Genomic DNA, 72089 nt, shown 5'->3' with positions numbered 1-72089 from the left:
CTGCGCATCTGCACTCGCCTGAAGTTGCTGTCCAATTTGGGCATAAATAATGGTGAGCGCCCTTAGCCTCACTCTTATTTTTACATTAAACACTTGCCCAATGTTTTCTCAGCTTCATGTGTATGCTTTTTTCTGGATTTTCTTGAACTTCACCGAAAAGTACAATGACCTAGCTATGAAAATATAGGCCCAGTAATTCAGGTCCCAACGCGTGAGTACGGATGGGGTACTCACGCGTGGGCCCGATGGAATTGCTGGTTTAAACTAAAATGGAAGGGGGTTGGAAACCTGAGCAGGGAGATAGAGGAAAGGGAAACAAGGATAAAAGCAAAAGATAGGAAGGAGAAAAACAAAAGTGGCAGTCAGAGAAATCAACGCTTTAAATCAAACATGGCCACAGTAAATAATAATTCTAATAGGTCAAAGAGCATTAAAAAAACAAGGCTGAAGGCTTTGTGTGTTAATGCGAGGAGCATTTGTAATAAGGTGGATGAATTGGCTGTGCAAATAGAGGTAAACGAACATGATTTGGTTGGGATTACGGAAACGTGGCTCAAGGATGGCCAAGACTGGGAACTCAACATCCAGGGGTATTCGATATTCAGGAAAGATAGGCAAAAAGGAAAGGGAGGTGGGGTAGCATTACTGGTTAAAGAAGGGATTAACACAATTGTAATGAAGGATATTAGCTCTGATGATGTGGAATCTGTATGGGTAGAATTGAGAAATACTAAGGGGGAAAAAAACATTAGTGGGAGTGGTATATAGACCTCCAAACAGTAAGGCGGAGGTTGGGGATGGCATTAAAAGGGAAATTAAAGAAGCGTGCAATAAGGGCGCAGTAGTCATCATGGGTGACTTTAATCTACATATAGATTGGGCTAAACAAATTGGTAACAATATTGTGGAGGAGGAATTCCTGGAGTGTTTACGGGATGGTTTCCTGGACCAATATCTCGAGGAACCAACCAGAGATTAGGCCATCTTAGACTGGGTATTATGTAACGAGAAAGGATTAATTAGCAATCTTGTTGTACGAGGCCCCTTGGGTCGGAGCGATCATAATATGATCGAATTCTTCATTAAGATAGAGAATGAAGTAGTTGACTCAGAAACAAGGGTCCTCAATTTAAATAAAGGAAACTACGATAGTCTGAGGAGCGAGTTGGGAAGGATTGATTGGGGAATGGCACTCAAAGGGGTGACGGTGGATAGGCAATGGCAAACATTCAAAGACCGAATGGATGAGCTACAGAAGTTGTTCATCCCAGTTTGGCATAAAACTAAAACAAAAAAGGTGACTCAACCGTGGGTAACAAGGGAAATTAGGGATAGCATAAGATCCAAGGAGAGGACATACAAATTGGCCAGAAAAAGCAATAATTCTGAGGGTTGGGAGCAGTTCAGGATTCAACAAAGGAGGACAAAGGGATTAATTAAGAAAGGGAAAATAGAATGTGAGAGTAAGCTTGCAGGGAACATAAAAACTGACTGTAAAAGCTTTTATAGATATGTGAAGAGAAAAAGATTGGTGAAGTCAAGCGTAGGTTCCTTGCAATCAGAATCGGGGGAATTTATAATGGGGAACAAAGAAATGGCACACAAACTAAATATATATTTTGGTTCTGTCTTCACAAAGGAGGACAAAAATAACCTCCCAGAAATACCGGGGAACATAGGGTCTGATGAAAGGGTGGAACTGAAAGAAATCAGTATTTGTAGGGAAATGGTATTAGGAAAATTGATGGGACTGAAGGCCGATAAATTCCCAGGGCCTGATAATCTACATCCCAGGGTACTTAAGGAAGTGGCCCTAGAAATAGTAGATGCATTGCTGGTCATCTTCCAGAACTCGATAGACTCTGGAACAGTACCCATGGATTGGAGGGTAGCTAATGTTACCCCACTATTCAAAAAAGGATGGCAGAGAAAAAGCGGGGAATTATAGATCGGTAAGCCTGACATCGGTAGTGGGGAAAATGCTAGAGTCTATTGTAAAAGATGTAATAGCAGAGCACTTGGAAAGCAGTGACAGGATCGGACAAAGTCAACATGGATTTACAAAAGGTAAATCATGCTTGACTAATCTACTGGAATTTTTTGAGGATGTAACTGGTAAAATAGATAAGGGCGAACCAGTGGATGTGGTGTATTTGAACTTTCAGAAGGCTTTCGATAAGGTCCCACATAAGAGATTAGCGTGCAAAATTAAGGCACATGGGATTGGGGGCAAGGTATTGACTTGGATAGAGAACTGGTTGGCGGACAGAAAGCAAAGAGTTGGAATAAACGGGTCGTTTTCTGAGTGGCAGGCAATGACTAGTGGGGTACCGCAAGGATTGGTCCTAGGACCCCAGCTGTTCACAATATATATTAATGATCTGGACGAGGGAATTGGATGTAATATCTCCAAATTTGCAGATGACACAAAGCTGGGTGGGAGGGTATGCTGCGAGGAGGATGTCATGAATCTCCAGTACGATTTGGACAGGTTAGGTGATTGGGCAGAAACATGGCAAATGCACTATAATGTGGATAAATGTGAGGCTATCCACTTTGGTGGCAAAAACAGGAAGGCACATTATTATTTGAATGGCAATAGATTGGGAGAAGGGGAAGTGCAAAGGGACCTGGGTGTTCTTGTGCACCAGTTGCTGAAGGTAAGCATACAGGTGCAGCAGGCGGTTAAGAAGGCAAATGGTATGTTAGCCTTCGTAGCAAGAGGGTTCGAGTACAGGAACAAGGATGACTTGCTACAGTTGTACAGGGCCTTGGTGAGACTGCATCTTGAGTATTGTGTGCAGTTTTGGTCGCCTTATCTGAGGTTCTTGCCATGGAAGGAGTGCAGCGAAGATTGACCAGGCTGATACCTGGGATGGCAGGAATGACGTATGAGGAGAGATTGTGTCGATTGGGCTTATACTCACTGGAGTTTAGAAGATTGAGAGGGGATCTCATCGAAACCTATAAAATTCTGTCAGGCCTGGACAGACTAGATGCTGGAAGGATGTTCCCGATGGTCGGGGAGTCCAGAACCAGGGGTCATAGTCTAAGGATAAGGGGTAGGACATTTAGGACTGAAATGAAGAGGAATTTCTTCACCCAGAGAGTGGTGAACCTGTGGAATTCTCTGTCACAGAGGGCAGTGGAGGCCAGTTCATTAAATATATTCAAGAAAGATTTGGATATATTTCTTAAGGCTAAAGAGATCAAGGGATATGGGGAAAAGGCAGGGACAGGGTACTGAATTTGAATGATCAGCCATGATGTCATTGAATGGCGGAGCAGGCTCGAAGGGCCGAATGGCCTACTCCTGCTCCTATCTTCTATGTTTCTATGTTTCAGCATGCACAGCGCATGTGCGGAAAACCGGCATTTCCTTTCCTCTGAAACAAGGGGTTCAGAGGTCGAACGCGTGCGCGCAGGAGTCTGCGCGTGCGCGCTGAAATTCCTTTTTTTAAGCTTTGCCCGTGCGTGAAGGCCTCCGGTTTTTACGCATGAAAAAAGCAGACGTAAGGACTTAGTTTTAAAAGGTAAGTGGTCTATTAATTAAAGTTAGAAATTTTTTCCACAGGTTCATTATTTTTAAAGAATTTACAGTAAGGTAAGTGTATTTTTAGACCCGATTTGTTAAAAAACTACTTTTTTCAAAAATTTGAATAATTGTTTAAAATAGTTTTTTACAGTTATTAATAGTTCATTTAATTAGTGGGATTTTTTAAAACTTTTATTTGAAGTTTAAGTACTGTTTTGGGCACCCGGAGTTTTCATGAGTTTGACAGTTCTTACTATCAAACTCATGAATGAACTTTTGCAACCTCCGATTGGTTGCCCAGTGCTTTCGTGATCCCAGCCGGCTCATCGAACTAACTACGCCGCTGGATCACGCAAGCACAGCGCGCCGGGAGCTGAACCGGGCCACTGACAGGAAATCCACGCAGGGCCAGGCTTCAACTGTCGGCGCGCTATGTAAGTGTAGGTCGGGGCCTTGCACCCGCGGGAAGCCCCCGACACCAATTTCTGGGCCATTGTGTACCAGCTAAAACATATTCCAGATATACACAAAGTCATTAAACCAGACTACTGATTTTCTGCTGCTTGTTATTGTAATATTTTACTTTCTATGGGCTCAAACAGGCTGTGTTGGGCAAATATATATTTCATGTGGCAAAGTCATTTTGTGTGCAAATGAGAAAAGGACAGTTTATTGCATTCCAGCATAATTCTGTTCAAGCTTTTCGGCACAGCTTACAGCCAGCTACATGCATGCAAGACTGTTGCTTTGAAATTAGGAAAAACTGGGCAGAAACCTTGGTGATTCTTTGGCTTTGTCATATCCACCCTTGTTTCCAGCTTGAATACATTTTTCCTGTAAAATACAGGAGAGTTTGTAGATATGTGATTAACCATGGAAACTGCTGCTAATGACTTATTTCCAAGTAGGGCAAGTTAGTAGACCCGAGGACATATGTTTAAGTCAGTGAAAATTAATTTCAAAGGTGATATCAGGAAAACAAATCTTTACACAAAGCCTGTTAAGTGTCTGGAATAATATGCTAAGCAGAACAGTAGAGATAAAAACATTAGGGGCTTTCAAAACACATTTGGACAGTAGGCTGGGAGAGTTAATAAGAAAAAAAGAAAGACTTACATTTATATAGCACCTTTCACCAGATGTCTCAAAGCGCCTTACAGCCAACTGAAGTGGAGTCACTGTTGTAATGTTGGAAACGTGGCAGCCAATTTGCACACAGCAAGGTCCCACAACAGCAATGTGATAATGACCAGATAATCTGTTTTTGTTATGTTGGTTGAGGAATAAATATTGGCCAGGTCACTGGGGATAACTCCCCTACTCTTCTTCGAAATAGTACCATGGGATCTTTTACGTCCACCTGAGAGAGCAGACAGGGCCTCAGTTTAATGTCTCATCTGAAAGACAGCACCTCCAACAGTGCAGCACTCCCTGAGCACTGCACTGCACTGGAGTGTCAGCCTAGCTTTATGTGCTCAAGTCCCTGGTGGGACTTGAACCCACAATCTTCTAACTCAGAGGCAAGTGTGCTACCGACTTTTTTTTAATTAATATACTTTATTGAACATTAAGAACATCGTGATCATTTCATTGTATGATACAAATCAATTCCGCCGCTCTGCATAGCCATTCCGCCACCACATTTTAACATCAAAACCTGAAGTTTAATTTGTCTCCTGTAACATATATTAATCGATTGTACTTTAAAAATTGGTTGTAAAATACTATCCTTAATTTCCTTTCTGAATAAAACATCCACAGAGCCTTATAATGATCTTTTAGCTTATATTTAAAATATTCTTTTAGACTGAGTTTCCTCCCCTTAAAAAACAGAGCATTCGAGCATTCCTTCTTTGCACAATCACGAATCTAGCCAAACTGAACATTAAATTAATTGCCGCTCCGCTAGACTCGGGCAGACTCTCCTGCAATCCCCATCTCAAAATTGAGTCCCACGGGATTCCGATTCTCACTCTTTGGACCCCACCCAGCAAAAAGCTTCACACAACTGTCGAATATAGTACTTAAAGTCATTTAACTGCAGACATAACACCAGTAAATGGGACAGAGTCTCATCCCATGTCCCACACACTGGGCAAGTTGCCGCCTCCACTCATCCAATCTTGCACAAGACCGTCATGGTAAAAATCCGGTTATGAGCCAATTTGAAATCCAGTTCAATCCATTCTGGACATTAAAAATTCACCCACACTCCCTTCCAAATCCTGTTGAAGTCCAGCTGTGGGTATATATTCTGCCAAAACTCCTGACCAGAAGGTGTCTTGAATCTCCATTCTCTAAATACCTCAAAGAAATCTCGAGTATTACAGTTGTCAAATTGGACCAACTCTCCCCCTTTCTCCAGTACAAAGCTTGGAAAAGCAGGACGCATTTTACTTCCTTTGGAGATTTCCGCATTTATTTCTTCCATCCAGTCCTGTGGCATTGCCCTCACAATCTTCTCATACATGATTCCTATTGCTTTTCCTCTACCTCCTGATCCTCCTCCCACTCCATGTCCCTCACTGTCGCTTCCGGTAACCAACCTGGAATTACCTCGTATAATACATCTTTCACAGATATAATCCCAGCTTTTATAAAAGCTTGATTAAGTAAAACCTCTCCTTCGATGTTGACCCACCTGTTCAAAAATAAGGGCTGTTCTAAAAATTCCTCAGCCCCCTTGGGCATAAACTGCACACTTTTTAAAAATTGGGCCCAAGTCTCTACAACCCCCTTATAAAACCTAGGGAGAAGTTTAATCGATTTCAAAAACATATTATTGTATTCCATATACAATATCCCCTGCCCTCCTATCCCACTTCGTTTTAAAAAATGCTCAAAACAACTCTTCTAAAAACTTGTATTTGACTTCTGAAGAAATCTCTTGACCCACTTGATTCTAAAGGATTTTTTCTTCAAATCAATATCTGGGAACTTGAGTCCTCCCTGATTTCTCCATCCAATAATGGTATTGTAAGCCACCAAGGCTGGTTTCCCTTCCCATAAAAACCTCACACAAGCCTCTCGGATGGACTTTTCCGCCCACTCAGGAATATCCTCCACCGTCAATAAGTACCATAGCTTAGATAGCAGGAGAGCAGACACCACTGTCGCTCTTCCTTGCACTTTCAACCAGCTTCTTTCCCATCTTCCCAAAATCTTTAATTTTCATAACCTTCGGTTCCCAATTTAATCGATCCACTTCACCCCTGTCTTTCTTGCACCCGATATGCACCCCCAGAACTTCCAAAACTTCCACCACCTTAAAGGGACATTCCCCCAACCATTCCCCCCTACCCCTCCCTGCAACCAAGCATTGGGACTTACTATAATTCACTCTGGCTTCTGAAGCTCTACAATACTCCTCCACTACATCCACAGCTTTCCTCACTGACTCCCCATTTCTCAATGTTAAGGTTGAGTCATCTGCATATTGGTGTATCACCGACACCAGCCCAGAACTGGGGACCACAATCCCAACTACACCTTGTTTCTTTCGCATCATGTAACCTAATGGTACTGCTACCAATGTGTACAACAATGGGGACAGGGGACAACCCTGTCTCACTGATCTCTGTATCGGAAAATACTTGGATAAAAATCCATTACATTTAACACAGCTAAATATATGTTTGAATAAAAAATCCTTATCCACTGAATGAAATTTTCCTTGAAACCAAATGCTTCCAAAGCCTTCAATAAAAACTCATGAGAGACCCTATCAAAGGCTTTCTCTTGATCTATCTTTAATACATAAGCCTCCCTCCCACTCTCTTCCATGAGCTCTATTGCATCTCGGATTGAGACCACAGAGTCTGCGATGTCCCGGCCTATGACTCCATAGGACTGAGAGGGCAAAACTATCTGCGGTAACACCTCCTTCAAACAATTTGCCATAACCCTTGCCAAGATCTTATAATCCACATTTAATAATGTGATGGGCCTCCAATTCTTCAGATCCCATCTATCCCCTTTATTTTTATAAGCTAAGCTTATGATACCTCTCCTCAATTTTAATTTCCTTAAAAACTTCTAAGAGCAATGGACTTAAAATCTCGCAAAATTCTTTATAAAATTCTGCGCTTAGTCCATCGGACCCTGGGCTTTTCCCCCCCTTCATTTCACTTATTGCTACTTTTATTTCTGCTAATCCTACTTCTTTGTCACACATGCTTCTCTCATCCTCCTTTAAACCCTCTTCAATAAAAGCAGTAACTGTAAAGTCTGTGGGTTATATGGTGAATTAATACACAGACTACAAGAGTAACTTTAACAGGACTTTACTATTCGAAGGTCAGGGCGAATCTGCCCAATAAATCCTTACACAGCACTTATATACCGGTGTGGTCACCACCGGTATTACAGTATACAGCAGCCAAGATAAAGTAGTGCAACACCTAAAATAGTTCTCTTAAAGGTGGACAGTTACATACAATAGTTCTCTTAAAGGTAGAACGGTTACATACACTACAATCCTCCCTTTTTAGCTTACAACATACTTATTCCCCATTAAACATAACATCATAACATCTATCCAACTTCATTTAAAAACAGTTCACAGATGTAGTCTCTGCGGAAAACAGTTCACAGATGTAGTCTCTGCGGAAAACAGTTCACAGATTCAGTCTCTGCGGAAAACAGTTCACAGATTCAGTCTCTGTGGAGGCGCCTCCTGTGCTTCTTGACTCGGTCCGGACAACGCCTCGGTGGTGTAGCAGTTTCCTGTGGTGTAGTCGGTTCAAGTTGCTGGAGTGACTCATCCAATAGTCCTTCACTGGACTTAACAGCTTGAACTTCCGTCACTTCTGAACCAGCATTGTTGACTTCTAAAAGCTTGAGTACCTTGGGAAGTTTTTCTACTTCCAAACTGATTTGGCTCCGTTCGGAGGGACCACGTGTGTGATCTGGTAGAGGTGATAATGGTTCAGATGGGACATCTTCTTCTGTTTCGTCTTTTCCTTTCCTGCTTCTTGGAGACTCTCTGTGCTCCGCTGCCAGCCGCATGCACAGTTCCTCCTCCTCTTTCTCCTGTTGCCTTAGCAGCGTCACCATCTCCCGGTGTTTCTTAGACTTTTTGTGATTCTTCAGGGTTTGTGCACTTCGGAAGATTTCCCCACAAGCTGGGCAGAACAGGTCATCGTTATATTCGGTGTCGTTCAACAGGACATGGTAATAATCGGTGTCGTCCTGAGCTAGGCCAGCGAGAGGGTCTTTTATTTCCTCCATGCCCAGTTGGACGTTAGCCAGCTTTTGTTCCAAGTCCCGACATCTCTCCTGAAGAGACTTCTTCATGTGTTCAGCTTCCTCCAGCTTTTTCTGGGCTTCCTGCAAGTCTTTTATTAATGACCTCATTCGTGATTTCAATGCTTCAACTTCCTTCGGAGATTGATTGATCGTACTATTCATTCCCTCTACTGGAGCAGCTGTTTCAGCATTTTGTTGTTCGACATTGACGTGAGTCAGCGTACTTTTGGCATCCAAGGGTTGCTCTGCTGCCATCTTCTCAGTCTGTGTTGCAACCTCAGCTATTTCAATAACTTTTGAGAGCTCCGAACCCCTTTCCTTTGAAGATTGAAGCTCGTGTTCAAATTGTTCCCATTTCAGAGTCTTGTCCCTCAGCATATGAAGGAGTTGGCTGACCGTTAACTCTTCTGACCTCATCCGTTTCCCAGTAGCTGCAGGGCTGTTTATAACCTTGCCCTGGGGCTCCTTTGCTGTTTCTACTTCGCCATCATCCGCAGCCTCCACCATTCGAATTTCCACAAATGAATCGTCCGGTGATGCTGCACCCAACTTCAGTAGGAGCTCGGAATTCATGGCGACCAACTCAGCCTTTTCTGCCTGCAATCTGCTAACAAGCACCTTCAGTTGCTGAACATCTTGCTCCACCAGATTAGAGCACGCACCTTCAGAAACCGAATCAGCTTTGATTCGTTTGGCCTCCTTGCGCAGACGGTTTGTGTGCTCCTGCTCCCTTTTCTCCCTCAGCTGTTTCTGTTGTCTTTCCAGATTCTCCCACTCTGTGTCAAAGAACGTTTTCATTGCTTTTATCTCTTGCTCGAGACGGCAACTCAATTGTTCTAATTGCTGTTGTAATTTGAAATGGAGTTGAGTTCGAGCCCGGTGTTCCTCAGGCTTGTGCATGTCTGTAAACTGGACAGACTCAGAATTCTCTGCCAAACTATGTTGTTGTTGTTCAGTGGAATTCTGTTCTGAAACTTTGTTCTCCTTTGAAGCATCAGTATTTATGCACTCCTTAGTTTTTCCAACGTTAGTCAGCAAGTCCATTTTAGACTTGTCTTTCGCACCTGGGCTGGTCTTGTCGTCATCCGTTTCAGAGTCTGAGCTGATTGTCTTCACCGAGTTCTCACTCATTATTTCTTTTAGGTAGTGCCATTCCATGTTTATTTCCCTGATCCACTCCCATCCCAGAAGTGGTGGACCTCCCTCAGGTAGTACATATAAGTCCATTCCTTGGTGTTCTTTGCCCCTGTCTCTCACCTTGACTTGTATCTTTCCCATGGGGTATACTTTATGCCCCGTGTATGTCTGCAATACGATCTTGGTATCTCTCAAGGGTATATGTGAGAATAGCCGGTTGTAATCCCTTCGATTTATGACTGATAGGGCTGATCCTGTGTCCAATTCCATTTTCACTTGGACTCCGGCTACTTTTAGTGTGACCCAGATAGTTTGTAGGTCAGCTTCCTTACTCACATTGTGAATTCTCAGACTACCCAGTTCCTGGCCGTTCGGGTCTGAATCCGAATTCTGTTCATCTGAACTCTTCTCAGCCACCTTGTGTACCTTGCTGTACTTTTCCTGCGGTGACTTATTTCTGTTGCTGGTCTTCTTTCCTGACCGGCATACTTTAGCTATGTGACCAAGCTTGCCACATTTTCTACATTCCTGGTTTTTAAACCAGCATTGGTTCTGGTCGTGTGTTGTCTTCCCACAACGATAACATTTTGTTGTACCCGAAGTCATTTGATCCACGCTGAGTACCGCTGCCTTCAGCTGCATTTCTGCAGTGCCTCTCGCGGCTGCTTCGTGTGATGCTGCAATATGGACAGCCTTGTCAAGTGTAAGATCGTTCTCTTCGAGCAGTCGCTTTTGTGTTCCTTCCTTCGACAACCCGCACACGAACTTGTCTCTCAATGCCTCTGTCAGATTTTCCCCAAACTGGCAGTATTTCGCTAGTCTACGCAGTTCGACCAAGTATTCCGCGTTGCTTTCCTCTTTCCGTTGCGTTCTCGCATAAAATTTGAATCGTTCCGCCAACATCAGCGGTGTGGGGTTCAAATGATCCTTCAGGACAGCAACAATATCAGCGAAAGTCTGATCCGCCGGTTTAGCTGGTGATAGAAGATGCTTCAATAGCCCGTATGTCTTCGCCCCCATTGCGTTTAATAAGGTGAGAGCTTTATCATCATCTGCTATTTTATTGGCCTCACAATATATCTCGATGCGTTCTACGTACGTGGCCCAATCTTCCACCTCGGAATCGAAGTTGTTGATGTTACCATGCTTAGGCATCTTCACTATCTTTTTGAGAAACCACAACGAATTTGTTCGTTACTTTTTTTTTTCCAAGAATGGCGGTTTCCCGTGCTTGTCTTCTTCCCCGCCCACTTTCAAAATGGCGGTTTCCCGCTTCTGTCTTCTTCCCCGCCTACTGGCGGCTTCCCGCGTTTCTTCCCCTGGCGGGAGGGGTAAGCTTTCCTTCGGGCGACGACCGCTGGCTTTCGGAGTTCGCAGCCTGCGCGCCGGCTTCAGTGCGTTCCTTGTTCCCTTTTCTCGGCCGGCAACCGGCGCTGGGGACAACCCGTTGGCGGCGAACAGTTCCAGCCGCTGGGCGGAATCTCGCTCGGTCTCCCTCGCTCGGTCCCGTTCCCCCTTCACTCGGGCTCTGTCTCTCCCTCAGCGGCTTCCAATCGCGCCTCCCAGCCCTCTCGCAGTCCGGTCCTTTCCTCCCCCGGCTGCGGCTGAGTTCTCCGCGGTTTTATTTATTTTTATATCTTCCCGCGCCTTACGATCCCGGTCGCAGCGCCTCGTGGCCTCGGTAGCTGCCCGGCCTTTTTCGCCGGTTGCGGTCTAGCTGTCTCACGACGCTGTTGCGTCTCCCAGCCCGCTTGTAGCCCGGTCTCTCACACCGGCTGCGTTCCCGCTTGTAGCCCGGTCTCTCACACCGGCTGCGTTCCCGCTTGTACCGCGGCTTCCGTGCCCTACGCTGCCCCAGTCTCAGCGCCTCTGGGCCTGACTTCTGTCTGGCTCCTTTCCCCCGACCGTGGTCGAGTTCACCGCCCTTATCCTCCGTTTCTTTTTATTTTCCCCCTACTCACAGTCAACGTGGCCGACTTGCTTCTCTTGGCTGATCGGCTCACTCACCGCCGTGGCAGAAGGGACAATAACAGCCTGTTGCTGATGGAAGGCTTCATGTCTGAATCCTTCCTTCTTCCTTGCTCTGCAGACTCGAGTCTTCTCCCAGCAGAACGACGAGGGCGGGTGCCTCTTCTCGACGCTCGTTAACTGCTTCAGGTGTGTCGCTGCCGCAGGGTAAGATTGAACCCGTCGCCACTGTAAAGTCTGTGGGTTATATGGTGAATTAATACACAGACTACAAGAGTAACTTTAACAGGACTTTACTATTCGAAGGTCAGGGCGAATCTGCCCAATAAATCCTTACACAGCACTTATATACCGGTGTGGTCACCACCGGTATTACAGTATACAGCAGCCAAGATAAAGTAGTGCAACACCTAAAATAGTTCTCTTAAAGGTGGACGGTTACATACAATAGTTCTCTTAAAGATAGAACGGTTACATACACTACAGTAACCTTCTCCATCGCCAAATTGGAAATGTCTTCTTTTGTATACAACTCTTGATAAAAGCTTCTAGCCGCCTCTAAAATCTTCCCACTTTCATGAATGATCTTCTCCCTAACCTTCAACTCTTCAGTTAATGATAATCTCTGTCGCAGCTTCTCTTGTTCCAGAAAATATCTCGTGCATCTTTCGCCCACCAATGCATCTCTAGCCTTTGCACGGATAATGGCCCCCTTGCATTTTTCAGCTTGCAATAATTCCCACTCTTCCTTTAGCACCCGGAACTTAGTCTCAGCTCCCTTATCCCCTCCATCAACTGCTTTACAGACATCCGTAAACCTTTTGTTTATATTCTCTTCTCGACGCCGGTTAGCTGCTGCCCTCTTTTTCCCATAACGTACCGAAAAAACTTTTACCTCATATTTGAAATTGCCCCACCAAGCTCTTCTTTCTTTCAAGAACAAAGGTTCCTTCTGAGTATTCTTTATTATATTTATAATCCTCTCTTTATAAACAATTTCTTTCAGGTATTGATTGTTTAAAATCCACACCCCTGAACCGATCTTAACTCTGCTGTTCCTAATTCTAAGAACCAAAGCCGAGTGATCACTAAAAAATATTTTTTTATAATAAATCTCCATCACCTCAGAAATTAACCCTTCTCGCATTAACACAAAATCTATTCGGCTCTGTTTTAAAACATCACCCACCCAACCTAATCTGGAGAACTCGCTTTTTATGGGGTTCTGGTCCCTCCATAAGTCTCTCAAATTTAAATTTGTCATCATTTTTACAATCATCCCTCTGGAGTTATCATCCTTTAAGGTCATCTGGGCTGAAATGTCTATCCGAGATAAAAATACGTTAAAATCCCCCACTATACAAGAATTTTCCACCTCTGCCGCTTCAGTGAATAACCCCCGAAAAAAACTCGCGACGCTTGCAATGGTCATTCGGTGCATAGATATTAAAGAGATCACAATTAAATCCCTCCATTTTTAACCTTAGCCATAAAAATCTCCCCTCAGTGTCCTTGTCCACAAAGGCAACGTTCTCTTTTATGGACAGACTCACCAAAACAGCCACCCCTCTACGGTTATTGTTTGCACAACTTGTAAACACCTCTCCCTTCCAAACCTTCTGAACTCTTTCTAGGATATCCTCATCCCAAAAGGTTTCTTGCAGACACAACAAGTCCGTACCTTTAAAACCCTGCAACAACTGCTGTAATTTCTTCTCACCTCTCAGTCCGTTCACATTAATCGAGACCAATATAATCATGGCTCCAAAGAAGGGAAGTATGCCTGATAATCTCCCCATCATTTAATCTCTGGCCATTCCCGCCTCACATGCTCCTTCCCAACTTTTCGGCCAGCTGTTGCTTTTTCCTGCAGCCTCCGACTCTTTTTCACCTCCTGTTTGAACCTTCGCTGCTGTTTCAGCCTCTTCCTTGCATTAAGTTTGGGCCCCCTAGGAGCTGCCCTTTCTCCCTCCTTCTGCCCCTCACTAACCTTTCCATTTCCACATGATGCCACCCCACCCCCGACTTCCATGTCTCTGTTCCCCTCTAATTCCTCACTCTCAAGCTCTTCTGCAACCCTCTGTGCCTGCTCCCCGTCAGATACATAATCCTGCTCCCCATCAGATACATCATCTCCCATAGAGAGCCTTCCTGCTATCGCGGTTTCTCCAACAGTGCCACTCCTGTTGTGTCCGTGTATAATAAGACACAGACTGCAGGAGAACGGTACAAACAGGTGCTTACTAAACGTGGCTCACATTGGAACTGATCTGTACAGATTACTACTCAGGGCTATATAAAGGTGTGGTCACTGCCGGTACTGCAGTATACATGAGCTGTAAAAGATAGTTCCCCACTTAAAGGTATATACATTATAATTCCTCCCCTTTTAGATTAACAGTACCATAACACTCATTTAACAATTAAATATCAAACCAATTACAATTAACACTTTTAACATGCAACATTAGCTGAAAATAGTCTATTTATATATTCAGTCTTTGGGGAGGTTTCCTGATCCTTTCTGGATAGCGCCTTTCCCGAGTGTCTTGCTCTTGGTGCGGAGGCGATTCTGGCCCCCTGTCGTCGGTTGGTTCATCAGCTTCTGATCCTACTGTTTCTGGGGTAGATGCGACCTGTACGTCGGGTTCATCACCAGGTACGCATGGGCGAGGCATAGGGTTGACTTGTTCCTGTGACTCTAGGATCTGGTCAGCATGGCGTCTCACGATGCTCTCCCCAACGTCCACTGTGTACATTAGTGGGCCCTACCGTGTGCATATCGTTCCTGGCTGCCATTTTTCTGTTCGGTAGTCGCGGGCCAAGACTGGTTGCCCTACATTGAAGCTCCTTGTTGGCTTCTCATGGATGTGCTGGAATTGTTTACTCTCAACATCTCTTCGTACGTTTGGTCTGAGCAAATCCAGGTGAGATCTTAACCTTCGGTTAAAGAACATCATGGCTGGGGCCTGGTTGGTGACTGCATGTGCCGCATTCCGGTAGGCGAACAGGAAATTGTCCACCTTGTACTGCAGCGGAATGTTGTCATTGTACATAGCCTTTATTGCCTTCTTAAAGGTTTGTACGAACCTCTCAGCCAAGCTATTTGTGGCTGGATGATACGGGGCGGATGTGTAATGCCTTACCCCATTCTTTTTCAAGAACCTCCGGAACTCTTCGGACACAAACTGTGGTCCGTTGTCGGAGCAAATTGTTCTGGCAAGCCATTCCTGGCAAAAATGGTCCGTAGGACTGCAATAGTTTTCTCCGTGGTGGTGGAGGACATTTTGATGACCTCAGGCCATTTCGAGTGCACATCCACAGCTATTAAAAACATTGAGTCCATGAATGGACCAACAAAATCAATATGCACCCGTTGCCATGGAGATGAGGGGCACTCCCATGGGTGTAGAGGGGCCTGTGGTGGTGCATTTTGGACTTTCTGGCATCCTGAGCAGCTCTTGGTCAGGTCCTTGATTTGTTTATCGATTCTCGGCCACCGCACATAAGCCCTGGCTAGGCTTTTCATTTTTACCCCTCCCAGATGACCCTCATGAAGCTCATTGAGCACTCTATCCCTTAACTTGGGTGGAATTACCACTCGGGACCCACACATCAAGGTCCCCCGGCACACTGACAGCTGTTCTCTCCTTATCGAGAATGTTGGCAACAGTGAGTCGCCATGTGCTGGCCATCCCTTCACCGTCAAATCATATACCCGAGACAGTGTCGGGTCATTTCGGGTTTCCTTTTCGATACAAGCGTTAGTTACCGGTAGGTATTCAACTATAGTCGAATGGAATATTTCAACAGGATCCACTGATGGTGCTTCCTCCGCAGTAGGCAGTGGCAGGCGTGATAGCCCATCAGCATTTCCATGCTGTTTCGTGCCCTTATATTCAATCTCATAGTGGTGCGCCCCTAGAAAAAGTGACCATCTTTGCAGTCGTTGCACAGTCATCACCGGAACGCCCTTCTTCGGATTAAAAATGGAGACAAGAGGCTGGTGATCAGTCAGCAAGGTGAATTTCTGCCCGTGCAGATAGTGATTGAACTTTTTCACTGCCCACACTAGGCTGAGGGCCTCCCTGTCAATCTGGGCGTAGTTACGCTCGGCTGAGGTTAGTGATCGTGACGCAAAGACTATTGGCCTCTCTGAGCCGTCCGAGAATTTGTGCGACAGCACCGCTCCAATGCCGTAGGGTGACGCATCACATGCCATCCGACTTGGTAATGCTGGGTTGTAATGGGCCAATACCTCTTTCGATGCGATTAGTGTTTTGCTCTTCTGGAAAGCTCGTCTACATTCGTCACTCCACTTCCATGGCACCCCAGTTTGCAGTAGGGTGTTCAGTGGGTGTCGTATTGTAGACAAATTTGGCAAGAACTTATGGTAGTAGTTTACCAGCCCGAGGAACGACTTCAGTTGTGACACATTTTCCGGTGCTGGAGTCTTGACTACTGCCTCAATCTTCTCTGGGGACTTATGTAACCCATCTTTATCGATAACGTGTCCAAAATATGAGATCTGTTTTCTAAAAAACTCGCATTTGTGGCGGTTAGCTCGGAGCCCATATTCCTGCAATCTAGTGAGCAACTGCTCCAGGTTGGCAAGGTGATCACTGTCATTTTCGCCCGTGACCAGGATGTCGTCCAAATAACACTGGGTCCCTGGGATCTCTTGCAGGACTTGTTCCATTGCCCTCTGCCAAATAGCCGGAGCTGATGCTACCCCGAATACCAGCCGGTTGTATTGGTAGAGACCTTTATGGGTGTTGATTGTGAGGTATTTTTTTGATGCTTCTTCTACCTCCATTTGCAGATATGCCTGGGCCAGATCAATCTTAGTGAACCGTTTCCCTCCAGATAGCGCCCTCCAGATAGCGAGGCGAAAATATCTTCAATCCGAGGAAGTGGATATTGTACGGTGTGAAGGATCGGGTTCACTGTTACCTTAAAGTCCCCACAGATGCGAACCTTCCTTGGTTCCACAGGCGTGCTGCTCAATGACTTTTTCATCACAGGGATGATGAGTGTAGCCCACTCGCTCCAGTCTACCTTGGACAGTACACCTGAACGTTCCAGACTCTCCAGCTCTGCTTCGACGGCTGGGCGGATCGCATAAGGTACCGGTGTGGCCTTAAAAAATTTTGGGCTTGCGTTTTCTTCAATTTTAATCATCGCTGTCATGCCTTTTAGTGTTCCGAGTCCTTGCTGGAACACTTCTTCGTGTCAGCTAGGATCTTTGACAGTCGCCCAGGTGTGACGTCGTCATCCTTTTTGTCAGCCACAGTCAGTGCCTGTATGGAATGCCAATCCAGTTGTATTTTCCAGATCCATTCACATCCCAGTAATGGTGGTCCTCCATCTTGCAATACATACAGGTCTAGTTTTGGTGTTTCCTTACCGTTATATATAACGGTCACCCTTATTTTTCCTTTGGGGTAGACTTTTTGTCCCATGTACGTCTTCAAAATAATTTTTGTGTCTCTCAAGGGTATGTGTGAGAATAGCCGCTCGTAGTCCCATCGGTTTATGACTTTTAGGGCTGATCCTGTGTCCAATTCCATCTTTACCTGGACTCCTGCTATCTTGAGAGTGACCCAAATGGTTCGGTGATCCTCCGTTGTGATCATATTATGTACTTTCAGACAACTCAGTTCCCTGCTTTCGGAGTCGTTATCACTCTTTTCTTCATCTGAACTATTCTCCGTCATCTTATGTACCTTCTTATACGTTCCTTTGGTAGGTTTCTTATTGCTGGTTTTCTTTCCCGACCTGCAGACTCGTGCTATGTGTCCTACTTTTCCACACTTTCTGCACACATTGTCTTTGAACCAGCAATCATTCTGGTCGTGTGTTGTTCTGTCGCAGCGATAGCTCTTCTCTATTCCATATGACATTTCGTTTGTGCCATATTCTTGCGGTCTCTGTTGTATCTCTGCAGCGCCCCGTGCTGCTGCTTCATATGATACTGCAATGCTGAAAGCCTTTTCCAGCGTAAGGTCCTTTTCAGATAAAAGCCGTTTCTGGGTTCCTTCACTTTGAAGCCCACACACAAACTTGTCCCTTAAGGTATCTGCCAGTCCCGCTCCAAACTGGCAGTGTTTCGATAGTTTGCGCAGTTCTGTTAAATAATCAGCATTGCTTTCATCCTTATGCTGGTTCCGTTTGTGACACTTGAATCTTTCTGCTATCAGCAGCGGTGTGGGGTTTAAATGTTCCTTTAGTATCGTTACTATGTCTTCAAAACTCTTTTCCATTGGCTTCGTTGGGGTTACTAGATTTCGTAATAAACCATACGTCTTTGCACCCATTAAATTTAACAATACCGACGCTTTCTTATCATCTGACACCTCATTTGCCTTGCAGTATACCTCTATTCGTTCGACATATGTAGTCCAATCTTTGACTTCATTGTCAAATGCGGTGATACTGCCACTCTTCGGCATTTTGGGTGTGGTTTAACATGGCATCTCCCAATGACTTAAAATGCCATCTCCCGCGCTTTCCTTCCTCCCCCGCTGCTGCCAACGCCGCTCCCAGCGGTTCTCGTGGCAATGGCGGCACCCTGTAGGTTTCGCGCGCTTCTCCTGCGCTGCTGCCAACGCCGCTCTCAGCGGTCCTCGTGGCAATGGTGGTGCCTCGCGGGTTTCTGTGCGTCTCTCTCTCCCTCTCTCCGCTGCTCGGCCTCTGAACACCGGCTGTGCCCTGTGTGCTCTGCCCTCTCTCTCTCTCCCCCGTCGATGCTGCTTGGCCCTTTGCTGTGCCGCTCGGTCGGGCTCTAGCCCGTCGCTGTCCGGGAAGAGTCTGCGCACTACCTGTTGCCAGCCCGTTTCGCTGGACCACCTCGACTGGAAAGCCAAGCCTGGCTCTCGACAGCCTCCCCCGCAATTCTCGAGTCTCTGCTGGATGACTGGGCGGTTGCCCGTGGTCGATGCCCGAGTCTCTGGCCTTGACCTCCAATCCACTGATCTCCAGGAACGAATCCCCAGGAGGTGATGCAGAGTTGCAGGTAGGTTTGAACTTGCCTTGTCGCCAATGTTGTGTCCGTGTATAATAAGACACCGACTGCAGGAGAATGGTACAAACAGGTGTTTACTAAACGTGGCTCACACTGGAACTAATCTGTACAGTTTACTACTCAGTGCTATATACAGGTGTGGTCACTGCCGGTACTACAGTATACATGAGCTATAAAAGATAGTTCCCCCCTTAAAGGTATATACATTACAACTCCCTTTGACCACATCTCCACCTCTGACCCTTGCTCCCTGATCCTTCTCTCTATGGGACAATGGCGCACCACCCGCGGACACCAGATTCTTTAGGGCGATCTGAACCGTATTAAGGCTCAAGTCTGCACTCGACCTTTGCTGCCCACTGCTGTCTTTGTTAATTTCCACTGTACTTGGTGTGTTTTCCACCATCTCCATCCTGTTCTCTGCTCCACAATTTTCTGCCTCTTCCTTTGCTCTTTTCTCCTTCAATTTACCAGCTGTGTCCTCTGACTGCTCTGCTCCTCCTGCTGTTCCACTCCCATCTCCTGCTCCTTCTGCCATCTCCTCATCACTCATAGAGCTTCCTTCTGCCTCACACTCACAGTGGGTGGGGCCTTTGTGACACACCCCTCAGCTCGCCGCCTTGCAGCTCCAAGCGATGTGTCCAGACTCGCCGCAATTATAACAGTACAAGTCTGGACAGTTTTTTACAAGATGGTCGAGTCCAAGACAATAATAGCAAACCTTCACTTGGTTATCATGCAGCACTCAAAAGTACTGCACTCCTTCCAGTGTCTCGAATTTCATGCTGTACGGTAATGACCTCACCCCCTCTTGGAACTGCATCTTTACGTAACGGGTTCCGTCTGCTACCCGTGTTCCTGGATAGTACCTCCTCTTATTACTGAGCAAATTTTAATGTCCCATGACTCCAACTTTTTGATTAGCACTTCGTCCTCAATTTAAACTGGCAAGTTTAAGAATGAGACCACCACCTCTTCTGAATGTAGCAGAGATACCTCCAAGAACTTATCGCCAACTTTCAGACTGAGTAAAAGTCTTTCCACCTCCTCTCAGCCACTGACCGTCACCTCGAACCCAACATTCGGCTTTGGTCGGCAGGCAAAGCAGCTTCCCTCCCCACAGTCCTCATGTACCGCTTGGATAATATCCCAAGCTCGTATCTCCTTATCCTCGCACTGAACCACCACTGTGTTTTCTTTTCCAAACCTCCTGGGATCCCGGCTCAAATCTTTGGGCCTTTTTCTTTCCCTTCCAACCACAGTTTCTTCCCGAATTAAATTCCTCTTGGGAACACTGTCCTCTGAGGGTCCCGGCACTCTGGACTCCTCAGCAGCCATCTAGCTGTTTTTGTGGGCCAAAAAGGCCCTAAAACCTGAAAACAAAAACCCCCAAATCCACCACCAGCTTTTTACAAACACACTCCAACTCCCTGCTGCAATCAGGCAATCAGAAACACCTGGTTCACTCCTAGCCCCTCCCACCTAGAGAGTGCTACCCACTGAGCCACAGCTGACTCCTAGGGCATTCAGTTAGGACAATAAAGGGTTCCATTTTTTAATGATCCTAGACTTTTTATATTCTTTGAATTTGATGACTTTAATAGATGTCATCTCCAAATCTATATTTTCATACATCAGGGTAGGGATGAGGGGATTAGACAAGTATGCACTCCAAGCTGGGAGCCTTGTTCACTAGCAGCACATATGTGAATTCCAAGGGTTCACTGCTCATTAATTTCCAGCCATTCATTGGAATGGTCACAAAATCACAGGCAATGCGCACCTGAATTTCTGGCAAGAATGCACTCATAAAATCATTCCCATCACATACCTGCTAACGCCAGGAACACCTTCAGTAAAAATCATTGTATCTGTAAAATGCTATTCACGTAGATTACATTGAAGATATTACATTAGAGTGTGGCGGAGACACTAAGGGACTCAGACCAACTGTATATAATTCCCTTTAACAATATGTTAGCTACAGCCTGAGTCTGTATCTTTGTTTTTACTGTTTGCATGTACAGAGCGTGGTCCCTTTAAGAGCATGGACAAACGTGATGACGTCATGTCGTTCATCACGTGATCCCCCACCGGCGGGAAAAACGTGATGACATCATGACGCCAACCAGGGGACCGCCCTAGCAGTCCTCGTGGAGCCTCCGAACTGACTAGACCTGTATACGTAGTTCTCTTGCATTTTGTTGTTAAACTCTTGTTAGTTTTTCATTAAACATCGTTTGTTTGATTGCCTGAGTCGACCTCAGTCTGTTGATAGGAACTAGACATTCCTACATTGGTGACCCCGACTTTTGCGAACATTTTTTGCAGAAGGAGCGAAGCATGGAAACAAACGCCATTGGATTGAAGCGTCCGCAATTCTGGGAACAACAAGTGGCCTCGTGGTTCATCCAGGTCGAAGCCCAGTTCGCACTACGAAACATCATTGTGGATCAGACCCATTACTTTTATGTGGTCTCCGCGCTTGACAGCTCCACCGTCTCGCGGATCGTTAGCCTGCTCGAAAACCCCCCGGACGATGGCAAGTATAAAACGATCAAGGCGCGGTTACTGCAGGTCTTCGGGCTCATGAAGTCGGAGCACGCCCGCCAACTGCTCGCTATGCCTGGCCTCGGGGACTCCAAGCCGTCGGAACTCATGAGCCAAATGCTCATGCTCCTTGGCTCCGAACCGCAATGCTTCCTCTTCAGGGAGCTATTCCTCAGTCAGCTACCAGAGCAGGTACAGGCTGCCCTGGCCCGGTCCGAAGTCACAGACTGCGCTGAGCTTGCAGCCGAAGTGGATAAAATTTTCGCGGTGACGCAGCAGTACTGCGCTGCCACGAGGCGACCATCCCCCACAGGCACTGCCCCAGCCCCTCAACCTGCGGGGCTGTGCTTCTACCACGCGCAGTTTGGCGCGAAAGCCCGATGTTGCCGCCCTCCCTGCAACTTCACACCCAAAAAAAAAAAAAATCTCCAACTGCAACCCCGGTGACAGAAGAGCAGGTCTGACGGGTGCCCCGTGGCTGCGATGGCAATCGGAAATTCTGGCATGCTGTTGTTCATCACCAATTCCATCTCTGGTCGACGATTCCTATGCGACACCGGCGCACAGTGCAGCATTATTCCCGCGTTAACTATGGATGTTCAATCTGGGAGGCACGGTATCTCAGTCGAAGCGGCTAATGGCGGTGCTATCCAGACCTTTGGCAAACGGCGGGTCCAGGTGTGTTTCGGCAGCCAGCGATTTGTTTGGGAATTTGTTATGGCCAAGGTTTCATAAGCCATCCTCGGCGCGGATTTCCTGTGGGCCAACGGCCTCCTGGTTGATGTGCGGAGCCGGCAGCTGGTCAACGCGGCCATGTTTCACTCCATTCCCTGTCACCAGGGCAACACCATGTCGCGCACCATCTCCTGCGCTTTCCCAACTCCGGACGAGTTCACTCGCCTGCTTGGAGAATTTCCGGACCTGACCAGGCCTACGTTCTCCTCTACGGCCACGAAGCATGGTGTGGAACACCACATCACTTCCCCCAGTCCACGCGCGGGCCCGGCGCCTCGAACCCGGCAAACTGGCGGTCGCGAAGGCGGAGTTTGCTACGATGGAACGCCTGGGAATAATTCGCCGGTCCAATAGTCCCTGGTCTTCGCCTCTCTACATTGTACGGAAACCTGGCGGTGGATGGCGGCCATCCGGCAACTATCGATGGCTTAACGGCACTACCACTCCTGATCGATACATGATCCCCCACATTCAGGATTTCTCTGCCCATTTGGCTGAGAACACCGTGTTTTCATAGGTGGATCTGGTCCGAGGATACCACCAGGTCCTGGTACACCCACAGGATGTGCAGAAGACTGCAGTCATCACCCCATTCGGCCTGTTTGAATTCCTGTGGATGCCCTTTGGTTTGAAGAATGCTGCCCAGGCCTTCCAGCGTCTCATGGACTCTGTGCTGCTGGACCTCAAATTCATTTTCGTCTATTTAGACGACATCCTCGTGGCCAGTCGGAACAAGGAGGAACACATTGCGCACCTGCGCACTCTCTTTCATCTCCTCAGCCAACACGGCCTGATTCTCAACCCGGCCAAGTGTCAGTTTGGTCTCCCGCACATCGATTTCCTGGGGCATCGCATTACACCAGAGGGAGCAGTGCCTTTACAAGCAAAGGTAGCGGCGGTGATGTCCTTGCCGTGCCCACAGACCATCAAGGCCCTGCAGGAGTTCCTCGGGGTGGTAAATTTTTATCACCGCTTCATGCCCAAGGCAGCTCTGCTCATGCAGCCCCTGTACGAAGCCCTCAAGGGCAAGTCTGGCAAGGATCCGGTTTGCTGGACGGTCGACATGGACCGGGCATTCATGGACACGAAAGGCGCCCTCGACAACGCGACCATGCTGGCACACCCGCTGCCAAGTGCCACCATCACCCTCACCACCGACACGTCGTACTACACCATCGGTGCAGTGCAAGAACAGTGGGTAAATGGTACGTGGCAACCGCTGGCGTACTTCAGCCATCAACTATGGCACAACGAGCGAAAATACAGCACTTTTGACCGGGAGTTGCTAGCTCTTTTCCTGGTTCCACCATTTCCGGTTCTTGCTAGAAGGACGTCCCTTCACTGCTTTCGTTGACCATAAGCCCCTGACGTTCGCCATGGCCAAGACCGCCGGAATGTGGTCAGCCCGACAACAACGTCACCTTACGTTTATTTCCGAGTTCACCACTGACATTCAGCACGTGGCCGGTAAGGACAACCTGGTGGCGGATTGCCTCTCCCGCGCGACCTTTCATGCAGTCCAGCTCGGCATCGAATATGCCCTCATGGCTGCAGATCAAGCCTCGGATCCAGAGGTGCAAGCTTACCGGACCAGCCCCTCCAGCCTCCAAGCGGCCGACGTCCAATTCCATGCCACGGGCACCACACTACTTTGCGACGTCTCCGTAGGAGATCCTCGCCCTATCGTGCCGGTCGCCTGGCGCCGAAAAGTCTTTGACGCCATACATGGGTTGTCACACCCGGGCATGAAGGCCTTGCAATGGCTGATGTCATCCAAATTCGTGTGGCGGGGCATGCACATGGATGTCCGCGACTGGGCCAACACCTGCGTGGTCTGCCAAAAGGCCAAGGTGCAGCGTCACGTCAAGGCTCCATTGGCCACCTTCGCTGTTCTGGAACGTAGGTTCGATCACGTGCATGTGGACCTGGTGGGGCCACTTCCACCTTCGCACGGGTTTACTCATCTTCTTACAATGGTGGACCGCACCACTAGATGGCCAGAGGCAGTTCCTTTGTCATCCTCCACTTCCACGGACGTAGCCAGGGCATTCATCTCCTCTTGGGTCGCCCGTTTCGGGGGAACCGGCGGACATCTCTTCCAATCGTGGGCCGCAGTTTTCCTCTGAGCTCTGGAACACAGTGGCTCAAGGGCTCGGCATCAAGCTACATCACACCACAGCCTACCACCCACAGGCGAACGGCCTGTGCGAGCGATTTCACAGGTCGCTCAAAGCCGCACTGAGGGCCAGCCTCCAAGGCGCTGGTTGGGTGGACCGGTTACCATGGGTCATATTGGGTCTTCGCACAGCACCCAAGGAAGATCTTCGCTCATCCTCGGCAGAGCTCGTCTATGGCCAGCCGCTCCACTTGCCAGGAGATGTCCTTCCGACTCCAACAGTCATGGTCCGCATCCAAGCAACTCATCAGCCACCAGGAGGCTACCAAGTGTTTTGCACCAGTACCAACGTCACATCACGGCTTTCAAAGCTCCCACGCCCCAGCAGAGCTCAAGAACGCTGAATATGTGTTCATCCGCCACAACGCTCATCGGGATCCACTCAAGGCCCCTTACACTGGTCCTTTCCACGTGCTGGAACCGGGAGACAAAACTTTCTCGTTGGACATCAGGGGTAAACCGGACCACATCTCGGTTGACCGGTTGAAGCCGGCTCACTTGGACCTTGACCGCCCGGTTGAGACTGCACAGCCGCCAAAACATGGCCGACCGCCCACAGTGACCGTGCCAGTTCAAGCGCAACTGCCCGCCAACCCGCCCGCCGTCCAACAGCTTCCACTTCAAACGTACAGAAGTCACTCTGACAGGCTTGTCAGGCCTCCTCGCCGTTTCACTTTTTCTATTAAAGACAACTCTGGGGGGCGCATGTGGCAGAGCCACTAAGGGACTCAGACCAACTGTATATAATTCCCTTTAACAATATGTTAGCTACAGCCTGAGTCTGTATCATTGTTTTTACTGTTTGCATGTACAGAGCGCGGTCCCTTTAAGAGCGCGGGCAAACGTGATGATGTCACGTCGTTCATCACATGATCCCCCACCGGTGGGAAAAAAGTGATGATGTCATGACGCCAACCACAGGACCACCCTAGCAGTCCTCGTGCAGCCTCCGAACTGACTGGACCTGTATACGTAGTTCTCTTGCATTTTGTTGTTAAACTCTGTTAGTTTTTCATTAAACACCATTTGTTTGATCGCCTGAGTCAACCTCAGTCTCTTGATAGGAACTAGACATTCCTACAAGAGCACAATTCTGATGCAGTGGTTATTTTTGCAAGCAAATTGCATTGGCTAAATAGAAGGACCTGTTTTTAACAGCTGTGTTCTCATATTTGTCTGGATTGTGGAAGGGGTAAAAATAATAAAAACATTGGGTATAATATCTTCAGAACAAAGGAGCCCTGAAATCACCTTTGTTACTCTTCTCTAAAGCCTCTAAAAAGCACCAGTATCACCTGTTGCAGGTATGATGCCCAAATATACATAATATTCTAAATGTGACCTTACCCATGATTTATGTAGGATTGATGTAATCTGTTTTTATTTATAATCAAAAGCCTACAACATGCATTGCAGTACTTGATTATCCTTGCTAACAGCTTCACATTGACGTGATAATCACAGCGAAATGTTTGTCATTTTCCACCATGTTAATGGAAGCCAACTCATTATATGCACATTGTTACCTGTACCAATCTGCACTCACTTTACACTGTTCAGTGTTAAATTCCATCTGCCCTTCCTGGGGAGGAAGCTCCATGAACATTCCCTTCCTCAATGACGGCAGAGCACAGCCCGTGAGTGCAGAAGGCAAGGCTGAAGCGTTTGCAACCATCTTTAGCCAGAAGTGCCGAGTTGTTGATCCATCTAGACCAACTCCTGAGGTCACCACCATCACAGAAGCCAGTCTTCAGCCAATTCGATTCACTCCACGTGATATCAAGAAAGGGCTGAGTGCACTGGATACAGAAAAGGCAATGGGCCCCGACAACATCCCGGCTGTAGTGCTGAAGACTGGTGCTCCAGAACTAGCTGCACCTCTAGCCAAGCTGTTCCAGTACAGTTACAACACTGACATCTACCTGTCAAAGTGGAAAAGTGTCCAGGTATGTCCTGTTCTCAAAAAGCAGGACAAATTCAATCCGGCCAATTACTGCACCATCAGCCTACTCTCAATTATCAGCAAAGTGAAGTTATGCTAAATTTGTAGTGAAGTTATGCTAAGCTTGTATCGAACCTTAGTTAGACCACACTTAGAGTACTGTGTGCAATTCTGGCCAGCATATTATAAAAAGGATATAGCGGCACTGGAGAGGATGAAGAGAACATTTACAAGGATGATACCAGAAATGCGAGGGTGCACCTATCAGGAAAGGATGAACGGGCTCGGTCTCCTTTCTCTTGAAAAGAGAAGGCTGAGGGGTGACCTAATAGAGGTCTTTAAAATCATGAAAGGTTTTGATAGGGTAGATACAGAGTTTTTCCACTTGTGGGGAAGAGCAAAACTAGAGGCCATCAATATAAGATAGTCACCAAAACATCAAATAGGGAATTCAGAAGGAACTTCTTTACTAGAGAGTGGTGAGAATGTGGAACTCACTACCACAGGATATGTGATTGAAGTGAATAGTATAGATGCATTTAAGGGCCGGTTAGATAAGCATATGAGGGAGAAGGGAATAGAGGGTTATGCTGATAGGGTTAGATGAGGAAAGACAGGAGGAAGCTTGAGTGAAGCATAAACACCACCATAGACTGGTAGTGACGAATGGCCTATTCCTGTGCTGTATATCCTATGTAATCCTATGTAAAGTGATAAAAGGTCGACAGTGCTATTAAGAGGCACTTACTCACCAATAACCTGCTCACCAATGCTCAGTTTGGGTTCCGCCAGGACCACTCAGCTCCATTAAAGCCTTGGCCCAAACATGGACAAAAGAGCTGAATTCTAGAGGTGAGGTGAGAGTGACTGCTCTTGACATCAAGGCTGCATTTGACCGAGAGTGGCATCAAGGAGCCCTAGTAAAACTGAAGTCAATGAGAAGCAGGGGGAAAACTCACCACTGGCTGGAGTCATACCTAGCACAAAGGAAGATGTTGTGGTTGTTGGAGGCCAATCATCTCAGCCCCAGGATATTGCAGCAGGAGTTCTTCAGGGCAGTGTCCTAGGCCCAACCATCTTCAGCTGCTTCATCTATGACCTTCCCTCCATCATAAGGTCAGAAGTGAGGATGTTCGCAGATGATTGCACAGTGTTCAATTCCATTCACAACTCCTCAGATAATGAAGCAGTCTGCGCCCACATGCAGCAAGATCTGGACAATATTCAGGCTTGGGCTGATAAATAGCAAGTAACATTAGCACCACACAAGTACTAGGCAATGACTATCTCCAACAAGAGAGAGTCTAGCCACCTCCCCCTGACATTCAACTGGATTACCATCACCAAATCCCCCACCATCAACATCCTGGAAGTCACCACTGACCAGAAACTTAACTGGACCAGCCACATAAACACTGTGGCAACAAGAGCAGGTCAGAGGTTGGGTATTTTGCGGCGAGTGACTCACCTCCTGACTCCCCAAAGCCTTTCCACCACCTACAAGGCACAAGTCAGGAGTGTGATGCAATACTCTCCACTTGCCTGGATGAGTTCAGCTCCAACAACACTCAAGAAGCTCGACACCATCCAGGACAAAGCAACCCACTTGATTGGCACCCCATCCACCAACTTAAAATACATTCACTCCCTCCACCACCAGTGCACCGTGCCTGCAGTGTGTACCATCTACAAGATGCACTACAACTCGCCAAGGCTTCTTTGGCAGCACCTCCCAAACCTGTGACCCCTACCGCCTATAAGGGCAAGGGCAGCAGGCGCATGTGAACAGCACCACCTCCAAGTTCCCCTCCAAGTCACATACAATCCTGACTTGGAATTATATTGCCGTTCCTACATCGTCGCAGGGTCAAACCTGGAACTCCCTACCTAACAGCATTGTGGGAGTACCATCACCACACGGACTGCAGCGGTTCAAGAAGGTGGCTCACCACCACCTTCTTAAGGGCAATTAGTGATGGGTAATAAATGCTGGCCTTGTCAGCGACGCCCACATCCCATGAATGAAAAAAAAGCCCATCCACTTAATTAGACCAAATCCAAAGTATTCAGAAATCCACAGAATGAACTTTACATAGAGCTCAGGTATTTTTTTTGCATACTTTCTCCTCATTTTAATGCATTTTTTGTCTGAAAGCAAAGCAAAAATAGCAGCAACAGTGAACTAGCTGATGATCTTGCTGCCTTTGAAATGAGTGCTGATCAGATATTTCAGTGTACATGGTGCCTACAGTGCAGCTTTTAAATAATACTTTCACAAAGTCATGTTTTGACAAGATTTACAGCATTTTTTTTAATATATTCAAGTGATTCAGGTCAATTTGAAATTATCAATAAGTCCACAGCACACGAGTATTTGACTGTAAATCTTAACGTCTTCTAGCCTTGTATAAATCATTGGTAGGACCACATTTAAATTGTGTACAGTTTAAAACCTGGATCAGAATTTGCCAAGCACCTTAAATACCATCCACTTTAACTACTGGATAGTCATTATCAGCTTGGCAGTAAGTCAGCAATAACATTGCAGGGAACTCTTGTTTAACCGGCACCAAAAAAAAATCCAGAATTCTCTAATTACCGGCACAATTCTCACTCTGAAAACTACAGTATACAGTCGTTTATAAGTTTTGCTTTACTGTTAAGTAATTAGAGTTATGGATTACCCTCAACTGGCATTACTGTACTTAATCAGGCATCTTCCACCATCCATTTCACACAACATTCTGTAGGTGAGTACCCAATTATACTGCACATTTCTTGATTTTTTTATTCTTGTTTGTTAAAAATAGCCTCGGTGCCGGATACCAAAGAGTTTCCTGTACTGCTAGGTTGATACCTACCCTCTGACTCTGTACTGTTAGTTCTATAACAATGTCTGTGTTAGAGGTCAGGTTCTTCTTTTGGGAATTTCCAGTATCAAAATTGGAGTTACAGTATGTACTTGCTCAGTAACAGAAAAGTGGATAATGTAATATTAATTGTCTCTTGTTATATCACACTTTTAGCAAAATACGGAAATGCTATATAAAGATTTTTTTCCAAGGCATGCATTAATTCCTTATTGAAAGGAAAGACTAGCATTTATATAGTACAGATTATTAACCCCTTATCTGAAACCCTTAGGGCCAGATGTGTTTCGGAATTCGGAATTTTTCGGATTTCAGAACGGTAGGGGTACCTGCAGCTCTTTCTGACATTTTCACAGTGAAATTAAACTCAAAATCACAAAATAACAAAAAATATCAGAGAGCAGCAGACGCACGTGTGACTGGTAGCAGCGCTGAGACACAACTGACGCCTCACACCTGCGTGGGTCAAGCATCGGCCGCGTCGGGTCATGTTATGCACACGAGTGACGCTCCACGAAAAAACTTTCGGTTTTCAGAGCTTTTCGAAATTTGGAATTGCGGATAAGGGGTTGTGGACCAGTACCTTATGACATTGCTCAGAAACTTCCAAAATTAAATGCTTTTTGAATTGCAATCATCATGTAGGTAAACATAGCAGAAAATTGTGCACAGCAATATCCCACAAATAGCAATAAAGTGAATAACCAGTTTATGTGTTTTTAGCAGTGAGGGACTACTGTTGGCCAGAACAACTCCCTTTGCTTCTTTAGATAGTCCAGGGAGATCCTTAACATTCAGGTTATTCAGCTGACTCGGTAGGCAGAACCTTAATTTAACATTTCATCCAAAAGACTGTACCTCCAACATTGCAGCACTGCCTCAGTACTGTAAGATTCGAAATTTTCAGTAATTAATCACGCAAGAAAATAGGGTTAATAAGACAGTTTATTGACCAAAAGAAGCTTGTACAGAAATACCTTTGAATAAAAGGGCATACAAAATGGCCGCCGGACCTCGTGACCAGTTTCTGGGACCATTTGATTGCTGTTACTGCAAGCCAGACAGGCTTGTGGATTGAGGACAGTAAGCCCGCGAAAGCCAGTATCGGGAAACCGAAACTCATGGAACTGAGCATACATATTAATTAGATTCTAAGTACAGGACAGTTTTGGGTAACAGGATGAGACCCATCAAGAAATGGGCGGACAATTGAATGAACACTTAAACGGTTTTCCTTTGTACAGTAAATGGGTTTAACAGCCATCGAGGGCAATCTCCAGGCCGATCAATATACGAACCGAGTTACGGTGACAAAGTAAAAGACATTATCGGCCCAGGAAGGCCAGTTAAGCTATCACCGGCTCCCGTTACAAAGACAAAGCGCCCCTGCAGAGATTTCTGCCCGCCAAAAATATTACAAAGACTGGACTATGATTTGGCGGGAGATAAGAATGTTCCAAAAGGGTATAACTGTGGATTGAAAAAGTCCATCAAGACGGTTATGCGCTACGCTTCGCTTCGGAACTTCTACGACTCTTCGGCTAAGGCAGCACTTCGGTTTCGGAACGTGGTCGGTGTTCGGCCAGGCAAGGCTCAGCCACGACGGGAAGACGACGAGGGTGGCCCGGGTACTTTTGTCGGGAGATCATCGACGACCCAGGCCGAAGAAGAAGACACCCTCAGAAGGACATTATGACTGCATAAAGAAAGCTTTTTGGGACCAGCGTCCCGCCCCGAGGAAGACCATGGGGAGATCGACGACCCAGGCCGGAGAAGAAGACACTCAGGGCCTAGCACTCCAGTGCCTCAACATTCCATTCGGTAACGGACCTTCCATGTGCATTTCTACAATATCACATCGGTAGCAGAGTCTCCATGTGCATCCAGTTCTTCGGCAGCCTTTCAGTAAAGGTAACACAGGTTTAATGGATTTTCATCCATGACGAGCGCTCATCAAGGCTGTATCTGCTGCTTCATCGCGTAAGAAAAACAAGCTGCGCCAGAAGTTTCCAAATCCACGTGACGACGGAAAACTGTGCCAAAAAGGCTGCGAACCCCCTTTTCGCGAATCTGAAAGTGGTGAGCATGATCCCGAGTTCCTCAAGTCGAAACTTAGTTTAGGTCTAGGGGAGGGGGTTAAGGGTAATTGTAATGTGTTTCCCCTTTTACGATGTGCTGTGTGTTTCCCATTTCCATAGAGTTAAGTTTATAGGTATGTGCATGCTTGTAGTTACTTTAATCTGTGCTTATGACATGTATTTTATAATGCTGCAAACTGTTTAATAAAAGCATCCATTTCGTGCTATTCAACCTGGTCTATTGAGTTTTTCTCTGCACTACAGTTCCCTGCACCTAAGTCCAAGGTCTAGAACCGTAGGGAAGAGTGGGTCGAACCACTCAAGGGTAATTATTGCACGAAGCCTGGTAGGAGACCAGAACGAGCAAGAGAAACCCCCTACAGTACTGCACTGTACTGTTGAGGTTCAAGTCCTGGAGAAGAGCTTGAAACCATAACCTTCTGACCCAGAGATAAGAGTGCTATCAACTATGCCAAATTGACAAATAACACAAGGCGATTAGTATGGAACATTTGAAAGATTTTACATAAAAACTTTTTTTTTTGAGTGTATACAATTTTTTCCTCTGTCCACATGCTCATCTCAGGCAGTATGTCCAATAGAGCCTCTCAGCCTCTGCCAAACTGCAATCAAGACAGCCCACAGAAGGTACATGGCAGCAGCATGGGGAGATTCTACATCTGATTGCTGCTGATGCACCCCCTCCATCCCCTTGGGCAGGTACCTGGCCTTTACTTAGTCCTTCTTCACCGCAGTGCGACTAAGACTGGGCATTTGTGAGAGTGGGGAATCAAATCATTGGGCCAGAATTTGCAGGAGCAGGGCATCTCACGGTGTGGCTGGTTAGTTAGACTTGTTCCTGCACCCTTCAGCTCAATTTTCTTTCCCAAATGGCAACTTGAGGTGCTTCACGGGGTATCTCTTCCTCGCAACAAGTTGGTGGCTGATTTGCACATTAATGATGACATGCGTCGTTCGCATGCCAGTATTTTTTCAGCAAATTCTGGCCCTATGGATGAGTAATGGCCAACATGCTTTGCCAATGTAATTGCAAAATACTGCGGATGCTGGAAATCTGAAATAACAACAGATAATTATCTTCCCGTGCAAGCGCAGGAGATGCAACACATGCCCTTTTACCTCCTCCCTTCCCACTGTCCAGGGCCCCAAACACCCCTTCCAGGTGAAACAGCGATTTACTTGTACTTCTTGCAATTTAATATACTGTATTCGCTGCTCATGATGTGGTCTCCTCTACATTGGGAAGACCAAACGCAGATTGGGCGACCGCTTTGCGGAACACCTCCGTTCAGTCCGTACTGGTAACCCTGAGCTTCCGGCCGCCTGTCACTTTAATTCACCGCTTCACTCCCACTCTGATCTCTCTGTCCTTGGGCTATTGCATTGTTCCAATGAAGCTCAACGTAAGCTCGAGGAACAGCACCTCATCTTTCGATTGGGCACTTTGCAGTCTGCCGGACACAACATTGAGTTCAAAAATTTCAGATAATTATCCCTGCCCCCATTTTTCATGTAGTATGATTTTTGCCATTCCCATTTGCAACATTTTATCTTTCCTGCCTCTTACAAAAGTACAGGATGTTCTTTCTATTTCTTCCTCCCCTCCTAACCCCTGCCCCCCCTGTCTCTGCACCTGCTTAATACCTGTTACATCTCCAGCTTTTTCCAGTTCTGATGAAGCGTCCCAGACCTGAAACATTAACTCTGTTTCTCTCTCCACGGATGCTGCCTGGCCTGCTGAGTATTTCCAGCATTTTCTGATGCTTTGCTAATGGATTGCCATCCTTTCATTACAATTTTGCTCTTCTTTGTATCTCTTTTGGTCCTCATTAGTATTTTGTAATTTTTGTTCATCTCAACCTCACTCATTAATTTTTTGGATTATTTATTTATTGATGGGCCTTCAATAACCACAAAACTAGAAGTTATAGACTTAAACAAGTTGGCTTTTAATCACTAAGATCAGAGCTAACATCTCAACACGCCAACTGGTTCACAGAAATGAGTCATACAGATCCTGGGATCTTTATGTAAGAGAAGTCAGGGGCGGAGCCAAGAGCCAAGACCTGGAACCTCCCAGGTTAGTCGGGAAAGAGGAAGTGAAACTATACACAGTGGGGGAGGGTAATATACATGAGTGCAAAACGAATACAGGATCAAGACAAACAGATTTAATTACATTCACCCCTTCTATAGATTTAGTCCATCGGGGTGATGTTTCTTAAAAGTTGGTATAAGTGAGTCTGTCAGGAGGTTTTGCAGTTCTCAGTGATCGGCGCAAAGCCGGTTGGGGTGCCTCTAGGGGAGTGGATTCTGGTTCCTCCGCTGTCCGGGCCTCCGCAGTGTCTTCCAGGTTATCTGCAGTGTCCTCCAGGTTAAAGTTGGGTATTGATACCTCTGGGCGTCCTGTCTCTTTGTAGTGTAGGTCTTCATCGGGTAGTCTCCCATCGTTCTCTCCGCTCCCCGAGGGAGCGAGGTCTTTTATGGAAACAGTGTCCTCTCGCCCATCAGAGTATTCGATATAGGCGTACTGAGGGTTTGCATGGAGGAGCTGTACCTTTTCCACAAGGGGGTCCGTTTTATGGCCTCTCACGTGCTTCCGCAATAGTACTGTCCCCGGAGACGTCAGCCACACGGGTAGAGATATGCCCGAGGTGGATTTCCGGGGGAAAACGAACATCTTTTCGTGAGGGGTAGCGTTAGTGGCAGTACATAACAGAGACCTTATGGAGTGGAGCACGTCTGGGAGGACTTCCTGCCAGCGGGAGGTCGGAAGGCCTTTTGACTTTAAGGCTAATGTGACAGCCTTCCAAACAGTAGCATTCTCCCTTTCCACTTGCCATTACCCCGGGGGTTGTAGCTAGTGGTTCTGCTAGTGGCTATCCCCTTCGAAAGCAAGAACTGGCGCAGCTCGTCACTCATGAATGACGTCCCCCTATCGCTGTGTATGTAGTTCGGCATGCCAAACATGCAGAATAGATTACAGAGACACTTGATGACCGTGGCACTGGTCATGTCTGGGCAGGGAATGGCGAAGGGGAAGCGGGAATATTCATCAATGATATTGGGGAAGTATACATTACGGCCGGCAGAGGGAAGGGGTCCCTTGAAGTCCAGACTTAGGCGCTCGAATGGCCGTGTGGCTTTGATAAGGTGTGCACGGTCAGGCCTGTAGAAACGAGGCTTGCATTCCGCACAGATGCGGCAGGCTCTGGTCATTGCCCTGACCTCCTCGATGGAGTGGGGCAGATTGCGGGACTTTATAAAATGGTATAGTCGGGTGACCCCTGGGTGACAGAGGTCGTTGTGGAGACCCTGTAATTTGTCCGTATGAATGCTGGCACACATTCCCCGCGATAGGGTGTCTGGGGGTTCATTAAGGGCTCCCGGCCTGTACATAATATCATAGTCGAACGTGGATAGTTCAATTCTCCACCTGAGTATTTTGTCATTCTTGATTTTCCCCCTTTGTTTGTTATTAAACATGAAAGCCACCGACCGCTGGTCGGTGAGCAGGGTGAAACGTTTGCTGGCTAGGTAGTGTCTCCAGTGCCGCACTGCCTCCACTATAGCCTGTGCCTCCTTCTCGACAGAAGAGTGCCTGATTTCGGGTCCCTGAAGGGTTCGGGAGAAGAAGGCCACAGGTCTCCCAGCCTGATTGAGGGTCGCAGCTAAGGCAAAGTCTGACGCATCGCTTTCGACTTGAAAGGGAATGCATTCGTCCACTGCACACACTGCAGCCCTTTCAATGTCCTGTTTAATACTGGTCAAAGCCTCCCGAGCTTCAGCTGATAGTGGGAAGGACGTCGATTTAATGAGGGGTCGGGCCTTATCAGAGTAATTGGGCACCCATTGGGCATAATACGAAAAAAATCCCAGGCACCTTTTTAAAGCTTTGGGATTGTGTGGCAGGGGCAGTTCCTTTAGGGGGCGTAATCGGTCAGGGTCCGGTCCAATTACCCCATCTTCCACCACACAGCCGAGGATACAGAGACGGGTTGTGTTGAAGACACATTTGTCTTCGTTGTAGGTTAGATTTAGCTTTAGGGCAGTTTTTAAAAATCTCGCAAGATTTAGATCGTGGTCTTGCTGGTTGTGCCCGCAGATAGTGACATTGTCCAGATAGGGGTAGGTAGCTTGTAGTTTATTCTCGTCAACCATGCGGTCCATCTCACGTTGGAAGACTGAGACCCCATTTGTTACCCCGAAGGGCACTCTGAGAAAATGGTAGAGGCGCCCGTTCGTCTCGAAGGCGGTGTATGGGTGGTCCTCCATTCTAATGGGGAGCTGGTGATACGCGGATTTGAGGTCGATAGTCGAGAAGACTCGGTATTGCGCAATCTGGTTGACCATTTCTGATATGCGGGGTAAAGGGTAGGCGTCCAGCTGGGTATAAATATTAACAGTCTGGCTGTAGTCAATTACCATCCGTTTCTTTTCGCTATTTTTAACTATGACTACTTGGGCACGCCACGGGCTGGTACTGCATTCAATAATGCCTTCCCGCAGGAGTCTGTCCACTTCCGCCTTGATAAAGTGTCTGTCTTTCAGACTGTACCGTCTACTTTTGGTCGCTATGGGCCTACAGTTCGGAGCGAGATTAGAGAATAAAGAGGGCGGGCTGATTTTTAAGGTTGATAGGCCACAGACTGTGAGTGGCGGCTGGGACCCGCCATATGCTAGCGTGACACTTTTGTGGTGGCACCGGAAGTCCAGGCCCAAGATTACATTAACACAGAGTTCTGGCATCACGAGGAGTTTAAAATCCTTGTAGTCCGTGCCTTTTACAGTCAGTGTTACCACACAGTAGCCCAAAATGTCCGAAGTGTGGGGCTTAGCAGCCATAGCAATTCTGCTCCGTGTAGGGGTTACCGTTAATGAGTGCCGCCGTACCAGGCTAGGGTGGATAAAACTCTCGGTACTCCCACAGTCAATTAAACATTTCGTTAAATTCCCGTTTACCTGTATGTCCATCATGGATTTTGTCAACGGGTGTGGCCTGGATTGATCCACCGTGATCGAAGCCACTGTTGGGCCCTGGGCGGCCGTTGAGTCGGGAAAAAATGGCGGATCCCAAGATGGCGGCCCGCACAGCACGCACGAGGCGGTGACGGAGTTGGAAATCGGATTCCCCCTGCAGACTTTGCTAAAATGCCCCTTTTTCTTACATTTGAAGCATGTAGCGTCCTTCGCTGGGCATCGTTGTCTGGGGTACTTGGCCTGGCCGCAGAAGTAGCATTTCGGGCCTCGAGACACTGCCGCTGTAGTAGGACTCCTGGGTGAACTTCTGTGTGGGGACTCCAGCGGCATAGAGCTGGTCTGAGACCTGGATGGGGAAGATGGCTGATTCCAAGATGGCGGCCCCCTCGGCGCACACGAGGTGGTGAGGGCCGCATGGCCAGAAGAATAAGAGTCAGAGTTTCTCTGGGCCATCTCCAGCGATCGCGCAGTGGCCACTGCCTTTTTTAAGTCCAGGACCTCCTTCTCCAGCAGTCTCTGCCGGATATAATTCGATTTGAGGCCCGTGATGAAGGAATCACGGACCAATTCATCAGAGTACGCATTGGCCGTCACGGCCTTGCAGTTACAGTCCCGGACCAGGTCCTTTAGGCCCTGTAAGAAATCGTCCATTGATTCCTCTGGTCGCTGCCTGCGTGTAGCCAGCAGATGTCTGGCGTACACTTCGTTTACTGGCCTCTGGTATTGGGCCTTCAGGATAGTGATGGCCTCCGTGTAAGAGGTGGTGTCCCGGATGAACGAATAAATCCGATGACTTACGCGAGTAGTCAGTAGACTCAGTTTATCTACCTCGCTAGCGGATGAGGCCCCCGCGAAGAGTTCGAAGCATTTGAGCCAGTGTCCAAATTGATTTGATGCTTCAGCAGAATGTGGATCCAAGTCCAGACACTCTGGTTTTAGGAGTCGATCCATCCTAGTATTCTTTAGTGATCTGTATGACTCATTCCTGTGAACCAGTCGGCGTGTTGAGATGTTAGCTCTGATCTTAGTGATTAAAAGCCAACTTGTTTAAGTCTATAACTTCTAGTTTTGTGGTTATTGAAGGCCCATCAATTTTAATCACTAAGACCAGAGCAAACATCTCAACACGCCGACTGGTTCACAGGAATGAGTCATACAGATCCTGGGATCTTTATGTAAGAGAAGTCAGGGGCGGAGCCAAGAGCCAAGACCTGGAACCTCCCAGGTTAGTCGGGAAAGAGGAAGTGAAACTATACACAGTGGGGGAGGGTAATATACATGAGTGCAAAAAGAATACAGGATCAAGACAAACAGATTTCATTACATTTATTGTATCTACGGATCTCTGGACATGTGGTTATCTGATGCATGAATCAGAAAAATAGGTTTAAAATTTGTGATCATCATCAGAAATTTGGAAACCATTATCGAGGTCTTCAGTAAAATATGGTCCAGGTTCCTGTACAGGCAAAACCGGATTTCTCAATTAAATTTCAGAAGCTGAACACTACAGCCCAGAATTTGCTGGAGCGGGGCATCTCACACTTCAGCTTCAACTCAAAAATTGTTTGTCCACAAAGTTGCTGGAAGTTCGAGCCGATCACAGCGCAGTGAGGGCAACAGCGCATCTTGGACAGTGGTGAACAATGAGACAAATAGTGTATCTCCTTAACCAATGAGATATAAGAATTGGGAAATAAACAGAGGAAGGGCTGAGAAGGAGGGTGAAGTAGAGTGGATGAATTCAATGTCAAAACAGGTACAGAAAGAGAAATAAAGAGAGGGAAAGAAAGATTGAGTTAAGAGAGAGAACAAAGAGACAGAAAAGGTATAAGAAATATTTTTTTCAAAAATTAAAATTTGACAGTTTTAAAATCTTCAATAATTCATTACTTGAAGGAATAAGACTTTGCACTTTTAATTGTTTGCTTTCAGGGCCAGAGAGGTTGATTGGCAGTCATTAACAATTATCATGTCCTTAAAGGGTACTTAGGCTATTAATTACTAGACTTAACTTTTTATGAAATGTCTAATAGGCAATTAATGTGCAAATGCATCAACTTCATGAATATCACAGGGAGGTTGAGGACGAGATGCCGTTTTCGCAAAGCTAATGGCGGAGCAGCATAAATCAGACAGCAACTTGAGGTGATTCGCAATTCATGGGGTATCTCTTCCTCATCACAAGTTGCTGGCTGATTTGCACATTAATAATGGCTTGCGTTATTCACATAGCGTTATTTTTTTCAGCAAATTGTAGGTCGAGATCTCGAAAGTGAGTCTTTACTCTATCCTATGTCAAACTGACCATTACCCTTTTAAAGAATTGTTTTATGCAGTGCAGTATTAATAACTGACTTAATTGTCTTCATATTTGGTCACTCGAGATGTGTACTGTGAATGGCTGTCCTCTGCAATTGGCGGTGACTATACTCATCGGGCCAGAAATTGCTGGTAAGTTGTATCATTAGAATGATGCATTAATGGTACTCACCATTATTAATTCATAAAAATTCCAGGAATTTGCGGAGTAAAAGATATACGTCAACGTGAATTATGATTCTCAGCAAATTACTGAACTGTTTGCACTGCTCCACTGTTAGCCTCGCCAAAGCCTATAAAAGTCCCATCTCGCTGTGAGGCTCCCCATTGAACTTAATGGTGATCGTGAAATTGCTGGATATACGACGTTATTACGAATTATTCCCACTGCAGCCACTTAGGGCTGATAATTAATATTATAGAGAACCCTGTTAATGATGCGATTTATGGTCCTGACATGACTCTCAACCTTGGAGACCCAGAAAGGAATCAATTAAGCTGCGGAGTCTCACTCCAGCTGATAGTGAATTGTTCAAGGTTTTTTATTCTTTTTATCTGTCTTGGGAGTCTTTTTGTGCCAGTCTTGCCATCCACACTTCTGTTAACATCAGAAGGCAATAATTTTCAGGATGCAAAGCTGTTTTGACACTCAGAAATGCAAATTAATTAGATTTCTTTCCAAAAACAACATTTTGGGATTCAGTATATGAGTATTTTGTGACATGACGTGGCAAGTGTTGTATGCTTGGGAGGAAAAAGGTGACTTTGGACCTATGGTTCCCAAAGCTCTCCACCACTGGGGTTCTCCTTGTGTCATGTCTGGATTTGTTGTAGACTAAATTGATAGAGATTGATTGCTATGATTAGTTAACAACTACATTATCATTGTTTCATGCGACTACCAGGATGGTAAAAGGCGAACTACATCGACCTTGGTTGTTTAGCAATTCCTATGTTCCTATGAAAGCAATATACTCACTGTTCCTGATAATGATGGATGGGGCCACCTGTTCTATACTTCATGAGTCAAGAATGTTTGTACATTTCACACACCTACTCTGCAATTCACTCATTGGGCCAGGTTTTAGTGTAACAGTCAAACGAATGACTCCCACTGTTCGTTAAACTTGACCTTGCCCGTTTAATTTACATGAGCTTTTACATGGTAAGTTGCTGTAAGTGGGAGATCGAAACAGTGTGGTGCCCTCTACAGGGCATTTGGGACCTGTGTGAGCAGGGAAAGTAACAGTGTATCTCTTTAACCAATCAGATTGAAGAATTGTTAATGAACAGCGCAGAGTCTCAACCAGGAAGTATAAGTTAAAATAATGAGTTCAATGTCAAAGTGAAATAAAGAGAGGGGAAGAAAGATTAATTAAGAGAGAGATAAAAAAGAGACAGAAAGAAAAGTTAAAAAACAATTTTTTTAAATCTCCAATAACAATTAATAGCTGAAGGAATGAGATCCACACTAATAAGAGTTAATTTTCAGTGCCAGAGAGGTTGTTTGGTAGTAATTAAGACTTAACACATCATTAAAAAGGGTAATTAGACTGAAATGGACAAGCCCTAACTTTCTGTGGCGGGTTTAGTTTGTATCTACCATGCATGTACAGCAACTTCACACCGCTCACATTTGAATGGGAGCCAGATAGCGAGATGCTGTTTTCACAAAGCTTATGGAGGGCAACACATCTTGGACAGCAACTTCCAGATTTTCATGTTTAACTGCATCTGTGCTCACTTGAAGTTGCTGTCCGAGTTGTGCATAAATAATGGTGAGTGTCATTATCTTCACTTTTACTTTTACGGTAAGTTCTGGCCCATTAACTTCTGAAGGATCAATACAGCAATTCCTGAACACAAGTGGGTTACAATATCCGCTTCTTCTGCTTGTTCTTTTTAATTTTTTTCTTACTTTTCTTTTCTGTCCATTATTTCTCTCTCAAACCACTCTCTTTCCCTCTCTTTATTCCTCTGTCTGTCTTTATTTTTTTTTACTCTAATTCACCCTATTTCCTTCTTCATTATTCACATTGTTTTTTCCTCTATCCATTTCTTTCATTGGTCAAGGAGATGAGCCATTGGGCATGACATGCACGAGGCCCCAGATGTGACATTGACATCGCTGCACCATTTTTGGAATGAGGTTCCAGCAACTTGCAGAGCAAATAAAGTGTGATGTCAATAGTGATCTAAAAAGTCCAATTAACTTCATTCACCATCAAACTAGCCATTGTGGTGATTCCTGGCACTACGTGCGGTTTAACACATATGAGCAGACACAGTGCAGTCTGATGCTGTTATACTTACCTTCTTTGTTCCAGTCTGGAAAAAGTGACCTTCATCTCTAGACTGGCTGAGCACTGCTGTGTAATACAGAGAGCTCGTTCCAGAGGGTGCAGACATGCTGGACCAGCTCCCTGAGTTTAGTTTGTGCAATGAGAGGTGTTTGATCCAAGAGCTGTATTGTAGACCCACATTTTCTTCAGCCTATGATGCAATTCAAACTGCTTTTGTTAACATCAGTAATATATCCTGCCATTCAGCATCATGTATTTGAAAATCATGAGCATATACTTGATTCATCACCAAACAAACTTTTCCCACTCAAAAATATCAGCTCATCCTCTATGCTATATGACTTCAGTGTATGTTATGTATTTGCAGGATTTGGTATTGTCCAAAGCATACAGTAAAAGATATGAGAGAACTGTCATCTTTTACCTTTGCTTGAGCTGTTCTGTTGTTACTGAAAATGCCATGCTGCATGCTAGTGTTAGCTGGATGGTTTGATTAGATCAGGAATATCTGGCTGCAATTGGACTTTATTGTAAGAATTCTCCAGCTTGCCAGTATCGTTTTATAGGAGCTTTTATATTAGAGAAGCTTGGTTGCGGTTCTCCCTCCATTGGCTACAAAAGGTACCTCACCCGCTACCAGCACATACTGGGAAATGATAGGCGGATCACCCGTGATTTTCAAATACATGATGCTGGATGGCAGGACGTATTACTGATGTTAACTTGCAAAATTTGGCACAATGTGAATGTCACATATACAAATGGAGTATAGAACCTGTATGACACGTGATACTGGTCTGATACACAAATTAGTATCAGCTTTTAGTCAGCATATAGTCATGAGGGGGGAAAAGTTGGTCCCCGTCATGCCCGATTTCTGGGTGAAAAATAGGAGTTGGAGGGACCTCTTTCCGGGCACAGAAGGTTTCTTTCAAAGTGGCCATTGGCAACTTCAGAGTGCCCGGGGTCCCCACCTAAAACATCTTTTTGGCCCCAGGAATATGCTAATCAGAGGCTTAAACACCTGTTTTAGGACCCCAATGGCAAAACCTGGGCATACCATACTCAGTTTTCTGGGTTTACAGTGGCGTAACCAGTGATCCAGTGATGCTATTCAGATCCGTTGGATATCTGCCCTTCTATCAGTGCTGAAAATGGACAGGCAATTCAGCAACAGAATGTAATTGAGGCCTGACCGTGAAAATGTTTTGGGCTTCTCGCCAACGACATTGGGCAGGCGTCCCGATCCCCCCACCCACCACTCACCCAATATACACTGGAAACAAAAATAAGCCCCATTATTTTTATTCCAGGAGATGATTCAAACTGACAGAGTAGCACTGGCAACAGCTCAGATGAAATTTATATTGTAAACATTGGCCTTTCCTCTGGCAGAAAAACAGTCTGCTGTATTTTCTATTCTACTTTGATCAGTTGCATTAGCCTATTGAGTCTCAGGTATGTCTGCAATAGATTCCATTTATGTAAATTGAGTGCTGGAGTAGAGCACAAATCTATGATTAATTCAGCAATTGAAGGGAGGAAGTGCTGGAAATCATCATTCTATGCTCCAGCGGATACTGTGCATCTTGTAAGGCAATGTCCTTCTGAGATGGGAGGTGAGATAGTGGTAGCATTTCATGGTGGACTCTTAGATTGGTAATTGTCAGTGCGAACACAAAGCCACGTGCAAGTGGAACATAGGGTTCTAACTCCATAGTGTGGCAATAATGACCCCGAACTTAATGACAGAACCTCATTATCATTTTTTTGTTCTGTTTCTGAGCAGCTGAGTGCCTCTGTAACTCAAACAGTTTTCAGCAAGTTCAAGTTCAACACAGTGAAACATAGAAACATAGAAGATAGGAGCAGGAGTTGGCCATTCGGCCCCTCGAGCCTGTTCTGCCATTTAATGAGATCATGGCTGATCATCTAAATTCAGTATCCTGTCCATGCTTTCTCCCCATATCCCTTGATCCCTTTAGCCTTAAGAAATATATCTAACTCCTTCTTGAATATATTTAATGAATTGGCCTGAACTACCTTCTGTGGTAGAGAATTCCACAGGTTCACCACTCTCTGGGTGAAGAAATTCCTCCTCATCTCAGTCCTAAATGGCTTACCCCTTATCCTTAGACTGTGACCCCTGGTTCTGGACTCCCCTGCCATCGGGAACATCCTTCCTGCATCTTGTCTGTCTAGTCCTATTAGAATTTTATAAGTTTCAATAAGATCCCCTCTCATTCTTCTAAACTCTAGTGAATACAAGCCTAATCGACCCAATCTCTCTTCATACGTCATTTCTGCCATCCCAGGTATCAGTCTGGTGAATCTTCGCTGCATTCTCTCCATGGCAAGAACATCCTTCCTCAGATAAGGTGACCAAAACTGCACACAATAGTCAAGGTGTGGCCTCACCAAGGCCCTGTACAACTGCAGCAAGGTATCCTTGCTCCTGTACTTGAATCCTCTCGTTATGAAGGCCAACATACCATTTACTTCTTAACCGGCTGCTGCACCTGCATGCTTACCTTCAATGACTGGTGCACAAGGACACCCAGGTCTCGTTGCACTTCCCCTTTTCCCACTCTATTGCCGTTCAGATAATAATCTGCCTTCCTGTTTTTGCCACCGAAGTGGATAACCTCGCATTTATCCGCATTATACTGCATTTGCCATGCATCTGCCCAATCACCCAACCTGTCCAAATCATACTGGAGTTTCTCCGCATCCTCCTCACAGCACACACGCCCACCCAGCTTTGTGTCGTCTGCAAACTTCGAGATATTACATCTAGTTCCCTCGTCTAGATCATTTATATATATTGTGAATAGTTGGGGTCCTAGCACCGATCCCTGTGGTACCCCACTAGTCACTGTCTGCCACTCGGAAAAAGACCCGTTTATTCCAACTCTTTGCTTCCTGTCTGCCAACCAGTTCTCTATCCAAGACAGTACCTTATCCCCAATCCCGTGTGCTTTAACTTTGCACACTAATCTCTTATGCGGGACCTTATCAAAAGCCTTCTGGAAGTCCAAATACACCACATCCACTGCTTCTCCCTTATCTATTCTACCAGTTACATCCTCAAAAAATTCCAAGAGATTTGTCAAGCATGATTTACCTTTTGTAAATCCATGTTGACTTTGTCCGATCCTGTCACTGTTTTCCAAGTGCTCTGCTATTACATCTTTTATAATGGACTCTAGCATTTTCCCCACTACTGATGCCAGACTTACCGGCCTATAATTCCCCGTTTTCTCTCTACCACTTTTTTTAAATAGTGGGGTTACATTAGCTATCCACCAATCCATGGGAACTGTTCTAGAATCTATAGGATTTGAAATTCAGCATGCTATGACTCAGGACATATCAAGTTCATTGATACAGATGGCGTAGGCAGCTTCTGAGGTCCCTTATTCATCAGTATCCTTGCTGGGACGTATTCAAATTAATTTTTCAGGAAATTCTGGAGTAAGTTTGCACCGGAAGACTGGGGTACGAAATGGCATAATTTGCAGCAAATGTCGCAGATTGCGATGTTCCAGGAAATTCTGGGTTGATATCTCACAAAGCTCCTGAAGTCATGCAGGTATATCAAGTCGCTTGTAGGTAGAGGTGGAAGGCCTTCAAGAAGTAGACATGGGTATTTCACAGCCACCAGTCCCTTGTATATGAACGAGGACCCAAAAGTGATAAACATTGCTTAGGAACCAAAAGCTTCAAAAGGAGCATAAGAGAAAGGCACCTTACAAACACACAGTAAACTAATCTCTCTGCCTCACTTGGCGATCCCAATTTCCATTATGTTGCACATAAATCTTTGCAGTTAAATATACCTTTTCGCACATCATAGCTTTGTAAAGGCTTAGGGACACTAATGATACACAGAGGTTTTGGCACAATAATGTACATTAGTATAAAATAAATATTGCCACTAATTGAAATGTAATACTGCCATGCCACCAAGGGATATCAGCATGTGCTCATGCTGTAAGATGTGGCATGGAGCAGCACAAATAGAAAGAAGGAGAACTGGGAGGTGAAGGGAGTGATGGCGATAAAAGAAAGTATTTGAAAAATAAGAGAGCGGGCAAGAGAGGAATAAAACAGTATGTATTAGAGAGAAGGGGAGGCTAGAAGTGTATGGAAAGCTATGAAGTGGAAGCTTTTAATCCTGGTAAAATGCAATAATTTCAGGAAAAGATTCCAGTCCAATAGTTTAATCCCGTTCTGAATGTAATTCCAGTGACACAAATTTGGCTCCGTGTTGTGGTCCCTGCAGCAATATGACATCAGCACAAACAGCTGTGTCAAGGATTAACAGTCAAATTGCACTACTTCCATAACACATTCCACTTAAGCCATTTCCTACAGCTTTAAACCCCTGAAATGTAATAGGAAGCAAGATTTGGACAGAGGTAATTATGTCAAGGGAAAATGAAATGATGGAAACTCTAATGGAATTTGATTGAGCTCTTCACACTTGCAAGTACACGTACAACAGGGAACATTCAGTCCCCCCTTTTTGACCACAGGCAAGAGCGGAGAGCAAGTTTTGGACTCTGCAGTACTTCGGCTAAAGATAAACATGGGGTTGTGTCGCGTGATGGAATGGGGCCAAATATGAGGTAATGTTGTTCCGTTAATTTCTAAAAGACCAGCTACTGTACTCCTACCTCTGGAATGAAAGAAAGAACTTGTATTTATATAGCACCTTATCACATCTCACTCGGCACATAAGCACTGGAAAAGCACTTACTCACCAAATAAGCACAATGTTGGAGTATATCTCCTTATAAAAAGTAGATTGTGCTCACAGCCAAACAGATTTTATTTCTGATAGTCTGTACTAATAAAAGCACAGGGAGGTGGATTCCCAACTTTCGACTGAGTTATTAATTCCCTTGCAATGTTCAGAAACGTGATGTCCCAGGAGCACCAACAATGTTTGACATGAAGCTGACTGCTCTTTTACAACATAAGTAAACAGAACAGAGATTGTGTCTGACTATGTACCCCAAGACGATTTATTTAATAGAGCCCATATGATAGTGTAAGCTGCCACTGATTAGCAAATTAAAATAAATGCTCAGTACAAGCCTGGAACCTCTGCTTGGAGCCGGCTCCGAACCTAATAGGTTCAACAAAGAAACATTTTCCAAGGAATAGATTTTAGCCAAAATGCTTTCAAATGCATCCCCCCAGGCTATTCTACTTTCAGCTTAAAGCTACCACATGTTGTGGAGAAATTCCAACTGATACACTGGCCTCTGTGTGCACCGGGGAGAAGCGAGCAGGATCCTGGTCAGTTATTATAATACAATTCTGAATCTAAAGGACAACTGTATTTTTATGGCTCAAATTCCTGGCATCAATGATCCAATTGATGGCAAGCATACGATAATGCATCCTCATTTTCACTACAGTGAAGGACGGCACTATGCTCCAGCCAGCTCCACGGTTGGTGCCAATGCAGCTATAGAAATGGTAATAGAATTAAGAGAAAGAGAAAGATTTTTTGATGGATTGATGGCAACCCATGGATAAAAACAGAATATTTTTAGAAAAGCAGAACAGGGCAGTCAGGATCTGAAAGTGAAATATAGGATACCAGCTCAAGTTCATCAGAAGTACCAGAACTCAATATAGAATGTATTTCAAATTTCCAGTATTTGCTTTGTTTTTCTCTGATGTCATAGATGGTTAGTTAACCAGGAACAGAGGACCAGGAGTCAGCCATTCAGCCCAACGAGCCTGCTCTGCCATTTTTGTTAACCATTGCAGCATCATCTTTTTAATCCCATTCCCCCATGCTCAGTCTCACTCACAGTTGACCCTCAGACATGCTTGTACTCTTATAAATAGTTTGGCATGTTTCTATAGCTGTTGTTCTCACTGATGCTGTTGTTGTTCTCCTGTTGCTGTTGTGATATTAATAGTTATTTATTACGCTTGATATTGTTGCTATTAAATAAATCTATAAGAAGTGTTTGTAGCTTTTTGATACTTTGAAAATATTTACTACTTTTGAACAAATCTATATTAATAACTGTTATCACAGGAAAAATCGAGCGCTACTATTGAATCACATCACTACTTTTAAATTGACTACTTCAATACAGTGTCACCACTGATGCTCAGTTCACAGGCAGTGATGCACGCACGTTCGCTGGCTACTGTTAATAAAGTCCTGTGACTTATATTTTTTTGCACTATTATAAAAATCTGCACTACTTCTTTATTAATTCTTCCTGCTGAGAATGCACAGTTTCTGTCCTTGACATGAATCTTGTCATTCATATGGAAATGACTTATGAAATGATGCTGGGCGGCCTGCTGGTGGCACTATCCAGGGAGAGTATAAATACTCGGGCATGGGCCCAGCTTGCTCAGGACATTCTTTAACAGGAACTAGTGAAGGACACAACTAGATCTCCATGTTGAAAAACAGTTGATTTAAGCCTTGTTTAATACTCAGACTAAGTGCCAAGTAGTTGTAATGATATCAGCAAATAGTGATGGTGTTTGCCTGTTTGATTATGATGCCTTACCAGCATGTTTGCATGTATTGATTACTTATGCCTGACCAGCAGAGGTCATGTGAGAGACAAGCAGTTTAGTTTAGTTTCAGTTTCGCTTTAGATGGATTTCTAACATGATGTCTCCTGTAAATGCTGTTAACTGAGTTGAACATACTTTAGATAAAAAGTCATTCTCTTTCATAAATGTCTCGTCATTGAACCCACAAAGAAATCAATACATGGTGTCAGAAGTGATTGAAAGAGATGAAGAGGAAAAATCTGAAGTTAAATCAGCTCTCCACAGATTAGCAAGCCAAAAGAGAACATCGTTACTTACCATTAGAGAATAGCTAACGAAGTGAAAAATGGAAGGTTTACTCCCACCGGCAAAGCTTCAGTTGACAGGTAATGTGGCTGAAAATTGGAGGAGATTCAAACAACGTGTGGGATTGTATTTAGCGGCAATCGGAGCTGACGAGAAAAGTAATAAAAAGAAATCGTCACTGTTCTTACATGTCGTGGGTGATGAAGCGCTGGAGGTGTATAATAACTTCACATTCGCTGCTGATGGAGACAAAATGAAGCTAGATAAAATAATGGAACAGTTTGAGGCCTACTGCATACCTAAACATAACGTGACATTAGAGAGGCACAGATTTTTCACATGTGTACAGAAAACGGGAGAGACTATTGATCAGTATGTGACTGAACTGAGAAACAGAAGCAAATCATGTGAATTTGGGGGACTGACAGACTCACTGATAAAAGACAGACTGGTGTGTGGTATTCCAGATAATGGTCTAAGGGAAAGACTGCTAAGAGAGCAAGATCTAGACCTGGGAAAAGCCATATCACTGTGTAGGGCTACAGAGACTGTGAAGTTGCAGGCAAAGGAGCTGTTCAGTGACAATAGCTGCAATGTGGATGCAGTGAGAATGAACGGACACAAACCGTTTAACAAAAAGAGCGCCAATGTGAAAAAAGAGGCGTGGCTAGCGAACAAAAATGAAAGGGGCAATCGAAAGCCATGTAGTCGATGCGGAACACAGCATCCACCAAAAAAGTGTCCAGCATATGGTAAAAAATGCAATAGTTGCAACAAAAACAACCATTATGCCCGTTGCTGCAAGAACCAAGCGCAACAAAGCAAGGTCCATGCAGTAGATGAAAGCGAGATAGAGGAGTTCTATGTAGATGTTGTGTCTGAAAACAAAAAAGAAAAAAGAGACTGGATGTTGACACTAAAAGTGAATGACATACACATTCCATTTAAATTGGATACCGGAGCACAAGTTAATGTGATATCAGAGACTGATTTTAAGAAAATTAGACCCAGACCAAAGATACATGGAATAAAAGTGAAAGTGACAGGATACTCAGGTGCTGATATACCAGTGAAAGGAAGATGCATTGTCAAAGTGACACACAAGGACAGAGAGCACACGCTAGCATTAATCGTGGTGCCAAAGGATGTGCAAGCCATACTAGGTTTAAAAGCCTGTGAGAGACTGAACCTGGTAAAGAGAGTCCTCGTTGTGGAAAGCGAAGGAGAGACAGTCTATGATGAACTCATGAAAGAGTACAACGACCTATTTAAGGATCTAGGCTGCCTGCCAGGAGAACACACGATCAGAGTAGATAAAAGTATGCCAACGGTCATACATCCATGCTGAAAAGTTCCGTTTGCTCTTCAAAAGCAACTGAAGGCAGAATTGGACAGGATGGAAAGCCTGAACATGATTCAGAAGATAGATGAGCCAACTGAGTGGGTGAGTTCCCTCGTCATTGTGGACAAAAAGAATGGAAAGCTCAGAATTTGCCTGGATCCAAGAGATCTAAACAGAGCAATAAAGAGAGAGCACTTCAAGCTTCCTACACGTGAGGAAATCATGGCACAGTTTGCAAATGCAAAGTATTTCAGCAAGTTAGATGCATCATCAGGATTTTGGCAGATGAAATTGGACGAAGCAAGTTCAAGACTGTGCACGTTCAACAGTCCATTTGGCAGATACAGATTCCTAAGGTTACCATTTGGCATTGCCTCAACTCCTGAAGTGTATCACAAAACTATCCATATGACCTATGAGCACCTGGAGGGAGTTGATACATCAATGGATGACATCATAGTATGGGGAACCACGAGAATTGAGCATGACGAGAGACTGAAAAAAGTGCTGGAAGCAACAAGGAAAACAAACCTGAAGCTGAATAAAGAGAAATGTCAGCTCGGGGTGACAGAACTGACATTCATGGGAGATATCCTTAGCAGTGAGGGCATCAGACCAGATCCCAGAAAGGTGTCCACCATTGAGAATATGCCAAAGCCACAATGCAAAAAGGACGTGCAGAGGTTTAATGGAATGATCAGCTACATGGGTAAATTCATATCCAACCTCTCAGAAAAGATGGCGCCACTGAGAAGACTAACTGAAAAGAACATAGAATGGGAATGGAATCATGAGCATGAGAAGTCATGGAGTAATCTAAAGAAACTGCTCACAGAGGAGCCAGTTCTGAGGTTTTATGACCCAGCGAGACCCATCAAGATATCATCAGATGCATCACAGAGTGGGCTCGGTGCCGTTCTTCTGCAAAAATATGACTACTGGCAACCTATTGCATATGCATCACGCTCAATGACAGACGCGGAGACACGATATGCTCAAATAGAAAAGGAGCTGCTCAGCATCACATACGCCTGTGAAAGATTTCACCAGTTTGTGGCAGGACAAGCAATCAGTGTAGAGACTGACCATAAGCCCTTGATTGCATTGTTCCAAAAGCCACTAAATAGCTGTCCGCTTAGAATACAAAGAATGATGATCAGGCTGCAACGCTATACACTGAATGTTGTGTACACACCGGGTAAGCTGATATATACAGCAGACACGTTGTCCAGAGCTGTTGACCCAAGTGAGCCCGCAAACACCAAAATGGATGAAAAAGTGAACGCCTACGTGGACATGATCACAAGTGCACTGCCCATAGCAGATGCAAAAATGGAGCTCATAAAGGCTGAGACAAACAAAGATGAAACAAAGAGTGGGACTTTGTCCACACAACGTCAAGTCCTCACTTTCCACAGTCCAATGGATTAGTGGAAAAATCGGTCCAGACAGTGAAAAGACTGATGTACAAGGCAAAAGACAGTGGAACTGACTTCTACCAGAGCATGCTTGTATACCGCACAACGCCGCTCGAGTGTGGTATGTCACCAGCCCAACTCCTTATGGGATTTCGGCTAAGGTCAAACCTACCCATCCCGGAGAACCTCCTGAAAACAAAAGAGGGGGAGAAAGTGAGGAAGTTCAAAGAACAACAGAAAGAAAAGCAAAAGTACTACTATGACAGAGGAACACAAAACCTACCTGAACTCCACACTGGTGACCAAGTAAGGTTCAAAGACAAAACAAACATATGGACTCAGAAGGGAACTGTCCTGAGTGAAGTTCAACCAAGATCATGCACCATTCAGACAGATGAGGGTGCTGTTCTGAGAAGAAATCGTCGAGATCTTCTCATGGGACCAGCCACAGCAAGTCAAAAGACTGATACTGTTGAACAACCTGATCACACAGCTGAGAAACCATCATCTGAGGCAACAGCTCAGATTCAAGGACAATCAATCAGAAAATCCTCAAGACACGTGAAGCCTCCTGAGAGACTCATTGAGCAAATTTAAGGACTATTGTTATAGAAGGAAGTAATGTTATCTTATTCTTTCTTCAAGTTCTAGTGTATTTACATATTTCATGTGAACACACAAAGCAAGGTTAAAAAACCTTGATCATGATAATGATAATGTAAGTTCATTAAGTGTTACAGTTAAAATGCAGATTAATACAAAGAAAACATGTTGTTAGTTAAAAGTAAAATACTTTTGTTTTAAGAAAAGGAGATGTAATGGTATCAGCAAATAGTGATGGTGTTTGCCTGTTTGATTTTGATGCCTTACCAGCATGTTTGCATGTATTGATTACTTATGCCTGACCAGCAGAGGTCATGTGAGAGACAAGCAGTTTAGTTTAGTTTCAGTTTCGCTTTAGATGGATTTCTAACATGATGTCTCCTGTAAATGCTGTTAACTGAGTTGAACATACTTTAGATAAAAAGTCATTCTCTTTCATAAATGTCTCGTCATTGAACCCACAAAGAAATCAATACAGTAGTTTTCTTATGTCAGTCCTCATCTGCATTAATTTGTTGACTGTTGTTGTTTAAATTGTTGCACTAAATAAAAGTTCCAGTCTATCTCTTTGAATCTGTACCTTCCTTATGTTTGCACCGTGATGGGGAATCATTCCACAGACACATTCCAGATTTCTTGCTCCACCTCAATTCCACTGGTGGAGTGCCAAGGGTTGGCGGGGTAGGGGAGGGTGGGTGTGGGTGGAGATGTCCAGTGGTTATCATCGTCCGTTTATTCCTGAGCCAACAGCTACTATCTGGCCACCTTCAATGGCATGCGGGTCCCATTGGTGGCCCCCTGTACTAGAGTCATAGTCATAGAGTTTTACAGCACAGAAAGAGGCCCTTCGGCCCATCGTGTCTGCGCCGCCCATCCATCCCTGTCCAGTCTAATCCCATTTTCCAGCATTTGGTCCATAGCCTTGTATGCAATGGCATTTCAAGTGCTCATCCAAATGCTTCTTGAATGTTGTGAGGGTTCCTGCCTCTACCACCCTTTCAGGCATTGAGTTCCACATTCCAACCACCCTCTGGGTGAAAAAGTTCCTCCTCAAATCCCCTCTAAATCTCCTGCCCCTTACCCTGAATCTATGCCCCCTTGTTATTGACCCCCTACTAAGGGGAAAAGTTCCTCTTTGTCTACCCTATCTATGCCCCTCATCATTTTGTACACCTCAATCAGGTCCCCCCTCAGCCTTCTTTGCTCCAAGGAAAACAACCCCAGCCTGTCCAGCCTCTCTTCATAGCTGAGGCGCTCCATCCCAGGTAACATCCTGGTGAATCTTCTCTGCACCCTCTCCAAAGCAATCACATCCTTCCTATAGTGAGGCGACCAGAACTGCACACAGTACTCCAGCTGTGGCCTCACCAGCGTTTTGTACAGTTCCATCATAACCTCCCTGCTCTTATATTCTATGCCTCGGCTAATGAAGGCAAGTATCCCATATGCCTTTTTAACCACCTTATCTACCTGTCCCGCTGCCTTCAGGGATCTATGTACATGTACACCAAGGTCCCTCTGACCCTCTGTACTTCCTAGGGTCCTACCACTCATTGTGTATTCCCTTGCCTTATTTGTCCGTCCAAAATGCATCACCTCGCACTTTTCAGGGTTAAATTCCATCTGACCAACCCGTTTATATCGTCCTGTAGCCTGAGGCTTTCCTCCTCACAATTTACCACCCCACCAATTTTCGTGTCATCTGCGAACTTACTGATCATACCTTTTACATTCTCATCCAAATCATTTATGTAGATCACAAACAACAAGGGACCCAGCACCGATCCCTGAGGTACCCCACTGGACACAGGCTTCCAGTCACAAAAGCAACCTTCGACCATCACCCTCTGCCTCCTGCCACTCAGCCAGTTTAGGATCCAACGCGCCAAGGCACCCTGGATCCCATGGGCTCTTACCTTCTTGACCAGTCTCCTATGTGGGACTTTGTCAAAAGCTTTACTGAAGTCCATGTAAACCACATCCACAGCATTTCCCTCATCCACCCCCCTAGTCACCCCCTCGAAAAATTCAATCAGATTTGTCAGACATGATTTACCCTTGACAAAGCCATGCTGACTATCCCCGATTAATCCTTGCCTCTCCAAGTGGAGACTAATTTTGTCCCTCAGAATTTTTTCCAATAATTTCCCTACCACAGATGTTAGGCTCACTGGCCTGTAATTCCCTGGTTTATCCCTGCTACCCTTCTTGAATAATGGTACTACGTTAGCTGTTCTCCAGTCCTCTGGTACATCCCCTGTGGCCAGAGAGGTTCTGAAAATTTGTGTCAGAGCCCCTGCAATCTCCTCCTTTGCCTCCCACAGCAGCCTGGGATACATCTCGTTTGGGCCTGGGGATTTATCCACTTTTTGGCCTGCTAAAACCGCTAGCACCTCCTCCCTCTCGATGCTAATATGTTCAAGTATGTCACAGCCCCCTTGCCCGATTTCTATGTCTGCATCTCTGGGGAAGTCAGCAATCTGATGGAGACCGATGGACCTCTCCCTGTGTTGCGCCGGGGCCATGTCATACTTGATAAAGTCAGATGCCCTGCAGAATATGGCATCCATGACATGTTGAATGTAGCCTCTCGCTCTGGCCTGGGTAATTTTGCAGCCTGCCTGAAAAAAAATGCATGCATAGAAATTGAGGCCTGTTGTCAACTTCCTGGTCATCGACAAGGCCCTGCAGGAGGTAAACCGCGACTTCAGGTCCTCTTTCAGCATGCCACAGAGGTGGCCGATTGCCTCCTTGCTAAAACACATTCTGTGCACGCAGAGTTCGTCCGACATCTCAAAACGCGTTCTCTCCCTGTAGACACTCTGGAGGGTGTTTTAATTACATCTGATCAGCATCGGCCATAGTGCCTCACTCAATGGGCCTGCTCCCTCTGTTCCTCTGCCAGGTCATCCGTCATGATCAGGAACAGTGGAACACACAGTGGGTACGCCATTTCACTGCTTTCACCTGAGTGTCTCAACAGCTTTGTGTTCTGAAAATTATTGCCTTCTGACATTAACAGGAGTGTGCATGGCAAGAATAACATGAAAAGACTGCCAAGATAGATGAAAGTATTGAAAAACCCTTGAGGAACAATTCATTAACTGCTGGATTAAGACTCCACAGCTTCATTGGTCCCTTTCTGGGTCTCCAAGGTTCAGTGTCATGTGAGGACAATAAACATGTCATTACCAGGATCCACTATGACACTGATTTTTAGCCCAAAAATGGCTGCGGCAGGATTCGTTTGTAATAATTTAATAAATCCAGTAATTTCACAATCTCTATTAACTTCAATGGAGAACCACATGGAGAGATTTTAATCGGCGTTGGCGAGGCTAATGGTGGAGAATTTGCGGAGGATCGGAACCTAATTGATTATCTCTTTTACTCAGTAAATTGCTGGACTTTTTACAAATTAATAATGCCGTACGGTGTTAATGCATCATTCTAATGGTGCAACTTCCCAGCAATTTCTGGCTCGACTTGTGTAACGGCCTTCTCAAAAGCCTAATTGAGACACTGGTGTAAATTTTCCAGCCTGGAAACAGACCAGGACTTCACGCCCATCAATTTTATTGGATGTAAACTTCTGAAGCCTGCCTGGTGAACATTAAACAAGTGAGCTCTCCACATGTGTAACACTGTGGACGGCAGATCCGGCTTGCTGCAGGCTTTAAAACTGTACTGGGTCTTAAAGCCCATGGGGTTTGTGGAAGCGAGTTTTGTTGCATGGCAAAAGCTGAGAGAGCAACATGAAGAGGCCAAAGGTTTTCCAATACTAGCTCAGAGTTGCTGCTGGAGCAGCAATGGCTCAGGTGGGCTGTCATATTTGCAGTACAAGGGTATAAGCCTTACAGAAGTGCAATGCAAAATATGTGGCAGGAGGCAGCTACATATGTCGGTTGTGACAGCAACAGGCAGAGAACACAGGTGCAAATTAGAAAAAAGTTCAGAGACTTCACAAGGTCTACAAAGGTTGGTCCAAAAACTATTACATTCTGTTAAACATGACAGTAGAATATGCATGGCACATTGCACTGTTTGAAGCTCCTCACATTATCTGTCACTCACGTTAATGCTTACCATACATGTCCATTTAGCAATAGGGCATCTTGGAAATTCTCAGCAGCTACTTACAATTCTGCCTTTCCTTTCTTACCAATGTGCATGATGCACATCCACATAATCACATCTACAATAACCCTAACTTATTCCTTGATATCCTCCTAACAGTGTGAACTTCTTAACTCTGCTTCTCTCCTTGCAGGACAAGACAGCACATAACCACTTGTGCAGACTTGTACAAGAGGAGGGCCATGCATGTGCCGGCCCTTCCATTGTTTTCAGGAGGCAGTACTCTAGTTGCTTAGAATGGAGGCTGTAGAAGAAATAAAGGATGGAGAAATTAAGAGAACCCCACAAACTTATGGGTAATACATCATTTTGTCATCCTCTTTATTCTCACTCAATCTACTCATGCACTGACTTGCTGCCAGCAATGCATATACTCGAGCACAAATTCTAATGGAACTCATTTGAATTGTGATTCAACCATCGTAACATAACTTCTTTGTTCTGGGTGTACAACAGAAGCAATCTCAGCCAGCTCTTTGCCCCCAAATCTCTCCAGTGCCGCACAGCAGCTAGTATCACTCATGCCTACCCACCAAGTGTCAGCTCAAATACTTCTACCCTGGGGGATTTCTTAGTGAGTGTGATGAGAATGCACCTGGTGGCTCACCAAGGAGAGTTGAGCAGGAGCAGACGGAGGTATAGGCAGAAGAGGAGCATGAACTCGCTGTGCGAAAAGCCAGTTTGAGACCTTTCTCAGTTAAGGGACTAAGGATGCTCTGATGCTGCAAGCATTTCTATAGCTGTATTGACACCAACTGTAGAACTGCTTAGTTCCTCACTGTGGTAATTTGAAGAGTCTATTGCATTATATTTGTTTTCAATTGGTTTATTTGTGGAACATTGGTATATAGTTTGAATCTCAACACTAATATTATTAGGAAAATATCCACTTATTGGGGTAGAAATTGGACTTTCTTCGCCGGCATAAAACAGGCGCAACGAGACCAATTTTGGGGACCAATGTCCTGCACCCCAAGGATGCTTGAAAGACGTCCGACCTGATATTAGATTGGGCAATTTCTCAGGCATATAGAAAACATGCTTTAAGCACCTTGTATATACTAATGAGAGGCCTAACATCTTAATGTATAGATTACATTTTTCACTGAAAACCGGTAGGAACCAATAAGATCTTTCTTATTGAGGGTTGAGCTACTTGTCTTACTTTGCTGTAGAACAACAACTACCTTACTTTACCTTATTGTGCCTAATTACTAGTACTGTATTTGGGAACTGTGATGGCACAGGGCCTGTAGATGCCACAATAATTCTGGGTAATAATTCAGTGATCTATAAGAACAAACAAAGAAATGGGATAAAGAAAACTTGATTTCTGCATGTTATTGGATCATTGGAAACATTATTAACAGCAGGGAACTGTTCCTGATGATCTGCCAATACCTGATACTGATGGAAAAGGGTTTCCTATTAACCACTCACGCTCCTCGGTTTAATGAGTACAAAAAAATTTAGAAAAAGAGTGAAAACTCCAGTCAACTTAATGTTGGAATTTAGTGCTAGTGATATTGGCAAACAAATGCTTAACGCATTCATGTAACATCCCTTTGTCTTTTATTTTAACAGGAAAGAAAGTTCTGCAAAAATACAGACATCTCATGAATTGTGGGGTTGGAGTTCAGATTGTAATTAGGAACCAGATTATGAAATGCATAGCTCACTGATCATTCCTGCATCTGGACTGAAGCATGGCATCTGTATTTGAAATTATAATCCCGAGGAAGTTCATATCACAGAACAATCAATGAGAATCAGACTCTGCAGCTTTCACAAACAGACTGGATAGAGACACACACTCAGGGCTGAATTTTGCCGGTGCTCAGAGGGCAAATTCGGAGGCGGGTCCGCAGTCAAAATCCAAATGATTGACAGCCGGGCAGTATCCTGCTCTAAACCCTTGAGAGTTTTCCTAGTGCCGGCTCTGCCTGCGCTTTGCAGACCCAGCACTAAACAGCGGGTCATGCAATTGTGCTAGTTAAGAGGGCGTTTAAAGCAATTTACTCACCATTTCACCAGGCACAAAGCATTTTCCCAAGTTTACCACGAGGTTCCCATCGCTCAGGGATCCTGCCAGGTAAGTATGTCAGGTTCTGAACAACTCTCCATTTCTTTCATTAGCTGCTCACTTTCCAATGTCAGAAGCTTGAGAATTAGTGATTTGGAACCCACTTTTGAGCTTTATGCACTTTTGAAGTGTTTGGAGTAATCTCTCTATCCACTGTCACCTGCTTGGAACACCTATCTCAACATTGACACATTAATTCTGTCATCTCAACCTCACCTGTCATCTATTCCAGCAGCATCGGTGCCCTTGAAAAAATCTCATCTTGGTCCTCAGAATCCCAACACGATCAGCCCCAACACCAGCATCACCGGGCACACCAGCAGCACTAACATCCACACCAACCTTCTCCGCAATCACCTGATGCTGCACTGGACACAGCAATGGCCTCACCATGTCCAGATTTGCCTCACTTAACATTGTCCACCCTGGCTGCCACATGATGCACCAGGTTGGCGCCACCCCACACCAGCACCATAAATCATCCCTCCAATGTCCAAACCATTCCGTTCACACTCATCACCAATAGGGGAGGGGGGGAACGTTATGTCTCACCATTCACTGCAACTCACTAAGCCACTTCCAAAAGTGCACACAAATCTGTCCAAGAACATAAAGTGTTCAAAATAAAGGTTTCAATGTTTGACACCACATTCACAGAAACTTCACATGAGCATTGGCTAAACCACCCAAGTGCCTACCCTTGTGTGTTGTTAGTTGGTATGATTGGTGAGCTGAGGCGTGGCTAATGAGATGGGGAAGTTATAATGTAGATAGAGAGGGATGGGTGGCGGTGCAAGGTAAGTTGGTATGAGTAAGGATGTGCAGGTGTAGGGTAGGGAAGGCAGAGTGATGGGGATGTGGTGAGTGGCACAGCAGGATGAGATTGAGTGAGGCTTTGCAGTAACGTTTTGTGATCTACTGTGATCATTGAAAGGTTTGCGCCACTGCAGCCTGGTCATCCAGACAACATCCCTGCTTGTGCCCTCCTGTGCAATGTGCAACCAGGCTGTGTTGGTCTCCTGGGGACGTGCCTTCTGCCCATTGGAAGGGAAGAGAAATGCCCTGCATGCTGTTACTCCCTCTATAAGCATAGGGAGGGAGTCAAGGGAGAGCCTGGGTGCAGCTGTGCAACTTTGTGCAGTGCTTGTCAGTGTTTGTAGCACCTCAATGCTACAGAACACCGACAGCACAACTGTCAAAATCAATGTGGACATGGCACCTTTAAGGAAACGGCTGAAGACGTGTCATCACATGACGTCATCACACCCGTTTCCTTTTAATTGGCCAGGAACCTCGCAGGGCAGGCTTAACAAGCCCAGTCAAGGCAAAATCACTTGGAGGAGGCGGGATGAAGATAGGAGCGGAGTTTGAGGCCGCTGCCTACTCCGGCCACACCGGACTCGCCACGGCTTGTGAAATCGTGGCCTCAGTGTCACTGAATAGGCCAATCAGCCCTTAGGTTTGTTTCACCATTCAATTACATCATGGCTGCATCTGTAATTTGCTCCATATCTCTGGATACTCTTACCTAACAAAAACCTATTGATTTCAGTCTTCAGATTTTCAATTGACCCAGCATTCACAGCCTATTGGGGGATTGAGTTCCTGATTTCCACTGCCCTTTGTGTGAAAAATGCTTCCCGATTTCACTCCTAAACGGCTTAGCTTAATTTTAAAATGATGCCCCCTGTTCTGATTCCCAGATCAAAGGAAATAGTTTCTCTGTATATACCGTATTAAATCCTTTAATCATTTTAAACACCTTGATTAGATCATCCCTCAACCTTCTAAGCTCAAGGGGAAACAAGCCAAGTTGATTTTACCTGACCTCGTCAATTAACCCTTTAATCCCTGGTATCATTCTGTGAATATGTGCTGTACCCCTTCCAATGTCAATACAGGAAACTCTCGATTTACCGGCACCTAAATAACCGGAAATCTCTGTTAACCGGCCGTTCCTGGATCTGTGGCCGTGTAACCGGGGTTCCTGCACCTGTTGCTATGCAACAGGGACACCTGGATCTGTGGCTGGGGTTCCTGTACCTGTTGCCATTGCAACAGGGATGCCTGGATCTGTGGCCGTGTACGGGGCTCTCGTACCTTTTACTATACCTCTCTGTAATCCGGACTTTTTGATAAACTGGCACAACGCCGGTCCCATCGGTGCCGGATAAAAAAGAGTTTTCTGTATATCTTTCCTGAGTTTCGGTGCTCAAATCTGGACACAGTATTCCAGATAGGATCTGATCAAGTCTCTGTACAACTGAAGCATCACTTCCTCACTTTTGAATTCCAGTTCCCTTTAGATAAAAGACAACATTCCATTAACTTTTTTGACTAGCTTTTAGTGCATTGTGTACCTGGAATTGTGTACCTTTGTTCCTCCACAGCTCCAAGGGGGAAAATTGGGTGGTGCCTATTTTAAGTGCTAACGTCGCTAAAATTAGCACCCCAAAAAATGTTAGCACCCCACCTCAGTAAATTCAGTAGTAACGCCCCAAGCAGGAGTTGGGCGCTACTGGAAAGTGCTCCACCTCCTGCTTGGGGCATTACTGGCTACCACCCCCGCTAACCGCCCGCTGAATTTCGCGGGAGGCATTAACGGCGCCGCACTCGGGTGCTAGGGGATTTGCACCCCGTTAGCATGAGAGGCGCAAACCAACCCAATTTTTCCCCCTAGAGTCTCTCTTCATTAAGAAAATCTTCAGATTCCTCTTTTTCAGATCCAAAGTGGATGACCTCACACTTCCTCACATTGAACTCCATCTGTTATATTTTTGTCCACTCACTCAGTCTATCTATGTTCCTTTGGAACTTCCTCCTCCCATCCACATAACACTGTGCCTTCTAAATTAGTGCCATCTGCAAACTTGGATGTATAACCATATATATTCATCCAGTCATTGATATCGATGTTGAAAAGCTGAGGCTCCAGTACAGATCCCTGGGAAACACCACTTGTCATATCCCACCAGTCAGAGAACAAACTCTTTAGGCCACTGGGCCTCACCTCCACAATAAGGGATAGAGAAGTTATAACACGGAAATAGGTTGTTCAACGCGACCAGCCCATGTTAGTGCTTATCCTGCACATGAGCGGTAGTTCTAATCCCATGTGCCTTTGAATAGGTGACATTTAAAGCTAAAGAACAGCTAAAACAAATATAAATCTACTAACTTTTTGTGGTTGACAGAGAGATACTGCGGAGATATCTGCCATGAATTCAGCCAGTGCAATATGACTCAGCAAACAGTTTCTTTATTTTAACCATTGAAGTGGTTTCCATTTCTTTGCTCAGTAATGGTGTGGAAAAATCTTTAAACTCCCGCTGGTTTAGGCTTTCCAGCTCCAACCTGTCAGCTTCCGAGAGACTGGGCCGGAAATGAAAAATGAGCATAAAACAGACGCAAAGCGTACCAGTTTAGCAGTGGGATAGCCAGCACCCATTTATTAGGCATTCCAGATGGATACCTAAAAACAGGCATTAGACCTCTTAAATATGTTAATGATGCCTTTTGAAGGACCCCTCTACAAAACTTATTCCCAATAAGCGGGCAGGCATTGGGCCTGCCCCATTCAAGATTCTTCAGCGGCCCCCGCAGCCGCCACAAAAAAGGGGAGTTTGTAATACAATTATTTTTTAAAACGCCTTCCTGTGGAGCCAGAAGGAACAGGAGTGTACCATCCCCTGTCTCCCAGCTGCCGCCCCCGCCCCTTGACTCCACAGTCCGGGTGTTCGGCCCCTCAGTTGCCTGATCCAAACCTCCTCCCGGAACTTACCCAAAGACCGCTGCCAGAGGCCTGAAAATCGCCCCGAACGTGTAGATGAGGCCCGAAGGCCAACCCGGGGATGGCCTCAGGCCTCTCTGTTCAGGCGCGTGCCTCTCATGCAGCCCATAAACGGGTCCAAATTAATTTCTACCCCATTATCTCTTGGCAAAATGACACAAAACCACTTGAGGATTACAAACATTCCAGATTTAGAAGAATGTGTTTTTTTGTTGCAACTGACACTAATGAAGCTCAGGCTAGAAATCAATAGATCATGAACATATGTATAATACTGCTAAGTAATCACTCCTGTAGACGAGAGCAAATGTAACATTTAAGTATGCTGAAGGGAGATTATTCCTTAAATCAATTGCGGCCATTTACACAGTAATGTTTGCCAGGCCTGTCCTACCTTAAAAATTCTCTCCTTGACCTTCCTTAGTTAAAGACACATGACAGGTCACAGCCAAACCATACAATGCCACTCCACTCGCGCCAAACATGCTGCCAGGATGCAAATGCTCGAACTACAGATGGATCGCAGCAGGGTGTTGCTGCAATATGGAATTGGGGATTTGATACACATCTCCGGTGAAAGCATTTGAAAAGAAGTTCAAACGAGATCTCCTCGGAGACAGTGAAGTATTTTATAATTAGCACCTGGAAAATAAATAATATTTTTCTCACCTGAGACAGGTAGATAAATAAACAAGTACCACAGTTATTTACATAAATCTCTGCCTGTAGTGGCGCTTCGTTTCATGACTCTTACACTGCCTGTAATGTAGAGGAGCAGTTCTTTACTGTCCATCTGCTTAGGGTAATGGTTTTCTTGCAGTGCTGGCCAAGAAAAATGTAAAGGGCGCAGATATCCGATGTCACAGGTCTCCATCACTAATTACTGAAATAAGTGATCCTCGCGTGCTAATGAAAGGAAAATCAGCTGATTTTCGTGACCCACTTCCCCGTACTAGACCCTGATAGGGGGCGGGTCTACACCAGAGGTGGGACTAAGCCTTGGAAATGACCCACCTCCCTAATCCAAGCACATTGGAGAGACCTGGAGAGGTGCTCACATTTTGGGCCCACATGGGTAGATTTTGACTTTAGTGTAAAATGGATGATAATGAGTCAGCACTCGGCAGTCCGTCTTACATCTCTCCTGTGTTTTTAAATTGAATACCAGCCCCTGGGCACAGAGCATGCTGAGAAAATCGGCCCCATTTAAATTTTACTTCAATCACTTTACTTTATCTTCCCTTCTTCACCAACTGGTTCCTGCAACAGTACCTAGTGTAGTTAAGCAAAACCTGTTGGTAAAATACTTTCAATTAACAACTTTTATTCAAAATACACTTGTATAATGGTTCAGCTCTTCCACAAATTGCTTCCTATTTAGTTTATATGAATTGTTTTGGAATTTTTGGTATAAATAGATAAAAAGGACAGTTGATGTAACTATTTAGGATGCATTACAAAATACAAAGTTTCCACTTTGAAACTTGGCATTATTTAAAGTTTACTTTGTCACGCATGTAACGTGCTGTAAACAGCCCTTTGAATATAGTACCTAAATAGTTTTTTTCAGGAAAATTACCGCAGAAAAAGTTGAAGAGTTCAATCCTAATCTTGTCTTTGATGTTTTCTGCAAAAACAAATTCCAGTTAATTTTCAGTGACCTAAAATTGCTTTTCCTTGGGGTTTTCATTCTCAGTAATTTTCGATTGTAGTGGGTATGGCTTACAAGTAACAAGTCTTGACAGTTTCTTTGAATGAACAGTCTTGCTGTCAATCATAAACATTTGACAGAGGGGTCTCTTTGAAGTTGAGGTGGCTTCAAGATGACATGCCTGATAATGGTAGCTTAGAATTATGTCAACCCTCTGTGACAGACTTTGGGGTGAAATTGGTCTATGCCAGTAGCGCAAAACGGCAACAGCGAATCGGCAACCCATTTCACACCACACCTGATATTCTTTTCCATTGAATTCGGGCACGATGTAAAATCGATTGCCGATTCACCATCGCCCATTTTGCACTACTGGCGAAGATCAATATCATCCCTTTATAATCCAGTACCTGAACAAGCAGGAGTGCAGTACTTCAGAACGCTGTTAATAATTGACCAGCCAGCCTAGTTCACTGATGGGGCCTGGAGGGGTTGACCTATGATACTTCCCTCTCAAGCTCCAGATAACTCTGCACGCCAATGTTTAGGGTGTTTCTAACCAATGCTCGCTCTAATTGTTTTTAGGTGCGCAGACAATTTAACGGGCTGCGTGACCTATTCAAAGTATTGCGCATGCGCAAAATTTCACATTGGAAAAGCCAGTCCCGGGCTGCGTGGGACCGGCAGACAGCCACACAGCTTAGAGGGAACGTTGGTCCTAACTGGGCACAGGGCAGGCAGTAGCTCCAGTAAATCCCGCTGCTTTTGCTGGATGGACTCCAGCAGTGTTCCTGCACTCAGTTCATAGGATTACATGGCACAAAAACAGGTAATTCGACCCAAACAGTCCATGACAGCATTTATGCTCCACTCGAGCCTCTTCCCGTCTTTCCTCATCTAAATCTATCAGCATAACCCATTATTCCCTTCTCCCTCATATGCTTGTCTAGCCTCCCTTTAAATGCACTTTTCACTTCAGCCACTCCCTGTGGTAATGAGTTCCACATTCTCACCACTCTTTGGGTAAAGAAGTTTCTTCTGAATTCCCTATTAGATTTCTTGGTGACTATCTTATATTGATGGCTTCTAGATTTGCTCTTCCCCACAAGTAGAAACATTCTCTCTGTATCCACTCTATCAAAACCTTTCATAATTTTAAAGACCTCTATTAAGTTATCCCTCAGCCTTCTTTTTTCAAGAGAAAAGAGAGCCAGCCTGTTCATCCTTTCCTGATATGTATACCCTCGCATTTCTGGTATCAGCCTTGTAAATCTTCTCTGCACCCTCTCCAGTGCTTCTATATCATTTTTAGACGGCGACCAGAACTGTATGCAGTACTCCAAGTATGGTCTAACCAAGGTTCAATACAGGTTCAGCATAACTTCCCTACTTTTCAATTCTATCCCTCTAGAAATAAACCCTAGTGCTTGGTTTGCTTTTTTTATGGCCTTGATGACCTGTGTCGCTACTTTTAATGATTTGTGTATTTGTACTCCGAGATGCCTTTGTTCCTCTACCCCACCGAGACTCGCACCCTCCAAGTAATGAGTGACCTCCCTATTCTTCCTACCAAAATGTAATATCTCACATTTATCTGTGTTGAACTTTATTTATATGCCAATTATATGCCGATTCTGCAAGTTTATTAATGTCCTCCTGTAATTTGTTGCAGTCCTCCTCAGTATTGACTATCCCCCCAATTTGGTGTTATCTGCAAATTTAGAAATTTTGTTTTTGATTCCAAAGTCTAAATCATTAATATAAATTGTGAACAACAGTGGTCCCAGCACTGATCCTTGTGGAACACAACTACCCACCTTCTGCCACTGTGAATCACTACCTTTTACCCCTACTCTCTGCTTTCTGTCTTGAAGCCAGCTAGCTATCCATTCTGCTACTTGCCCCCTGAATCCGCATTCTCTGATCTTGTTCATTGGTCTATTATGGGGTACTTTATTGAAGGCCTTTTGAAAATCTAGATAAATTACATCTACTGCATTACCATTGTCTACTCTCTCTGTTACCACTTCAAAAATTCAGTGAGGTTGGTCGAACAAGACTTTCCCTTTTGAAATCCATGCTGACTATTCATTACTATGTTTTTGGTTTCTAGATTTTCTTCTATTTTCTCCTTTAGTAGAGAGTCCATTATTTTTCCTACCAGCGATGTTAAGCTGACTGGTCTATAATTCCATGGACATGTTCTATCCCCTTTATTAAATATAGGTATTATGTTAGCTATCCGCCAGTCCTCTGGCACTACACCTTTTTCTAACGAATTATACAATATGTGTAGTAATGCCTCTGCTATCTCTTCCCTAGATTCTTTTAAAATGCGTGGATGCAATCCATCCGGACCAGGGGTTTTACCCTCTTTGAGTTTGATTATTTTATTGAATATATCCCCTCTTTTTATTTTAAATGCACTCATCTCATTACTAATCTCATCATCCAATGTCATGTCCACTTGTTCTATCTCCCTGGTAAATACTGAAGCAAAATAATTATTTAATATCTCTGCCATCTCTCTATCATTACCTGTGGTGTTATCCTGTCTATCCCTTAATGGTCCAATTCCCATCCCAACCTTATTTTTTTTATTGATGTGCCTGTAAAATATTTTATTATTTTGTTTTATGTTCCTTGATAATTTAATTTTATAGTTCCTCTTTGCCTTCCTAATTGTTTTTTTGACTTCTCTCCTAATCTCTTTTTATTCTCCCTTATCATGCACTCCCCTGCTGTCTATGTACTTAATGTATGCCTCTTTCCTTACCCTTAATTGTTCCCTTATGGCTTTATTCATCCATGGAGTCTCATTAGTGTTTAGTTTGTTTTTCCCTTTTAGCGGAATATATTGTTCCTGCACTTTGTTGAACACCATTTTAAATGTTTCCCATTGCTGTTCTACATCGTTGTTTGCCAATATTATTGCCCATTTTATTTTCCCAAGTTCTATTCTCAGCCCCTCAAAATCAGCTTTTCTCAAATCTATTACTCTGTTTTTTGTCATACTTATGTCCTTCTCAATTATCATCTTAAAGCGTATTATATTATGGTCACTATTGCCTAGATGTTCCCCTACTTTTACTTCTATTATCTGCTCTAGTTCATTCCCTATTACTAGATCGAATAGTGAATATTCCCTTGTTGGGCTTTTTACATATTGGGTTAGAAAGGAGTCCTGTACACATTGCAGGAACTCCATTCCCTTATCCCCTTTACCTACCTGTTCTGTCCAATTAATATTGGGGTAGTTGAAATCCCCCATGATTATTATTCTATGTTTTTTACTAATTTCCCTAATTTGTCTGCATATTTCTGCCTCCACCTCCTTTCCACTATTAGGTGGTCTGTAGACTATACCTATTAGTGAGATTGATCCTTTATTATTTTTTATCTCTATACATATGGATTCTATTTTTGTCTTACTGATAACTGCGTCACTTATTTCTACTGCCATTATGTTATCCCTAATAAGTACAGTTACTCCACCTCCCCTTTTTCCCTCTCTCTCTTTTCTAAATATGTTATGCCCTGCAATGTTTAATTCCCAGTCCAGACAGTGCAGCACTCCCTCAGCACTACAATGGAGTGTCAGCCAAGTCCCTGGAGTTGGACTTGAACCCACAACCTTTCTAGACTCAGAGGAGAGTGTGCTACCCACTGAGCCACGGCTGACACTATCCAGAATCATAAGTGCACAGCTTCATGCAAGTTGGAAGCTGAAAGAATTTCCAAAAAATATTTGGAGGGATTTAACAAGTCTAGCCTTTCCTATCACTTTAGATTCATACCGTTTTGCTTTGTTGCGCTTTTCTGAATGCATAATTTCAGCCAACCAGATCTATGTGTAACAGAAATTTACATATATATAGGCATGACCCTGATGTGTGAACACGTAGGAGCTGATAATGTGACCCCAAATACACAGCACCAGGACAGCTGCTCCCCAGGTGCTGGCCATGCCTGAATAAGTCCTAAAATGTAAGGTCACCTTATTATAATATGAACATGTTCCTCCCAGCGCAGAGTGCATGATGTACTTGGAGTGGGAGGTGGAGGGGGAGGAGTTGCCAAGCTCACGGCTTGGGATTTCGGGTGCCAGCAGCTCTTAAGTGCACTTCCATGTTGGATAACCTATTTCAGGCACTGAGCAAATTCAGTCTTTTAACTTCAAGCATGTTCAAAACAGATGTACCATACAAAAATACCACCAAACAAGCATTCAGACCAGCAGCTGCAACTTACAACTCACCTGCTCTACAATCAGAATTTTCACTGTTCTCATTATCAACTTATAAACTCAAAAGGGAAGGCCGGATCCTGTGCGTGTCAGGTTAGAGGTCACACCACACATGCAGTACACACCATACAGAGACATAAAGCTCAAAACCTACAATTACACAGACATTTGTCCCAATATTTATGGGCAGGCGAGGAGGGAAATCCGGAAATGTCAGAAACGCGGAGGTCCTGCTGAATTTAACGGAAGGACAGCGTTGGCAATTTTTTTCTCTGTCTTCTGCTCGACAGGGGGCCAGATTCAGAGGCGGCCGGCTGTTGGGCGGGAAAGCCTGCAGTAGCAGGCCACAGCCAGGAGCAATTGGGGACAGTCCCCGACAATCGAGAATTCGGGGTCGGTGGGAGAGGGGTGCTCGAAGAGTGGCGGAGATTGTGGCGGGGGAGAGATCAGGGGTGAGATCATGGGGGAAGAGGTTGCAGGGGGAGAGATCGGATTACGGGGAGAGGTCAGATCGCAGGGATTGATCAGATCGTGGGGTAGAGATGGGATCGCAGGGGCGGGATCACGAAAGGGAGAGATTGGATTGCGGGAAGAGATTGGATAACAGGGGAGAGATCGGATCGTGGGGAGGGAGGCAGATAGGAAAACATAGGAACCTAGGAACAGGAGTAGGCCATTTTGTCCCTTGAGCCTGATCCACCATTCAATTAGGTCATGTCTGATCTGTATCCTAACTCATTCACCTGCCTTGGCTCCATATCCCATAATACCCTTGGCTAGAAAAAATCTATTGATCTGATATGAAATTATTAATTAAGCTAGCATCTATTGCTTTTTGTGGGAGAGAGTTCCACACATCTACAGGAAACTTTGCGATATCCAGCACCGACGGAACCGGCGTGATGCCGATCTATGAAAACTTCCGGACAGACCAGCGCTAATGTTGAAGGATACGGAGGTTTTCATCTCCGTATCTGACAACAAACACTGTTGCTTAGCAACAGCTTGTACACAGTCAGCCCGCACCTTGGAAGCGTCTCTGTAGCTTAGCAACAGCTTCAGAGAGGCTTTCCAGAGACTGACTGTTTAAAAAAAGGCTAGGAGAAGCAAAAAAAAGAAAACAAACCTAACAAAATGGCTGCTGGTTTCTGCCATTAGATCGAGGTTTCCGGACATACAAACTCCGGATAAACCATAGTTTCCTGTACTACCCTTTGCATGAAGAAGTGGTTCTAATCTTCTCCCTGAATGGCCAGGCTCTGATTTTAAGGTGATGTCCCCTTGACCTAGACTCCCCCACCAGTGGAAAATGTTAGTCTTTATCTGCCCTATCAATTCTTTTCAAAATCCTAGAAATCTCAATCAAATCACCCCTTAACCTTCTGTATTCCAAGGAATACAAGCCTAGATTATGATGGTATGAGGTGCGAGTTGGGTAGGATTGATTGGGGAATGTCACTCAAAGGGTTGACGGTGGATAGGCAATGGCAAACATTCAGAGATCGCATGGATTAACTACAGAAGTTGTTCATCCCAGTTTGGCATAAAAATAAAACAAAAAGGTGACTCAACCGTGGCTAACAAGGGAAATTAGAGATAGCACAAGATCCAAGGAGAGGACATATAAATTGGCCAGAAAATGCAGTAAACCTGAGGATTGGGAGCTGTTTAGGATTCAACAAAGGAGGACAAAGGGATTAATTAAGAAGGGGAAAATAGAGCATGAGAGTAAGCTTGCAGGGAACATAAAAACTGACTGTAAAAGCTTTTATAGATATGTGAAGAGAAAAAGTTTGGTGAAGTCAAGTGTAGGTTCCTTGCAGTCAGAATCAGGGGAATTTATAATGGGGAACAAAAAAATGTCAGACCAATTAAATACATACTTTGGTTCTGCCTTCACAAAGGAGGACTCAAATAACCTCCCAGAGATGTCAGGGAACACAGAGCCTAATGAGAGGGCAGAACTGAAAGAAATCAGTATTTGTAGGGAGATGGGGTTGAGGAAATTGATGGGATTGAAGGCTGATAAATCCCCAGGGCCAGATAATCTACATCCTAGGGTACTTAAGGAAGTGGCCCTAGAAATAGCAGATGCATTGCTGGTCATCTTCCAAAATTCGATAGACTCTGGAACAGTACCCATGGATTGGAGGGTAGCTAAAGTAACCCCACTATTTAAAAAAGGTGGTAGAGAGAAAATGGGGAATTATAGACCGGTAAGCCTGACATCGGTAGTGGGAAAAATGCTAGAGTCCATTATAAAAGATGTAATAGCAGAGCACTTGGAAAATAGTGACAGGATCGGACAAAGTCAACATGGATTTACAAAAGGTAAATCGTGCTTGACTAATCTACTGGAATTTTTTGAGGATGTAACTGGTAAAATAGATAAGGGAAAACCAGTGGATGTGGTGTATTTGGACTTTCAGAAGGCTTTCGATAAGGTCCCGCATAAGAGATTAGCGTGTAAAGTTAAGCCACATGGGATTGAAGGCAAGGTATTGACTTGGATAGAGAACTGGTTGGCAGACAGAAAGCAAAGAGTTGGAATTAACGGGTCTTTTCCGAGTGGCAGGCAGTGACTAGTGGGGTACTGCAGGGATCGGTCCTAGGACCCCAGCTATTCGCAATATATATTAATGATCTAGACGAGGGAACTAGATGTAATATCTCCAAGTTTGCAGACGACACAAAGCTGGGTGGGCGTGTGTGCTGTAAGGAGGATGCCGAGAAACTCCAGGATGATTTGGAGAGGTTGGGTGATTGGGCAGAAGCATGGCAGATGCAATATAATGTGGATACATGCGAGGTTATCTGTTAAGTCTGTGTGTTCCAGTTATGGTTAATATGAATCACTGCACACAGACCACAAGAATAACTTTAACAGGTCTTTACTAGTCGAAGGTCAGGGCTGAACTACTCAGCAAATTACTACACAGCACTTATATACCGGTGTGGTCACCACCGGTATTACCGTATACAGCAGCCAGAGAAAGTAGTACATCTCTTAAGGTGGAACAGGTTTAAGTTCTCTTAAGGTGGAACAAGTTACATACACCACAATCCTCCCTTTTTAGCTTAACAGTTATATCCCCATTTAACATAACATAATAACATATATACATATACAACTTCATGTAGAAACAGTTCAAAGGTTCAGTCTCTCAGGAGGCCTCCTGATTCAAGTTGGAAAACGCCTTTCAGGGGTCTCTGATTCTTGTTGCTGAGGTGACTCCTCTAGTTGGTCTCTTATGTCTTGGACATCATCATCAGGTACATTCACTGCCGAGGTAGATGCTTCAGGTTCACTAACTTCTTCCACGGTTGTCTCTGTCGTAACCATGGGTTCGACCCTTGTTCTCGATTCCACCAGTTGGTCAGCATGACGCCGTATTACATTTTTACCAACATCTACCGTGTACATCAGGGGTCCTTGTCTGGTCCGAATTGTTCCGGATTGCCATTTCTCGTTTCCATAGCCCCTGGCCAACACTAGTTGTCCTACCTCAAAACTCTGAGTGGTCTTGTTATTTATATGCTGGAACTGTTTGTTTTCAACTTCCCTCTGCACATTTGGTTTTAACAAGTCCAACCTGGAACGCAACCTCCTGTTATAAAACATCATGGCAGGACTTTGGTTTGTCACTGCATGAGCGGCGTTTCGATATGCCAGTAGAAACTTGTCCACCTTATGTTGTAGTGGAATCTGATCTTCGCTCATGGCCTTTATTGCCTTTTTGAATGTTTGTACAAATCTCTCGGCCAACCCATTTGTAGCCGGATGATATGGGGCAGAGGTATAATGTTTCACCCCATTCTTCTTTAAGAATTTTTGGAATTCTTCTGACACGAACTGTGGTCCGTTGTCGGAACATATTTGTTCTGGCAATCCGTTCCTTGCGAATATCGTTCTTAACACCGCAATTGTCTTTTCTGAAGTAGTGGTAGTCATCTTGACCACTTCTGGCCATATAGAATGTGCGTCCACCGCAATTAGAAACATGGAGTCCATGAATGGACCAGCAAAGTCAATGTGTACGCGTTGCCATGGGGCTGAAGGCCATTCCCATGGATGCAGCGGTGCAATCGGAGGTGCATTTTGCACTTTTTGGCACCCTGAGCAGCTTTTCGTCAGCTCCTCTATCTGTTGGTCGATACCCGGCCACCACACATAAGCCCTAGCAAGGCTTTTCAACTTGACTCCCCCCAGATGACCTTCATGCAGTTCCTTTAGAACTCTTTCCCTTAACTTAGGAGGAATAATCACTCTCGTTCCATACATCAATGTTCCTTGACAGACGGACAGCTGGTCTCGTCTTGCCGAGAATGCCGGTAACAGAGAATCACCATGTGCTGGCCATCCCTTCACTGTCACCTCGTAGACTCGGGACAGTGCCGGGTCGTTCCTGGTTTCTCTTTCAATACTTGCATTGGTGACTGGTAAACACTCGATGATGGTCGAGTGAAATAACTCAACAGGGTCAACCTTCGTTGTCTCCTCTTCTTCAGGTAGTGGCAGGCACGACAGCCCATCAGCATTACCATGCTGCTTTGTACCTTTGAATTCTATCTGATATTGATGTGCCCCTAGGAAAAGGGACCATCTCTGGAGTCTCTGTGCTGTCATCACCGACACACCCTTCTTAGGGTTAAAAATGGATACCAACGGCTGATGGTCTGTCAGAAGCGTAAACTTTTGGCCCTGCAGGTAATGATTAAACTTCTTTACTCCCCACACAAGGCTGAGAGCCTCCCTATCTATCTGAGCATAGTTGCGCTCAGCGGAGGTCAATGATCTGGATACGAACGCGACTGGCCTTTCCGTGCCATTTGGCAACTTGTGTGAGAGTACTGCCCTAATACCATATGGAGAAGCATCACAAGCCAAACGAATAGGCAGTGTTGGGTTGAAGTGAGCCAACACTTCCTCTGAGGTTATCAATTCCTTGCTTTTGCGAAAGGCCTTCTTACAGTCCTCGCTCCACTCCCATGGTACTCCCTTCTGCAAAAGAGCGTTCAGCGGGTGCAGTACCGTGGATAAATTTGGCAGAAACTTATGGTAATAGTTAATCAATCCTAGGA

Source organism: Somniosus microcephalus, chromosome 2 (genome assembly GCF_052327205.1).
Source record: "Somniosus microcephalus isolate GS21.2 chromosome 2, FLI_Smic_1.0, whole genome shotgun sequence".
NCBI lineage: Eukaryota > Metazoa > Chordata > Chondrichthyes > Squaliformes > Somniosidae > Somniosus > Somniosus microcephalus.
Note: the sequence above shows the minus strand (reverse complement) of the source record.